We start from the raw sequence: 72,089 nt of genomic DNA on the forward strand, positions 1-72,089 counted from the left end.
TATCATTTCGGACTCACAGTGATTTGCACTACATTTATCGAAATTGCCACGTATTCTTGTTTAAAGATGAGTAGAAAGCGAGACTATCATTTCTGACATTGCCCCATATCGTTCTGGTTGTGTTACGGAATGACTGTCTTATTTTCAAAGTGTAGCAAAATGAGTTTCGCAGGATCGATGCTTCCAGAACGCACGTAGATATCCACGGAGGAGAGTGTTACGGGATTGTTAGAAGAGGATTGTTACTGCGAATAGCAAAATTCATTGTCATACGAGAGCAATAAATGCAGTCATCTTTTAGAGCTATCTTATTCTTTCTTCAAGTGTCAGGCAGCGACCTGTTACGTCCTCTCCTCCCGTGCCTCTGTTATTCTTGAAAATTTGGAAATTTGTGGTAAGTTCTATGGGACCAAACTGTTGAGGACATTCGTCCCTAAGCTTACACACTACTTAATCTAACTTAAACTAACTTACGCTAAGGACAACACACACACCCAAGACCGAGGGAGGTATCGAACCTCCGACGGGGGAGTCGCGCGAACCGTGACAAGTCACCCAAGACCAAACGGCTGCCCCGCGCGGCCTACAGTTAGTTATTATTTGATCTTACCACCTCTTTCTTGGTCTTTCCCCTACTATTCGATAACTGATAACTGTTGTATGTACTAGGCGTGTTTTTTAAGTAAGTACCGTTTTAAAATTAAAAAAAGACTTTCTAAGATATGTCAATAATTTTATTTATACATGAAAATCTGTACCTTAATCTACGCACTGACGCCATTACAGCCTGATTCTTCCTTGTTTACGTTGTGTACTGAGTGTTTAAGATGCCTCCGATAACCGTGAGTCCCGCCGACTGTGAAGTACGGGCTGTTATAAGATTTCTTAGTGCTAAAGGCCTAAAAGCGATCGATATTCATCGTGAGATCTGTGCAGCTTACGAAGAAAACATTATGGGTGATGGAATGGTAAGAAAGTGGGTGAGAGCATTTAAAGATGGTCGCACAAATGTGCATGATGAACAACAGAGTGGGCGTCCTTCGGTCGTTAATGAAAGTTTGGTACAGGAAGTGGACAATAAGGTGAGAGAAAACAGACGCTTTGCGATTTCCTCCTTGCGGGATGACTTTCCTAATTGTTTCTCGTAGTGTTTTGTATGGCATTGTGACCGAGCACTTGAATTACCGAAAATTGTGCGCACGTTGGGTACCGAAAATGTTGACGGATGTGCACAAAAGCAAACGTTTAGACAGTGCATTGACTTTCCTTGAGCGGTACCACAACCACGGTGATGATTTCTTAAGCCAAACTGTTACGGACGATGAAACATGGGTCGCCTACGTCACACCAGAATCATAGCAGCAGTCCATGGAAGTTGAGCAAGGGCATCGTTTTGCTGCAAGACAATGCCCGTCCGCATGTGGCGAATCAGACCAAAGATCTCATCACATATTTTCGATGGGAAACTCTAGATCATCCTCCTTACAGCCCCGATATTCCGCCCAGTGACTACCATCTGTCCCTGCACATGAAGAAACACCTGGGCGGTCAGCCTCTTCAAGACGATGTTGAAGTCAAAACAGTGGTGATGCAGTGGTTAACAAGCCAGGCGACAGACTTCTATGAGGAGGGTATTCAAAAACTGGTACAAAGTTATGACAAGTGTCTCAATATTGGCAGAAATTATGTAGAAAAGTAGATTAAAGTACAGGCTTTCATGTAAAAATAAAATTATTGAGATATCTGAGCACGTGTTTTTTTTTAAATTTCAAAACGGTACTTACTTTAAAAACACGCCTCGTATTAAAATTTTATCAAGACCTCTACGTTAATTTTTATACTCCTTGTCTGAAGAGCCAGAATTCCAAAACCATTGACCAGTGACGCAAATGCTGGTAACAGGAAAACGTTTTGCTGGAATAATAAAACCTGGGCTAAGAAGAAAAGGAAGAAAGTCATGTGCTCGGATGCATCTTGTTTCACGTTCTTTCAGACGTCTACCGAGTTCACGTCCCCAGAACGAAACACGACAGGGATCGGTCATGACTTGGGCAACCAGATATCGATTGGCCACGGGCGCCGTTTTTATTCTTCGATGTTACATTACTGCCGCCAATTTTCACAGAGCCCACATCGCCCAGATCTCATTTTGTGAACACAAGGATGAATTTATATATCTCCGCTGGCCACCACAATCACCAGATTTCAATATCATTGAGATTTGTCTGCTCTGGAGAGAAGGCAGCCCTATCGTTACCTGACCTTGCCCCTATTTTGCAGGAAGAATGGTATGACAGTCCCCCGAAAACCACGCAGAACCTGTATTTATCCATCCTCAGACGACATGAAGCTGTTTTGGATTTGCTACACCACATTTGTTTTCATTACTAGTGCCTGAGAGAATGGTCGGGGGCAAAGAGGGCAGGGGTCGTCTTCCGAGGCTTGGCCTCAATGTCCCGTTCCCGCCCAACCAGCGCCAAGGAAAGGAAAAGGGTTCGACAGGATCTAGAGAACTTTACTGGATCAAATTAACTTATTTATAAATACACATCTATATATACTTCCCAAGATCCTACTACCGCAACCAGGAGTTTCCGAGTCGCCTTCGCGTGATGAATGTGAGGGGGAGTTCCTCTAAACCGTTTGCTCTGAGGATCAAGCGTGTGCCGTGAATCATTTTTAACTGTGCCTTCTAGTACTCGGAACGCTCCAATTGGCAGGAGGATCCTCGAATAATGCGCCTAAATAGATCGATAGACGTGTGCGGTACAGTGAATGGTGGCGGAACGCCTCATGAGTCGTTGTCAGGTGGACCCACAGGTCCAGAGCGTTTTCGGGAGCTTCTTGCAATATGTAATACAGCACCATGCCCTTCAGCCAGTTGACGGCGTTCGTTCTTGTAGTGGGAAAGTAAGTGGTATCTGGGTGTAGGAGTTCGTCTGGTGTGACAGACTCTGTCTGTCGTCGCAACAGTTCCAGCATACGTTGTACAAGAACCCAGCATCTGCCTGTCACAGCACATGTCAGGCGGTGCGCATTCGAATCGACGACGGCACAGTGCGGACACAAGGGGTCGTCGGCGAGATGGATGGAGTGGAGGCGGTGGCGTGTGGCCAATTTGTCGTTCACCACCACATACGTCAGGGAACGAGCAGGTAGGGGGTATGGACGGCTTGCCACACAATGGTCCAGCGGATGGTTGGATGTTGTTGTTCGACGTTGTTACGGGATTGTCGTGCCTGATAGATGCGTTAGTAATCTCTCGTATTCGGCGTCCTCGTAGCCGGTAGATCCTCCGTCATGTAACTCAGTTCGACCAGAAAATCGCGGATGTGGGCAAGAGACGGAGCTTTGTGGCCCACGGAGATCGGTGGACGAAGATCTCGTTGCGCGACCGTCTGCACCAGCGTCCACTTCAAACTGTTGTTGGTCGCGGTCCATGCGAGCCGCATCGTCCGCAGGTACAATGCCCGCGCTCGGTTGTGGACGTGGGTCAACCCCAGGCCCCCTGCCAGTGGAGGCCTCGTTAAAGTAGTGTAAGGGTACTTTGAATGTATGACATAAACTCACACATTGTCCGTACGCCCCCTGGAAAATGCGAGCCATGGCGGCTTTTAGCAGTAAAATGTGCGCAAATTAATTAAGTTTGGACGCTAGCTAAGTGTTGACGAAACGCGTTCGGAGAATCGTATCCATATTGCGGTATCTGCTGTCACAGAGCAGCACCCGTGTCCTTTGTAGTAGCCGGCGATAAGTGGCTGTCGCAGTTCGGCGAACTGTACTGGAGAACTGCACCCCTAGTGCTTTCAGTGAAGGAACCTTTTGGAAGGAGATCGCTGTCGGGTGTAGAAGGCCTCTCCCGACATCCATGTCTGTCTTCTTGCGCATGTTGACGACATTAGGCGTGCTGATTGGCGTGTCGCGACAATGCACCGCAGAAGCAGCATGGCGGGTTACCTACTACTTGACCCCAGCAGTGGGCCAGCGGCTGCAGAAGACCTTTCGGCAAAGTTCGACGACTGGCGCCAGAAGGCCACTTCGGGGCGGGGATCACGCAGCTACGACGCCCGCGCATCACTGGCGTCATTGGTGGAGAATGCCGCACTACATTACCGCGCCGCCAGTGCGAAGCGTGTGTGCTTCCGCTGCCAGCATGTTTACGGCTGCGATGGCGGCTCCACAAGCAGCTTTGTCGCAGTCAGCTTCCTTGTGGCCGCCGACCACGCAGCCGACCACCACCAGACGCGGCGTGCGTCGCCCGCTCCTCATCAGCCCAGTCTGCCAGGGCGGCCTTCTGCAGGAAGTGCGGCTTCTCCACCGGTGTCTGACTTTGGCCGAACTGATCGGCGGACTTATCTCAGGCTGTCGTAGCGAATTTTCAGCTTACAAAGGCGCTTTAAGTGGGGACTAGTTTTTGTCACTGTAATTCAGATTTCTCCTTTTACGTTGAGGAAGGCAGTACGTCGCTGAAGATATTTAATTTTCTTCACTGGTTGTCTTGAATAACAGACTGCTAGCTCCAGAATGAGATTTTCACTCTGCAGCGGAGTGTGCGCTGATATGAAACTTCCTGGCAGATTTAAACTGTGTGCTGGACCGGACCGGAGCTTGGGTAGCTCAGTCGGTAGAGCACTTGCCAGCGAAAGGCAAAGTTCCCGAGTTTGAGTCTCGGTCCGGCACACAGTGTTAATCTGCCAGGAAGTTACAGACTGCTAGATGACAGTGGTGCGTATTCGAAGTAGTGATCCTAGATTTAACTGACTGCAATAATTGGAAGAGATGATTTCGTTTCGTTTACAAATTTCCAGAGAAAGAACTTTTGTCGACTTTAGTTTCAACTTGTTTGTTTCCGATGTAGTGATAGACCTTTGCTTACTGGCTTGTGCCTCAAACATTCAGAATTGGATATCATGAATAACATGTGTTTTTTTTTTCAATATTCATGTGTTCTTTACTTTTGAATACATCGTGGGAGCAGACAGTGATCAGTGTTATTAGTAATAGTTACTATTAAAATTAGTCTTGGTCACAGATTTATTTATTCTGGTAACCGGTTTCGACCAGGTCTGTGGTCATCTTCAGACCTACAAGTCAATATACAAAGTCTGATCAGAGGGCTACATACATTAAAGAAAATTTTATAAAACTACAAAGTTATAAAACGATGAATTACCAAAATGATGTACGAGCAGGAGCCACCTTCTGGTGGTAAATCACTGCTAGATAGAGCAGTGCACATCTTACTTATATACTGTTTTTTTTATCCTTTATTGTTATTTCACTCCCCAAATTGAGGCGGAATGGCAGCAGCACAATACGCCACTCTTCAGCCAAGAGAGTTACAGATAAAACACAGTCAAATGAGAAAATAACACATAACATAGAATGGTATAAAGTGATGAATAAACAAGGACAAAAATATATGAGTCTAGACAGTAGATTTAAAAACAATAGACGAGAGCCACACACACATGTGGAGAATGAACGCTGTGAGTTGACACCCAAACAAAGAAACACCACAGTGGGAATACAAATGAATGACGCTGGCGACACTGCTGGTGCTGGGGGAATGTAGCACTGCACACGGCACTGGAGGAACACTGACACCACAACGAAAACGTTAAAAATCACTGCACTGAAGGGGACCTACTACTGAGTGAAGGGGTGGAGGGGGGGGGGGGGAGAAAAGGGGGGGAGAGAAGGTAGAGGGAAACGAGGAGGGGCCATATACTGGAGGCTTCGCCCACTTTTGACAGAAGGGGTTGGGGTTGGGTTCTTTGGGGAAAGAGACCAGACAGCGAGGTCATTGGTCTCATCGGATTAGTGAAGCACTGGGAAGGAAGTCGGCCATGCCCTTTCAAAGGAACCATCCCAGCATTTGCCTGGAGCGATTTAGGGAAATCACGGAAAACCTAAATCAGGATGGCCGGACGCGGGATTGAACCGTCGTCCTCCCGAATGCGAATCCAGTGTCTAACCACTGCGCCACCTCCTCGGTTTGACAGAAGGATGTCATCGCTAACCAATGGGTTAAAAGTCAAACAACAACGTAAAATTTCGTAATTAAAAGAACAATGACAAGAATGAAAAATAAAAATTCCTGGAACTTTGCTGGTTCACCAGCTATTGTCAGATAAAATGTGTAAAAATATTGAACATGTGAGATAAATAAGAATCGTTTCGGTAGGACATGGGTTGCCCTCTCTGGGCCTGTTGGAGAACCATTTAGAAGCTACTGGTTGCCATGGTAAGTATAGACGCCATACCAAAGATGTGGCAGCAGGCTACTCTCCGACGAGGTTGTTGTAATATCGACAGGCAAACACTGTCACGTCAGACGACGTTCCGTGAACAGCAGCATGTTGTTATGGAAACGATAGACGCTCTGCCAGGGCGCTTGTTGGAGTGTCCCCACTGAGGGACACTTGAGTAACGTGTTGTGTTTTCTGCGTTTGCATGTTTTCGGCCAGCCCCCGTATACCTTGCTGTTCCTTCAGGGCGCGTCCCTCATGCCCCGAACTGCGACGCTTGTCCCCGACGTCGCGCCGAATGCCGGGCACTTCCCACACCGGACATTTGCCACACTTGCCCCTTCGCCAGGTAGCTTGAGTAGCGATCCCTCAGGTAAGGGACGCCTTTCCTCGTACTACTTCTGTCCGCTTTCAAACCGCCGTCTCCACATCTTACTCGATACAACCAGTATGTAAGGGACCTTCTTCTTCGACATCTTGGCGATATACAAAGCTTCTTTTCCGAAATCGAAATATTTATAACTTTTGGGAAGCGAAAGCATTACCGACGATTATGTAAGTATGTAATTAGTTGTGCCAAGTCTAAATACAGATCCCTCTGTCTGTACGGTAGCTTCCTTTCACGCTTACTGATTGCGATAGAAACAGTGCATCGGCAGGGGAGCAACAAGAAAGGAACGATGTGAAGAGAATGTGAATGTACGCTAATAATTTCTTTTTGATCACTGCATTTGTGCCTACTTTAATTACTACAACTGCACACGCAAAAGACAATAAGGAAAGAAGAAATGGGAATGTGAATGTTTGAAAAGAAGAACGACATACTCCATACCCTCTAAAATCCGATATCCCTTGCGGCGAAACATTAGTTAGTAAAGTGTAGCGGGACAATGTTCAAAACATGACCGAAAATACGTTCACAAAATAGAGATAAGAACATCTATGATTAACATCTCATCTAAAGTCGATGTACAATTTTAAAATGTCAGAAAAAAGGAAATGAAGTGATACAAAATGCTATGTTTGTAACGTACGTTGTTGTTCTACATTGTTTAGCTCTGGTGTTTACAGGGTCACAGAGAAAGCATCCTAGGTATTAGAGGGAAAAGCCGTAATTGTAATGATCTGCACTACAACAGAAACAAGAAGCACAACTTAAGGAAAAATAATGTAATGTTTCAGCTCACAAGCGACATTGAAGCAGATAGTTCCTGTGACTTAGTATGGGCAGAGATTATATTCGACAGCCGGAATAAACTAATAATTGCCTCCTTTTACCGACCCCAGGACTCAGATGAAACAGTTGCTGAACAGTTCAAAGAGAACTTGAGTCTCATCACAAATAGGTACGCTACTCATACAATCATAATTGGCAGTGACTTCAATCTACCTTCCGTATGTTCACAGAAATACATTTTCATACCCTATTGTAAATAGAAAACAACTTCCGTAATTGTTCTAAATGCTTTTTTAAAAACTATTTTGAACAATTAGTTCACGAGGCCATTCAAATGGTAAATGATTACGAAAACACACTTGACCTCTTAGCCCCAAATAATCCTGAGCATCACGACGGACACAGGGATTAGTGAACACGTAGTCGAGTGAGGCTCAATTCCGCAACAAAGAAATTCACCAAAACTGAACGCGAAATATATAATTTTATAAAAGCAGCTAAAAATTCGGTTCACGCAGGGTGCGATTTGTGCTTTTACCAGTGGGGGGGGGGGGGGGGATATGTTGTAGGGGGTTAGTAGAATTATATATGTTACTAGCTTGGACTGTGGCGTTACGCATGGTTAAACAGCTATTTATAAATGGATGTTAATGCCGAAACTCACTATTGACGCGTATGCACTATCAGAAAAGCCATCCCTTGTTATATCTTTAAAAGTACATTATAGGTAAAGCTTATTTACAAAATCATCTACATACGGGTACAGATATACGAGGGGATTTCAAAAAGTAGAGGCACATTTGTGAAAAGTTGTACTTATTCTGATGATAGAAAACTGAAACATATTAATAGTATTAATAGTATTATTAAAAACTTTCAGTGTTCGGCGCCACAAATTTAAATTATATGTAAAGTTTTACTCCAATGCGTGGGAGATAAACATCCCCGGTTGGGATGCATAAACTAAAACTAGAGGAGGGGATGGTCTGATGCAGAGGGGGGGGGAAATCCCCCCCCCCCCCCAACCCCCCCTGCAAATCGCACACTGGGTTGACGGTTTCTAAGAGACAGTCTGCAGTCCTTCCAAACTATGTAAGTGAAGACCACATGTGGCTTAAGTTGAAAGAAATAGTATCAACAGCCTCGAGAGATTCCTACCAAATAAATTAATAAGAGACGGAACTGATCCCCCATGGCACACAAAACACGACTGAAAGCTGCTGCACGAGCACCGAAAATGGCACGTGTAATTTAGACGAACGCAAAATCTACAAGACTGACGGAAATTTTACTGAGGCTCGAAATTTGGTGCTGATTTCAATGCGAGATGCATTTAATAGTTTCCACGACGAAAGTCTCTGTGGTGTGCGTACTGTAAGACCTTCGGTACACCATCAGATTATTTAACGTGTCGCTCTAATGAAGTAGGCGAGAGTCAGCAATATGTCTCGTGGTCTTATCGTGGCGTGTTTATCCTCTGCCGTTAGGTCAGACGATAGAAATGCCACTTGCATGTTTAGAGTAGCAGATTGACGGTGACCAACTTTAAACAGAACTTGATTAATTTTCACACACATTTATTAAAATAATAATAATCATAAACCTTACTTAACTTGATTCTGGATGCTATTTACAATTTACAATCTGAAGTTTCTTTGGTCTTGGTACGTTAATCTTATTCTCACATATCTCTGATACTTGACAAAGTGTCTATACATTTCTCTTCATGTCTATGTACAGGAATATGATAATCTTATTAGGCGCAGACTGAAACTTGACTACAGACTAATGCAGGCTAATGCAAACTGACTCATCGGATGTCTGTACACTCGTTATAATACCTCGCGCGTTCAGGTATCACTGGGCGAGTGTGATCAGCGAGGAGAAAAGGTTCTACGTTAGCAGCAATCTCATTGGCTGCGTTACGTATTAATACGCGGATCGGCGGAAGCAGAATTTGGTCCGTCTCTAGGACAGCGCCATCTCGTAGTGCGGAGACGGACGAGCGCTGCGCCTGCGCTGTTGTGCTTAGCGGGGCGCGCTCTAGTGGGAAAGTTGTGTACGCGCTGGAACTATGTACACAACAGTCTCTCTAGAAATGTGGCGGAAAATCCAAGAATATTCTGGCACTATGTTAAGTAAACAAGCGGAAAGGCTCAGTAAGTACCTTTACTGCGCGACAACGATGAGCAGGAGGAGGGGGAGACAAGGGACCTAACCCTTCGGAACAGGTAAAATCGTGGCAAATGTCCGGCGTGGCAAATATCCGCACACCGTCGCGCCACACTCCGCCGTCGCCGCCGGCAGCGGCTTCCGGGGCGGCCGCGGGCGAAGACCAGCAGCAGCGCCTCTGGCGGCTGGCGCCGTGCCGCCGTCTCTCTGTGTCAACGCCGACCGCCGCCCCTCCTAATTGCCGGCTTACACAGCTGGCCGCCGCAGCGCCCACAAACACACGCGACCGCAAACACGCCCGGGCCGCCGCCGCTGCCGTCCGGCGCCACTTGCTGTGATGAAACGCGATGGGGGCGGGAGGGGGGAGGGGGGGGGGGAGCGATGGACGCCCGACGTGCGAACACTTCGCCACCGGGCCCACTCACCCACTCATTTGCAAGCCAGTGACCGCCGCCGTCTTCGGCGCCGCAGGCAAACTGAAGCTAGAGAGCCTGTATAGGGAGAGAGTGGCCAATCGGACGATACGGCGGCCATATTTCTGCCAAACTGCGGTCGGGACTTTTGAATGGCCAGTAGTGGAGTACACACTCACCGAATCAAAAGCACAAGAGAATATGGCGAAATCATTCGTTAAATGCCTTTCTTTACAGCTATAATTTACTCATAGTAGCCTACTACGTACAGCACAGGAAAATTTGATACAGCGGCTGTAAAAATTATTCTTTACTAGCATTTATCTCCTTTAAAGTTCGTTTACTAGACATATTGCAATAAAAAGTAACGTAAATAAAAGAAGTATAGTGTACAGCATTTGTTTTGTATCGAAAGTGCGTAACGCTGAAGATTTAACGTACCTGTATTACGTCAGATGAATGAAAGTCGTAAGCAGTTGTTTACTTGTGACATGCAAAAAGAGTGAGACGTATTGGTACTTCTTGTCACGTCTTCAAACTTTTTGCATGTCACAAGTAAACAACTGCTTACGACAGAAACATCCCCCAGGCTGTGGCTAAGCCATGTCTCCGCAATAGCCTTTCTTTCAGCAGTGCTAGTTCTGCAAGGTTCGCAGGAGAGCTTCTGTAACATTTGGAAGTTAGGAGACGAGATACTGGCAGAAGTAAATCTGTGAGGACCGGGCGTGAGTCGTGCTTCGGTAGCTCAGATGGTAGAACACTTGCCCGCGAAAGGCAAAGGTCCCGAGTTCGAGTCTCGGTCGGGCACACAGTTTCAATCTGCCAGGAAGTTTCATAGTGTATAGCATTTATTTTGTATCGGAAGTGCATAACGCTAAAGATTTAACGTACCTGTATTACGTCACATGAATGAAAGTCGTGAGCAGTTGTTTACTTGTGACATGCAAAAAGTGTGAGACGTATTAGTACTTCTTTTCACGTCTTCAAACTTTTTGCATGTCACAAGTAAACAACTGCTTACGACTTTCTTTCATATATATATATATATATATATATATATATATATATATATATATATATATATATACCTCTCGTAGATAACAAACGAAAAAGATTACAAAAATCAGGTAATGTTAAATGTAGGCTACTGTAATAACGACCAAATACAACAAGAAAACTAACGTATCCCTTCTACCCCACAGTAAGTAGCGCTATTGAAAACAGCGAAATCCATCTTCGCCTCTATTGGAACAACCAAATGCAGCACAAACTGGCATCGTTTACGAACGTCTGCAGAACTTCATCACAAAACGCTTCATTATTTCAATTCGTATTTAAGATCGCAAACGCTAATTACGTACTAAAAACGATATACAACTAAATCGGACATCCATGCACAACGCATAACAAGTCTACCAATAATTCAAATACCTTTTAATCGTTTCCAAAAGTCCTCTGAAATTCAATTCAACTCAAAAGCACGGCGAACATAGGAAGCGCGAGAGACGTTTGGCAGAAAAATGGCGCCAAAGCTAATCAACCAATCACGGGCAACTTCACCTATGGCCACTCTCTCTGTATACAGGCTCTCTAACTGAAGGGACCCTCCAGTAAAGCCTTGCAGTCACTTGCGATCAGACTCGGAACGCAGCACAGTCGCATCTGACTCGCACAGGACTGCGTGCCGTCCAGAATGATCTTTAAGGGGGGTAGGGCGTCAAACGGGCCGTCTTGGAGCAGGAGAGACACCACAGGACATTTTAATTTCCACTGTCTATACTTTTACGAATAAATTCATAAAACTTTGTCAGCATGACCAGGAAGGATTCAGGATTCACAGTCATAGCAGTGGAAGTTAAAAAAAAAATAGCAAAATAAATTTTTTTTACATGTGAAAGTTCATCATTTTTTTACTTCTATTGGCTGCGTTTGTTGCTATAGGTACACGTTTCTTCATAAGTAAAAGAGAATCTTCGATGAATTTTGCACAGCATACAAACTATACTTACAGGTATATGAAACTCTAGAAATTATTTAATTTATGAAAAAATGAATGTGCTGTTATATTTTAAACTTTATGTTTAGAAAAAACTCAAATATTATAGTTAATTATCTCAATTTTTACCACAGTTTTTAATATATTTGGAAAATTCTAGAGTTTCATACACCTGTAAGTATGGTTTGTATGCTGTGCAAAATTAATCGAAGAATCTCACTTACTTTTGAAGAAAAGTGTACCTATAGCAACAAATGCAGCCAATGGTAAGTGAAAAAAAGGTGAAATACAAATGTAAAAAAATAAATTATTGTCTTATATTTTTGAAGTTCCACCACTATAAGTGTAAATCCTGAATCATTTCTGGTCATTCTGACAAAGTTTAATGAATTTATTTTTAAAAGTATAGACAGTGGAAGTTAAAAATTCCTGTGGTGTCTCTCCTGCTCCAAGTCGTCCCGTTTGACGTCCTACCCCCTTTAAGGGCACATGTAACATAAAGTCTCCTTTTACCCAGCACTTTTTTTACAAGTTCCCGCAGCAGTGCCTCGATTCTCGTTTTAACAGAGGCAAGCGAGTGTTCTCGGCCCAGCAGCAGAAGCGGCAGAAGTGATACAGGTACTTGTATTGAATCGAACATTAATAAAAATACCAGCTGATACAATTGTGATGGCGTGTGGTGCTGTAAATAACACAGAGAAAATTGTATCAGCATTCAAAGATTTATCAAAAACAGAGAGAGTGTGGAACGTAAACAATCGCTGATGAGATGTAGCTGCTGCACATTCAGCTGTAAAGCCATTAGCTGCATGCAGCAAACGACAAACTAGCACGATGTGTACTATGTGCTTGGAGATGCGAATTAAAGCATTTGAGTGCCACTTAACAAAACAGCTGTTTTCCACATTTTGTGCATACAGAGGAGACAGAAGTCAAAGGATACCTCTCAATATCGTGTTAGACCTCCTTTTGCCTGGGGTAGTGCAGCCACTCGACGTTGCATTGACTTAACAAGTCAATGAAAGTACACTGAAGAAATACTGAGTCATGCTTAATGTGACCATTTTTTTTTTTTTGGCAGAGCAGCACGCATGCAGCTTTTAGGAAAGAACTTACTTTACTACTCATAGTTTATTCTAAAACAAGGACATGACAACTATGGATTAATCATATATAATTCGAATTAATTGACATTAGATTGCATGCAGTTGCAGAAGCATTTGTCTTATATCTGCATCTACATCTACGTGATTACTCTGCTATTCACAATTAAGTGCCTGGCAGAGGATTCAATGAACCACCTTCAAACTGTCTCTCTACCGTTCCACTCTCGAACGGCGCGCGGGGAAAACGAGCACTTAAATTTTTCTGTGCGAGCACTGATTTCTCTTACTTGACTGTGATTATCATTTTTCCCTATTTAGGTGGGTGGCAACAGACTGTTTTCGCAATCGGAGGAGAAAACTAGTGATTGAAATTTCATGAGAAGATCCCGTCGCAACGATAAACGCCTTTGTTTTAATGATTGCCGCTCCAATTCACGTATGATGTCTGTGGCACTATCTTTCCTATTTCTCGATAATACAAAACGAGCTGCCCTTCTTTAAACTTTCTCAATATCATCCGTCAGTCCCACCTGATACGGATCGCACACCGCGCAGCAATACTCCAGAATAGGGCGGCCAAGTGTAGTGTAAGCAGTCTCTTTAGTAGATCTGTTGCACCTTCTAAGTGTTCTGCCAGTGAATCGCAGTCTTCTTTTTGCTCTTCCCACAACATTATCTATGTGATCGTTACAATTTAGGTTATTTGACGACGGAGGAAATAAGTTGCAAACTGTCGGGTCTAGTTTTCAATAAGGAATGGAGCTTATCACATAATTTGTTGATATTGGGCTTGGCAATCGAAATGGCTTTCAAAACTGCGACATTTAACCATGTTTTGTCACTCGCCTATATCTTATTCATTAGAGAAAACACTCTTTCGACAGGTGCCTTACTTCATGACAAACATGAAGCGAATTCAATAATTACACGAAATCTCGTACAGTTCAGATTATTGTCACGGAAATGTGTGAAAACTCCACCTAACCGTCTTCAGAAGCAACATTTTTAGATCTCTATCTTGATATTTTTCATCTGTGACGTGGTTGGAAATCAGCGAAAACTCGTCGAATACGTCAGTATCTTGGTCGCTGCTGAGAAATCCTTCTGTAATCAGCAAATCCGTCGTGTTCTGTAGTTCTCTCCACGCGGGTATCTTTGCCACAGTTGTCCATTCAGACACTTTCAAGCCTGCATAGAACTCACACCAAGTATACTTTGCAAGTCTTATAAAATTCAGCCGCCGCAGTTTCTATACAGTGAACAACAGCGTCAGTTTTTTGTAATTTTGTTAATAGATTACGGAAGGTGGGATGAAGTAAAAGCAGACTCTCTTTACGTGTCAATTTATCTCAGATACGCTTAATTTTATTTGTAGAGTCTACAGCAGACGTGCATTGTGCTTCAATTTTTAACATCGTGTGATGGGAAGTCGCTACCTGTGCGTGCGTAATCATAAGTCGGAGGTGGGATTTTCGAAAAATGTTTTTAAAATATTTGGGCATTTATCGATGCTTAGAAAATAGCTTATTAAGGACTGAAATACTTTTGAAATTCATTCAAGCGTCGTCATTAACGCGAGCCACCTGGTTTTGCTGTAGCCCAGCAGTTTCCGATTCTCTGCGTCACTGGAATCACAGAACTCTTTGAGAGCTTCAATTCGACTGCTGTAAATGTAAAAAAATGAGTACGTGTTCACAATGGTACATTCGAAGTCGTCTAGAAATTCTAAAATCTTGACTTTCACACCTTTATAACGTACAAAAATTGAATAAAAAAAGGGAGTAATTTTACTTAGCCATGATGTGAATCATCCGTCAATAAAGATATGCAGTGGGCTTCACAAGTATGCTCTTTCAATTCACCTATCACCATAGGTTGCAGCAGATTCACAACAATAGCATGGGGTTTTGCACGAGCACATCTAAATTTTTTCTCGAAACATGTTTGCATTAAATTAGACGCACAGTCATTTGAGCGAAAGCTGCGGTTTTCTTGAACCGTGTGAAAAGCCCATGCACCTTCCGCTGTAGTTACATCCAAATCCTTCGAAGCTGGCAAATAGATTCTTTTCAAAAAAGCAACCATTGACGAGCTGGAAGCTGCAGCTTGATGGGAAAGCCAGAGTTTTTCCCATTTTAAATGTTTCTCAGTATCGTCTAGCACCGTCATGACCAGCACTAAAATCACTACGACACTTTTCACTCGTAACATCTGACGCACCACCCTTTCTTTTATAAATGGGTACTTATTTTGCAAAGTAATATTAAAGGTACACTTGCGTTTAGCCAATTTCCTAATGTTACAAACACACAAATACGAAAACGTTGATTGACTTGTTTGCTTGTGCACATGCGCCCGAACATTTTGCTCGCATATCATGTCATTTCTGGAAACCCAGAGTCTAGTCTGTCGGAATCAACATGGATTCCGGAAACAGCGATCGTGTGAGACCCAACTCGCTTATTTGTTCGTGAGACCCAGAAAATATTAGATACAGGCTCCCAGGTAGATGCCATTTTCCTTGACTTCCGGAAGGTGTTCGATACAGTTCCGCACTCTCGCCTGATAAACAAAGTAAGAGCCTACGGAATATCAGACCGGCTGTGTGGCTGGATTGAAGAGTTTTTAGCAAACAGAACACAGCATGTTGTTCTCAATGGAGAGGGTCTACAGATATTAAAGTAACCTCTGGCATGCCGCAGGGTAGTGTTATGGGACCATTGCTTTTCACAATATATATAAATGACCTAGTAGACAGTGTCGGAAATTCCATGCGGCTTTTCGCGGATGATGCTGTAGTATACAGAGAAGTTGCAGCATTAGAAAATTGTAGCGAAATGCAGGAAGATCTGCAGCGGATAGGCACTTGGTGCAGGGAGTGGCAACTGACCCTTAACATAGACAAATGTAATGTATTGCGAATACATAGAAAGAAGTATCCTTTATTGTATGTGTTCAAATGTGTGTGAAATCTTATGAGACTTAACTGCTAAGGTCATCAGTCCCTAAGCTTACACACTACTTAACCTAAATTATCCTAGGGACAAACACACACACCCATGCCCGAGGGAGGACTCGAACCTCCGCCAGGATCAGCCGCATCGTCCATGACTGCAGCGCCTAAGACCGCTCGGCTAATCCCGCGCGGCTTTATTGTATGATTATATGATAGCGGAACAAACACTGGTAGCAGTTACTTCTGTAAAATATCTGGGAGTACTCGCACAGAAGGATTTGAAGTGGAATGATCATATAAAATTAATTGTTGGTAAGGCGGTGCCAGGTTGAAATTCATTGGGAGAGTCCTTAGAAAATGTAGTCCATCGACAAAGGAGGTGGCTTACAAAACACTCATTCGATCTATACTTGAGTATTGCTCATCAGTGTGGGATCCGTACCAGGTCGCGTTGCAGACGACATAGAGAAGATCCAAAGAAGAGCTCCGCGTTTCGTCACATTCGAAAACAAACTAAAACTAAACAATGTTGCCGCGACAGCATCTGTCTCGCTCTCACATGTTACTCGCTCTCTCTTCTTCACGCCGTCCCCTCCTCCGCCGTCACCCGCGCTTGTCGAATGTAATGAATAAAGGCAGGTGGGGGGGGGGGGGGGGGGAGGGAAGGCTGCGTATTATCAGTTATAGTTTAGTCTCTTTGGAGAAGCGGGACAATTTTGCTCTGGCTGGGCGCAACTGACAGACAGTCTGAAAGTGGGACTATCCCGCCCAAAGCGGGACGTGTGGTCACGTTAGTCACGTTGCCTCTATAGCCTCCCTTAATTGCAAAAATGTTGCCGGTGCAAGATTATGTGCAAAAACTGGCCTCTCGAATATGTGCCATAAATGCTCGTGCGATTCATGTCGAGAGATATGGGTAGCCAAATCATTCGCTCCAATTGTCCACAATGTACCTCAAAGCAATGGCTAACAACTGTGGCCTACATAGCCACTTTCGACGAAGGAGCCAGTCCATTCCATGTAAATACAGCCCACACCATTAAAGAGCCACCAACAGCTTTCACAGTGCCATGTTGATAATTGGGTCCATGGATTCATGTGTTCTGCGCCACACTCAGAACCTACCGTCAGCTCTCACCAACTGAAATTGGGACTCATTTTGACCAGGCCACAGTTTTCCAGTCGTTTAATGTCCGACCGATGTAGTCGGAGAGGCGCTACAGGCGATGTTGTGGTGTTAGCAAAGCCACTCGCGTCGATCGTCTGCTGCCGTAGCCCGTTAACGCCAAATTTCGCAGCTTTTAATATCTTTTTGTATGGGATCTAAAATTTAAAAACCTCTCTCACACCGGCCTGATTTAGCTTCACTGATCAGGATAGTAAAAACATGCGTATATTAAGGGAATTTTCATTGACAAAGCAGGCTTATCACATTCACACAGTTCAATACTGTTCTATCCTGATTAAATTAAACTTAACTTAAATTCCATAAGGCAGTGAAGCAATTTCGAAGTCTCGATGTGACGAAAATTGTCAGTCGATCTCCTGGAAACATTTGTAATAATTATTAACTTTCGGTGATCACATGGGGAAGACCGGAGATCTGCTGGTAAGACCGTGTTAGCCTATTTATTTGAAGTAACTGGATATCTTGAGCATACAAAACGGCAGGTTCGTCCAGTGTAAATCAGACGTTCCCCACTGATCCCGTGCAACACAGCGTAGTAAGCAGACACTGTCAATAATAATAATCCGTTAAATAATACGCGAACACACTTACTTTAGTTTAGTTCATGTATTAAATTCCTTCTCATACAGAAGCTCATCAACATGGCGACTAGCTCAACAATACATACATACACATCCTCCTTCTTTCACGACTAATGGGCAAGCATTCCTTCATTCTTTTTCTAAGAGATAACATAGATAGCAGAGAAGCTATTCCATGGAGTAAATGGACGCTCCAAGGAATAATTGGGCTTGAAACTACTTTGCATTGATAATCGGTAAGATAATAAGAGATATTTCGAGATATGTACTGAGTTATATAATTTATAAAATTTCTGAAAATATCACGGAGAGACCGCTGCAAGAGACATCACAAGCTCTGTCCTACCTACTTTGATTTCTACGGTTATTTCACGCAGTGTTATTTGTCTCTTAGCACTGACAGCTTTGTACAAACGCCCCTGCTCTCGGTAGTTAACTTGAAGGCCGTCGGCCACTGTGTTTCTGGGGTGAGAGGTAGTCCTCCAAATTTGGTATTCCTGGCTCACTATGGACCTCGGAATATTGAATTCCCTGACGATTTCCGAAATGGAATGTCTCATGCATCTAGCTGCCCATTCGAAGTCTATTGTCGTCGCGCGGCCGTAATGACGTCGGAAACCTCTTCAATTAAACCACCTAACTACAAATGACAGCTCTACCAATGCACTACCATACTCAGCGCCATGTATCATCTCAACTGCCCTACGAGACTGGCGCCCGAGAGGTTGAACATAAACAGTGCAGAGAAAATTGTATACCTTGTACTCTATGTGCCGGTCGTATCCATCTATGGCTGGAGCTGCAAGGATTGCTGGAAGCGTCCAAACCATTTCAAATGGTGGGAATGCATATTCCAGAGCTGTTAAAGTTAAAATCAACAGATGATATATTGATCACGAAGGATCGTTTCCTTGTTTTGTTACTATGATGACATTCCCATATCAATAAGTGAGTAAAGTGGTTCAGGCTATGAAAATTTAGCTGCTACATTTTGGTGTTCCTGACATGATAATCACAGATTAGGTAACTAATTTTATGTCCAATCTGATGAAACAGTTGTCACATTTGCTTCGCATTCGAAAGGTTAAGACAAGTTCTTTTAGCCGGCCGCTGTGACCAAGCGGTTCTAGGCGCTTCAGTCTGGAACTGCGCTGCTGCTACGGTCGCAGGTTCGAATCCGGCCTTGGGCATGGTTGTGTGTGATGTCCTTAGGTTAGTTAGGTTTAAGTAGTTCCAAGTCTAGGGGACTGATGCCCTCAGATGTTAAGTCCCATAGTGCGTGGAGACATTTGAACCTCTTTTTTATTAAAAATATTGTGGTATTTCTGAATCTCTATTCCCTTCTCTACACATGCATGCATAATAATGCGATGTCCTGGCTAGCACGCTCGTCTCACTAAATTTTATTTCACGATCACAGTCTTTAAAAACATGTTACGCTACAGCAAATTTGTCGGTACGTCCCAGTCGACAGTTCCTTTTGTGTTCGGTTAAGCGTGTATTGACACTCCTTTCGTTGTTAAAATGTAAACCTTCCCACAGCTATACGACTTGTTATACACCCCAGGAGATGCTATGGGATGTCGGTCGCCTTCCTACGATCTTCAACACTCATTGATCTTCTGGGTGGGTCTAAAGATTGTTTCTGTGGTGTCACCGCCAGACACCACACTTGCTAGGTGGTAGCCTTTAAATCGGCCGCGGTCCGGTAGTATACGTCGGACCCGCGTGTCGGCACTGTCAGTGATTGCAGACCGAGCGCCACCACACGGCAGGTCTAGAGAGACTTCCTAGCACTCGCCCCAGTTGTACAACCGACTTTGCTAGCGATGGTTCACTGACAAAATACGCTCTCATTTGCCGAGACGATAGTTAGCATAGCCTTCAGCTACGTCATTTGCTACGACCTAGTAAGGCGCCTTTATCATTTGCTATTTATCTTGTGATGCATGTACCGTCAGACCGATGTTCACCAATTATGAGTTAAAGTTAAGTATTTCAGAAGCTACGTACCATCTTTTGCTAGTATAATTACTTTACCTGTTCCAGACCTCACGCCAGCCTGCGTGAGCTTAAACGCGTACCTTTCGGATTCCTCTATTGTGGGTTGGCGCTCTGGCCAATCCACAACAGTTTCAACTTGAAACATGGCCAGAACTTTCCCAATATGGTCCGTAATATTGTGAGTAAATGGAATAAAAACTTTTCCAGCTGATAGTTGTTGTTGCTGAATGCAGTCAGACACTTTTCTTCAGGGACGGAGTACTCGATCTATCTCGTTGTCAGCGTATCCATTTTTGTTAAAAGCCATTCGCAAATGATTTAGTTCATCTTGCAAATAAACTGGCTCACAGATCTCATTAGCTCTGTCCGCCAATGTTTTAATGCCACCCGTCTTTTTCCTGGGATGATGGTTCGAATGCTTATGTAGGTAATGGTCGGTGTGTGTATCTTTTCTATACACGTTATGCCCTAGAATCTCATCTGACCGTTTAATTACAAAAAATTAAGTGATTCATTACTGTCTTTCTCAATAGTAAATTGTATCTTTGGATTAATACTATTTAGGTGCACCAAGAAACCATCCAATTCCTCTTCACCGTGATTCCATACCACAAAAGTGTCATTCACATATCGATACTATTTCAAAGGGCTATTTACTGGCAGACTGTAGTGCCTGCTGTTCAGAAAATTCCATGAATAGATTAGCAACAGCCGGAGGCAGAGGGCTGCCCATGGCCACTTCTTCGATTTGTTCATAAAACTCATTATCATACAGGAAATAAGTCGTAGACGGGCAATGTCGAAACAGAACTACTGTATCAGTGGGAAACATATCAGCTATTTATGAAAAACTTTCGTCAACTGGAACCATGGTAAACAAGGATACCACGTCGAAACTGACAAGGACATCACCTGGCCTGACAGTAGTTTCCATCAATTTATCGATAAAGTGCGCAGAATTTTTAATGTGATAATCAGTTTTACCAATAAGTGGTTGTAGCAACGAGGCGAGATGTCTAGGCAACTCTTGAGTAGGCGACCCAAGAGCACTCACTATCGGTCTCAATGGGACATTAGGCTTATGTATCTTTGGTAGCCCATTTAATCTAGGAGGGTAAGCTTCCGTTTTGCATGGATATTTTGTATGCTGTAGGTATGGAAGACTTTTTTTATTAATCGATTGGTAGTTCCTAAAACTTTCGTTGCAGGTTCCTTTTGAAGCTTTTTATAAGTGTTAGAATCCAAAAGGTCACTGATCATTCTATGGTAGTCCTCATTCTTCATCACAACGGTAGCAGTATCCTTATCAGCAGTAAGCACAGTAACATTCCTGTCCGCATTAATCTCCCATAACGCCTTCCTTTCTCCTTGAGACACATTACTTCTAGGTGGCTTAGCTTTACGTAGTATCTTGGCTGTTTCCATCCTGATTTCATCAGCAGGATGTGGTGATAACGACGAATCCCCCCCTCTATGCTAGCTACAATATCCCCGTGGAAACCTTTGATGGAGTAATTGCAAAATTTACTGCTTTCGAGGCATCAGAAATTTTTTCCCTAGATAATTCCCTTCCCGACAATTTAATAACCACACGGAAATCATCGGTAACTGGTGTTTCCTGTTGGCCCTTCTGTAAATTCTCGAACTTCTTCTTCTGACTATTAGAAGACACTTCTGCACTCAATTCCATAGATATAAATGTCAGCCTGTCCACCTTATTCTAAAAACAAAACTGCGTTGCATTGCTAACAAGTAAAAGGAGATTTAACAGTTGACTGCTAGTTACCTCCAGTCCTCGACGTGTTTGATGAATCCGCTCCCTTAGCATCGCCACTTTCATGCGTGAGTAGATACGGTTAGCTTGTGCCGAGTGAAACTGTCTTCTCACCTTTTCTGCGACGTTGTCATGACACTGGGACAATTCTAAAGTTTTTGAAGGTGAGAAAAATGGCAAGTTTCTTGGTAGTGTCAGTTAGTGATCAATTTTCTGCTGCACATGTATTATTTCAAGTATTTGTGCATTGTTGAGAAAGCTTACGACTATACATTGATGGATCATTTTGATCTGCTAGATCAATTGTTAATAGATTATCTGTTTTTATATCAGCTCTGGTATTCATTCCAGTAGTAAATTGGTACGTTGAGAGCACTTTGCATTTATACTGCATTGTATTATATTGTATGAATTATATAATATAATTAATTTAATTAATTCATAACGATGCATGTACAATAATAATTCCGAGTGTACTCATTCTATCCACTTACTACTATATATAAAAATCCAAGCCAGTTTTGAGTGCATTAAAAATTACACGATCTAATTTAAATCCATACAAAATGAAATAAAGTTCTGGTTGAAAATAATGGGTATTTTGAGCACTGGAATTAATTTAAAAAGTAATTTGAGACACAAAATTAGAAAAATTCCAAATCACGAAATTCATCATCATTATTCATTCCTTTACATATATAGTCCACAAAATCCAAATTTAGTTCAAAACAGAAAAACATTTCAGCGCCATTTGAAAGAAAACCTGGTGGTCTTTTTTTCTGATGGTACTCTCTTTATTTCTTTTCACCCCACTGGGTTTTTTCTGATGAACACCACTGTTGCACTGCGACTTGGCTGCTAGTCGTTATCCATCCATCTTCTTCTTCTGGCAGCGTCTTGGCAACAACTTGTGTAGATGGTAGAGCTGCTGACGGCAGATGTCAACATCTTCTTCTAGACGGGCTCGAGCAGTGGATGATGATAGCAAACAACAATAGACCTGGCTGGCTGAACTAATCCTACGGCTATTCCGCTGCGCAGGGCCAGGAAATAACGTTTGCAAACCGTATACATAGTTGGTATTTGAGGGATGAAGTTGGTTCGAGAACAAAAAAATTAGACATCTGTTAGCGATTTCCTGAACCAGATCTCGCAGCTAAAGCCACCCAGAAACTGTGGTTTGATAGCGCGGAGTAGCCTTCTAGTCGCACTGGATAGAGATAAAAACTTGGCACTTGCCGCCATCGAGTTCAGTCCGCCGCAAGACCCACTAGAGGTAGGAGTTAACGCGGTATCTCCCACCTGCTGACATCCAGAAACACGCCAGCTGAATAAATGGGTTTCGTTAATTTCTCAGCTAATTAATGCCCGATTTTTAAAAATTCAAAATGCTGACATAATTTAAATGAAATGAGCTACCCATAGGAATTATAATGAATAAAACTGCTTATCATCCACAAATTAAAATTTTGAATAAGTATTTTGTATTGAGAATGCTATGTCAATTTTTTCTTAGTGTACATGACTGTATAGAGAAATGTGTCTCTTGGCACCTTATCGCTCACTAAATGTACCCACCGATTCCATCGTTGTCGTTTGACTGAAAACAATGTTTTTTCTGTCACGATAATTACATTTACAGGGTGGTCCATTGATCGTGACCGAGCCAAATATCTCAGGAAATAAGCGTCAAACTAGAAAACTACAAAGATCGAAACTTGTCTAGCTTGAAGGGGGAAACCAGATGGCGCTATTGTTCACCCGCTAGATGGCGCTGCCATAGGTCAAACGGATATCAACTGCGTTTTTTAAAAATAGGAACCCCCATTTTTATTACACATTCGTGTACTATGTAAAGAAATATGAATGTTTTAGTTGAACCACTTTTTTCGCTTTCTGATAGATGGCACTGTAATAGTCACAAACGTATAAGAACGTGGTAACACGTAACATTCCGCCAGTGCGGACGGTATTAGCGTGTTAAAATGGACTGTTTACCAATTGCGGAAAATGTCGACATCGTGTTGATTTATGGCTATTGTGATCAAAATGCCCAACGGCCGTGTGCTATGTACACTGCTCGGTATCCTGGACGACATAATCCAAGTGTCCGGACCGGTCGCCGGATAGTTACGCTATTTAAGGAAACAGGAAGTGTTCAGCCACATGAGCAACATCATCCACGACCTGCAACAAATGATGATGCCCAAGTAGGTGTTTTAGCTGCTGTCGCGGCTAATCCTCACATCAGTAGCAGACAAATTGCCCGAGAATCGGGAATCTCAAAAACGTCGGTGTTGAGAATGCTACATCAACATCGATTGCACCCGTGCCATATTTCTATGCAGCAGGATTTGAATGGCGACGATTTTGAACGTCGTGCACAGTTCTGCCACTGGACACAAGAGAAATTGCGCGAGGATTACAGATTTTTTTACGCGTTCTATTTAGAGACTTAGCGTCATTCACCAACAGCGGTAACGTAAACCGGCATAATATGCACTATTGGGCAACGGAAAATCCACGATGGCTGCGACAAGTGGAACATCAGTGACCTTGGCGGGTTAATGTATGGTGCGGCGTTATGGGAGGAAGGATAATTGGCCCCCGTTTTATCGATGGCAACCTAAATGGTGCAATGTATGCTGATTTCCTACGCAATGTTCTACCGATGTTACCACAAGATGTTTCACAGCATGACAGAATGGCGATGTACTTCCAACATGATGGATGTCCGCCACATAACTCGCGTGCGGTTGAAGAGGTATTGAATAGCATATTTCATGACAAGTGGATTGGTCGTCGAAGCACCATACCATGGCCCGCACGTTCATCGGATCTGACGTCCCCGGATTTCTTTCTGTGGGGAAAGCTGAAGGATATTTGCTATCGCGATCCACCGACAACACCTGACAACATACGTCAGCGCATTGTTAACGCATGTGCGAACATTACGGAAGACGATCTACTCGCTGTTGAGAGGAATGTCGTTACACGTATTGCCAAATGCGTTGAGGTTGACGGACATCATTTTGAGCATTTATTGCATTAATGTGGTATTTCCAGATAATCACGGTGTAACAGCATGCGTTCTCAGGAATGATAAGTTCACAAAGGAACATGAATCACATTGGAAGAACCGAAATAAAATGTTCAAACGTACCTACGTTCTGTATTTTAATTTAAAAAACCTATCTGTTACCAACTGTTCGTCTAAAATTGTGTGCCATATGTTTGTGACTATTACAGCGCGATCTGCCAGAAAGCGAAAAGAGTGGTCCAACTAAAACATTCATATTTATTTACGTACTACACGAATATGTAATACAAATGGGGGTTCCTATTTCAAAAGACGCAGTTGATATCCGTTTGACCTATGGCAGCGCCATCTAGCGGGCCAACCATAGCACTATCTGGTTTCCCCCTTGAAGGTAAACAAGTTTCGTTCTTTGTAGTTTTTTCGTCTGACGCTTATTTCGTGAGATATTTGGCCCGGTCACGATCAATGGACCACCCTGTATAGGATAATAAGTTATGCAATTGTAAGGATTTTATCAACATCTCCTTTCAGATGGGTAAAGTCGAGAAAAGCGTCATAAGCTTTGAAATAATTATCTGGTGGTTCTAAATTACATGCTTCTTGAGGAATATTTTATTTCTTCCGTTTCTCAAATACAGAGTATGCAGCTTTACGTGATCATATGGTGATGAATTAGCCAATTGGTTATTTTTTCGATTAGTTTGAAATACAACAAAAATACCGCATATCAAATTCTATCGAGTCGTACTAATTCGCGAGATCTAGCTCGAAATTTTTCTTGTAACCTAAACCAACAACTTCCACTGTTTGCAGAAAAATAATGGAATTTTAGAATTTTGCAGTATATTTTCTTTTTGTTCAAGCTCACAATTCGGTTCATATTTAACAATAGTTGCACGAATTCTTTAGGGAGTGTATATTTAAATTTTAACTCCAGCTTCATTATAGTCAGGCCATCTAAGTAGAGAATCTCCAGCTCTAGAACTCCAAGAAAAAATTGCAGGTAGATTCCCTTCTCATAAAATTTATATAGTCTCTAAAGAAGCCACCATCCATATTCAGTTGGTAAAGCACTTCATTTTTCTTACTGTTTACCATTATTAGGTATATACGCTTCCACACGTATTTTATCATTAAGAGATGAAGCCAAATACAATAAAACTGATGATGAAATAAAACGATGGTCTGTTCTAGACATAACATTATTTCCTTTCTTTACGGTCATAAAACAAATAGCTTTGCCACATACTTATCAATTAATTTTCTATTAGATTTTCTATGCTAAGTTGGGTGATCTCTGTAGCATCAGCTCCAATAATACTGAAGCTCATGTACAGTGGAGCATGATTAGGATGAAGCCATCCTATATTTATGTTAATTTCTGTATGTCTGTTAGGAATATTTAGAATATTCTTTGATTTCGCATTCACAGGGAATGGGTAGAACCGATAGTTCTCTATTTTTTTCATTTAGTAAGGATAAAATTTTATTAAGACACGTCTAGAACAACTCTCACACAAGCCCCACTAAAATCAATTGGATTATCATTTCCGTTATAGCTATTTCTAATTCCTGTATACTATAAAAAATTGGAATATATACAGGATAATGTGGTTCATGAATTATTAGTCCACCAAATTCAGCTTTATGCTTGAATGAAGCAGTAATATTAGTTTCTCAATGAAAATGATCAGTATGTTTCACAAACATTCCATCAGGTAGATTAAAGTATATGTTGAATTAATTCAAATAGGATACATTTAGGAACATCATTAGCAACTTTTTCATTAGCTTCAACAGTCTGACCACTAAATCCAAGCGCACTTCCAATACTATCTTTTATAACCATACATAATTTAACATCACTTTCAATAAGAATTCTATCTAACATTTCATTTGCTTTAGTGTATATATTAGACTTTTTTGAATGAATAAATGTTTCCAAGCTTTCACACTATTTTGGCGAACAAAAATGTCTATCCTTTCTCCATCACAATATAATTTATTATTGTTTCTTGTAATATTTGGAGTTAGAAATGTTGTAAAAAAACGAACTAGTGCAATACTTCTGTATCTTTCTCGTATAGGTACAGTCAATCTTTTTTTGGGAACAACTGACTTACCACTCAACTGAATTAGACGAATCATTTAATATTAATAAAAATTTTTTTAATTAAAGGGAAACTGATTGGGAACTAAAAAATAGGAATTCCCGAGAAGAGATGAAAACGTAAACATGGCATGCTTTTATCACATTTTATTCGATGTGCAGTAATAGGATCAAGCATATGTGGAAAAACATAATTAATAATTGACAGTTATATTTTAGCTCCAGAATGGTTAAACTGAAATCATTTGTATGTTTATTCAATTAGTTTAAGTCAACCGAAAGATGAAGAAGAGGGTTGCTGTTAACCAGTTGAAGGGGGTGCACGTATTGTTAGCGGAGAACATATTCCAATGTAGTATTCGGATCTCGGAATATTTTTGATAGTAGATGGATTACGACAGCGCTTTGATTACTGGAGTATCTGCACTGGAGTAGTGAGAAACTTAGCCCTGTCTTAAGGGCCAGAGAGAGGCTGGCAACATCTCTTTAAAGCATATAACAACGATTACGCCAAGTGTGTGTATACCGAGCTTTGTTTAATTGCAGCAGGTTGGTTCAAATGGCTCTGAGCACTATGCGACTCAACTTCTGAGGTCATCAGTCGCCTAGAACTTAGAACTAATTAAACCTAACTAACCTAAGCACATCACACACATCCATGCCCGAGGCAGGATTAGAACCTGCGACCGTAGCGGTCACGCGGTTCCAGACTGAAGCGCCTTTAACCGCACGGCCACACCGGCCGGCGATTGCAGCAGGTTTAACGAAAAATGAGTGTTATTAGCGCATTTAAAAGATGTAAGCAACTCACTTGGCGTCAGCGAGAAATGTAATATATACTGTAAAGTAACTTACTGCTCCCAAGAAAAGCGTATCAAAACAAGTTTAATAAATTGTAACCCTCGTTTATTTCAAATTTATTTTTTGCAAGTATTCATGAGGATATGGAAATCAACTGCAGCTGCTGCTAAACACAGCAGTTCGTTTTCCACAGAAGAATTTCTCAAGCAAGTGGAGTTAGTAATACTGGTTGAAACTGCTTGGCAAATCGCTCGTGTGTAGCGTGTCGAGACAAGCGACCAATTGTAGGCGATAACATACGCGACGGACTGCAGCGATCAGTGGATGGACCCTTAATAAAAGGAGCAGAAACCTTCAGCGTACGCGAAACTTAACGTTTCAGGTGCGGCAGATTGCTACAACCCGACGCACTGTAAACGTTAAGTTTCACGAAGGCCGGTGGTTCCTGCCCCGTCTATTAGAGATACGGTGGTGATGCCCGTTGAAGGCGTGATCGCCCTTTGTTTCAGAGGACACTGAAAATGTATCGCGCAAACCGGTTACAATTAAATAAAACTATCACACACAGCTGATGTGTAATAGTTGCTACACCTAAACGAAACAGCTGCTGTCCCATCGCCTGTTGAAGATGGATGCACGGAAAATTATTTAAATTGGTTTGATAGTGTAGCAGAACAGAGAGCTAATCCACGTCCGCCAATAAAAGTTTCCGATCAAATACTCGTAGCAGTACGCCACGTAAATTTAGTCTCGCACCGCATTTCACCAAGAGTACGGGGATTCTGAATGCAGCCACGAATGTCATTTCTCGCGGAAGCTCCGAAGAACAGATGAAAAGAGCATTTCATTGTTTTGACCTGGGTAGATGACTGCGAAGTTTAAATGAAGCTGTGGTGTTCAGTATCTGAGCAGTTTGACTGACTTCAGCGAATGGCGCTCTGGGTTCACACACACACAGACACACACCACACACACACACACACACACACACACACACACACACACACACACAGGAAAGATAGCATACAGAGCACCACTTGTGCTGCGCCATTTGCGGGAGTCTGCAGGTATGCGGGCGTCCCGTTATAATTAGCACGTCTTGTGGGTCACGCGCCGCTGGTTCGACTCTCGCCTGGGGCGGCTCGCGGAATGCGCGGAATGGCAATCTGCGAATACCTGGCCACGGCCCTACGGCGGTCCCGCTCCCGAATATTAGATGTAACAGACGGTCCGCTGGCGTGCACCTGCGTTCCCAAGTCCGACTGGCATTTCGAGTATCTTGTGTAACCAGAGTCACTTGTACCTACACCAAGGAAAACTACATTTGCTGTCCTTTGTCTTCCCTGCATGGACCATGGGAGAACCTGATTCGTGAATGCTGTAAAACGTATCAGGAAGAAACGTCAGACTGATCTCAAGAATTAAGTATCTGAATTAGTGAAAAGCAGATATATCACTTCCTAGCCTATCCCCGATGTTATTCAATCTGCATATTGAGCAAGCAGTAAAGGAAACAAAAGAAAAATTCGGAGTAGGAATTAAAATCCGTGCAGAAGAAATAAAACTTTGAGGTTCGACGATGACATTGTAATTCTGTTAGGGACAGCAAAGGATCTGGAACAGCAGCTGAACGGAATGGAGAGTGTCTTAAAAGGAGGTTATAAGATGAACATCAACAAAAGCAAATCGAGGATAATGGACTGTAGTCGAATTAAATTGGGTGATGCTGCGGGAATTAGATTAGGAAATGAGACACTTAAAGTAGTAAAGGAGTTTTGCTATTTGGGGAGCAAAATAAATGATGATGGTCGAAGTAGAGAGGATATAAAATGTAGATTGGCAATGGCAAGGAAAGCGTTTCTCAAGAAGAGAAATTTGTTAACATCGAGTATAGATTTAAGTGTCAGAAAGTCATTTCTGAAAGTATTTGTATGGAGTGTGCGGCAAGAAAAAAAAGGAATGAAAGTGAGATAGTGTTAATACTTTCGTCCTTCTTTACCTCCTCTGCATTACTGCAGATGACGTGTCACTGAGCACATTTGTTCTGTGCATGCAGTACACGTGAGCTGCCTAGTTGTTTCCACTGCCCTGGTGGAAAACATAAGTTCTTGTACACGTCACTAACCTGCTGTCTTCATGATGATGATGTCCCCAGCGCAGAAAACAGCACACAGGTCGTGGATTCTTTTTCTTGAGGCTGAAATCCGCAAGGAACTGCTGCTACAAATAAACTATAACTCATTTGGGATGCCACTCGCGTTTTTATTGATATAGACACGAGAAACTATTCTTGATCACAATGTATTGAACATATCTTTCCACAGTCATTACATCTGTCTAAAATAACATGAAATACATCCTGCTACAGACAACATGTCTGTCTACTGGAACCGTCAGAACTGGAGAATAAAATTACATGAATCAAATACTACTATTACAGACAACATGTCTATACCTAGCGACGGTCGGAACTGTAGTAAATAAAATTGCATGACACAAATACTGCTATAACAGACAACATGTCTGTCTACTGGAACGGTCAGAACTGGAGAGACGGACTGCCCGAGACACTTCGCGCGCCAAGCCAGCAAGGCGTGACACGAACGCCACCGAAGTGCATCGGCAGTAATATCGTCAGTCTTTTGTTTTAGTAATACTTTGATTTTAATAATTTTGAAATGACTGATTAATAGCTGGCTGTTGAGAGATGTTTATTTAAAAAATGAAGTAATTCGGATGACAGGTTTAATTAATAATAGCAACTAAAGTTTAACGTTTTGGCGCCCTACCGCCGAACACAGCAGCCAATCACAGAGCAGCAGCATCATGCAGGCTGTGTTTCTCACGGGAATGGTACCGAATCTGTCACCGGTACCTCATCCCACATTGCATCATCTCTATGCTTCTTGCATCTCCACTGCCCTGGGAATAGCTTCCTGGAGCCTAATATGATGGCTGAATAAGCCAGAAATATTACAAGTGTAGCCATGTATGGAAGTGAAACGTGGACGATAAACAGTTTAGACGAGAACAGGATAGAAGCTTTCTAAATGTGGTGCTACAGAAGAATGCTGAAGATTAGATGGGTAGATCACATAACTAATGAGGAGGTATTGAATAGAAATGGAGAGAAGAGAAATTTGTGGCGCATCTTGACTAGAAGAAGGGATCGGTTAGTAGGGCATATTCTGAGGCATCAAGGGATCACCAATTTAGTATTGAAGGGCAGCGTGGAGGGTAAAAATCGTAGAGGGAGACCAAGAGATGAATACACTAAACGGATTCAGAAGGATGTAGGTTGCAGTAAATACTGCGAAATGAAGAAGCTTGCACAGGATAGAGTAGCATGGAGAGCTGCATCAAACCAGTCTCTGGACTGAAGACCACAACAACAATCACTTCCTGACATTCATAGGTGGAAAAAAATCTAATAAGTTATCACTTATAAAAAAACATATGGGTATGTATTACAAATAGAGAAGGCATGTATAATAGAAACGAAGTTTATAGGTATGACTATAGATTATGAGAATGAAAACGTGGTCCAGGTGGGCTCTGTTCCTTTTGTTATCTACACGATGGGCTAATTTCATCCTTTGTTCATTTTCAAGCACAGAAGTAAGTTGTATTCCTGTACATATGTGCTGGAGATTTTTTATAATGTAACATAAAGGTAGAAGTTTAACACACGTGCTTGAAGATGACCAAAGGTTGAAATTCCCCAATCGCGTACATAATTAAAAAGAATACATCCAACCTGGACGATATTTTCATTCTCAAAACACGTTGAGGCTGTGGACCCCCCGAAAAATAAAATTTTAGATTAGATTTACTGAAGAGGGACGAGCACACAGATACAACTGCGAAAACAATTTCTTCAGTATTGTGTGCTCTCACAGTTCTAACTGCAACATGTAGCAGCGCCTGATTCCTATCATCCTCTTTCGGTTGAATTCATTCAATACGAAGATGCGGTATTTTTCTTTACAGAAGAAACTCTCTCGATCTTTCAATCATATTTGAGCTTCAAACGCGTGCAGTAAGGATCATGACAAGAATGAAAAGAAACGTACACTGATCTCACATGTTTAAAGTGCTTGGCATCCTAACTGTTAATTGTAATTACACCTTCCAAAGCATCCTGTACATTAGAAAACATTTTGAAGCATATGCCACAAATAACTCTGCTCACAAGCTTTATACTAGCGTTAGGGATGACATAAACTTTCCTAGGAGAAATGGAATCAAATGGTTGAAGAGTCGTTCCTATACCGAGCGAGGGGGCGCAGAGGGTGGCACATTGGACTCGCATTCGGGAGGACGACGGTCCAAACCCGTATCCGGCCATCCTGATTAAGATTTTGGCGTGATTTCCCTAAATCGCTTCAGACAGATGCCGGGATGATCCCTTTCAAAGGCTACGGCCGACTTGCTTCCCCGTCCTTCCCTAAACCGACCAATCAGTCTTTCCTACAAATGTATAAAATTGTATAACAGTGTACTACATTAAACAGTTGAAGTCATTTGTATCACTTAGAAGCATTCTTAAGCAATATTTAACTGCCACATGCTTTTATTCTGTGGAGGTATGGATGTCTGGATGGCTGTGACTTTAGATGAACGTCATAGTTATTTAATAAAATTATATCTTCTTTGCGTTCTGTAAGTAAGTGAATTAGATCTGAAATTATTGTAGTTCCTTGCACAAAATCTACTCATTTTATGTCTACATGAGACATGTATTGCTATGTTCCTGGACTCGTATGTAGTTTGTGAAACCACTATTAACGTATTTGTAATGACTTATGCTACGTAAAAATTGTTCTTTAGGTGATTATCAGATGATAAAAGTGATTTCAGAACCTCAAAATACAAAACATCGTATAAATAACGACAGTATAAAAGCACTAATTACGAAAAATTGCCCAATAAAAAGGTCACTAGTAGTGATTGTTATGTATGCGTACTGATCTTTATGTGTGACAGATTTTCATGTTGTGTGCTGGTCCTTTTAGGAAGTGTAATTCTCTGTTATTCCTGTTGATTATGCGGTTGGAGTTTCATTATAAAGGTATACAGCATTTCTGTGTACTATCGGTCAGTAAGTCACTGTTTTTTTTTTTTCACTGTGTAACTTTTATTGTTAAACCTGTTTTGATTTTCTTGTATCCTGCATAATGAAGCTTAGTAGTGATGCAGTTGCAACTTCACTTTTAGTTGTTTACTAAGATATTCTTTGTTCAGGGTCTTTGTCCATTGGGACATGTGATACACTGAACTGCACCACCTATTGTACTAAAAAAAATCATATAGAATAATCATTTCGTATTTTTGCTTTAGTTATATTTCAAATTCATTAGTCACAGTTTAGCTTAATGTCGTTTAGTTTTTTTATTAGACGGACAGTACATGTGATAATATGTACATAACATGATTTTATGATAAAAAACAAAAATATTATGATAACACTGGTTAACTTGATATCTTACTATACTGATTTGGCGTAAATGTAACTGGTGGACAGGGGTACGGGGGAGGAGATTACGCCTCATATCAAATTCTCGTACATATTAAAAATGTGTGGTTCTTCTTTTCTTTCTTTTCAGTTTAAGCAGGCTGAGCCACAGCAACGCGTGGTTGGGTTTATCTAACATTTTCATAAAAGGCACGAAAAGGAATGGAAAAGGAAAATCTGGGATTGCAAATAAACTTCCACGAAGGGACTCTAAGACGTTTACGAATATGCCATACGTTTCCAGTTATAAAGCTAATACACTTCGTTAATTTGTCTTGTATTGTTGTACGTCGAGAATATGTAAAGTCAGACACTTTTCTTATTTTATAGTCGATAATTTACACATGCTGGGGTGATATTCGTCATAAAAGCGGGAAAAGCAGTAGTTTTTTCGGCATATTGCACACAACATAAGCAAATTTTTACAATTGAATGTTTGTTTTAAAATTTCTGTAGGGAAATGAACTTGGTTTATATTTAAAAAGGTTCTCTCTCATCCTACAGTTTGGTACCAGACTACGTGAAACACACCATTCTGTGCGACGGTACCTACCGGTTACTGCTAAGGGTAGTTGCTCTTCCAAACACCTTCCTTTACAAGTAAACCAGTGGCTAGTTTGCTTGATATTGTTCCTAGCTTAGTACTTGGGCTGTGCTTGACTCTGTTTAAGAACAGCTCGATGTAGTCATGCGGTCCAGCTGCGCACGTCTGCTTTCATGCCTCGTAGCTAATTTGCTGCAATCAAATATTCTGTGCATTGGCTGGAATTGCGAATTAATGAAATAAACAGACATATAAAGTAAAAGATGAATGAATAATTAATAAAAAGGGTTCTATTCAGATATCTGTAATGGACGTAGACGACAGAGAATACATTGAATATCATTTATTCAAGAAATGACATCTCAGATAAATCGGAAGTGGTGCTACGATATTCATTTAAAATACAGACAGAAAATACCCTTATCAAATGCAGTAAATTTACGTTGAGAGCATTACAAGAATGGTAGCAAAGTCCTCAAACTAAATAGTCATCAAAGACTACGCGAAAACTGAGCCCATTTCGCAATCACAATACACGAAATACTCACCATCTCAAAACAGTTCAGTATTCAATACGATGGTTCACAGATTAACATACATAATACGAAAATAGTAGTTCATACAGTGTCTATTCTTAATTCCGTAAATCAGGCGGTAAAAATTATAGTCCTAGTCTGGAGAATATTCAGACATCTCGAAATACAAGTCTCTTCAGAAGTTTAAGTACGGCAGTGGATGTTCACCGCCCAGAATCAATCACCTCCCCAATTGAATACCGCTCATTACCACACGCAGATTAGCCTTCTTTCATAACTTGCTAGAAGTGTCCCAATAGCTCCCTTGAGCTCTTCAGTTGAAGAGTTCCAGTCTACGCTTGGTTCCCGGCTGTTCCGATCGTGTCTGTTTTTCCGTTAGCTCATGGCCGTCCCCACAAAAAATACATCGTTCTTACGTTCTAAAAATATGATTTGACTCATTATGAGCAATTCCCAGTCTAAACTAATATATTACAACAATGCTTAGATAAAGAAATGTTATAAATATTCAGTCACACTTAAATCATTTGCAATATTACAAAAAAGGTTTGTTCGTAAATAAATAAGCTAATATTATTGCACAAGTGTGCTCACTTAAATTAACACGAATTGTATAAAAAATTGTTTAAACAAATATCTATGCCTACTTGAGAGAATCGTCCTTTGGTTATCTTTTCAATTGTGGTGTCCGTTAACCCACGTGACTGATCTCTTTCAAATTAGCACAGTTTTTAATAGCACTTGCAATCACCATCTGAATAAAGTTAATGGCAAAATAATGAACTGTTCATTAAATAAATACACAAGTATGACAAAATATGAGTTAACGATGCTGCGTTCATTTTCTGTGTAAATGCGCAGAATACGATTTTCTGACAAACGTTTGCGTAATAAAAAAGTTATGAAAGACGTCATTAATCAAGAAATAAAAAAGATGCAGAAACGTAGCTTTCAAGGATGATGGCTATAGTGCAATGCTATCATCTGATAGCGCATGAAGCGATTAAAAGTTCATATTTCAGAGGTTCATTGTGTAAATGTTTATTCAGTGTGAAATATTAACTTCTGTAACTTTACAGATACTGAATTATTGTTATGTTACTGGATGCACCTAATTTTTATGAGATCGCAAATGTATTCAGATTTGCATTAATATTTGACTGTGAGCTATTGTCAAATCTCAAAGAGCTGTAATTCAGCCATCTTGAAGATTTTCTGAGTGTCCGCCATCTCTGATAATGCCACATTGTGCTAAGTGAGCGACCATTATCCAGCTTCCCTCTTCTAGGATTTACCCACATCCATCCAGTTACACTGCTTGTCCTCACCACTGGCTGGCTCGGAGCGGTCGTTGACCCCTCGCCTGCTACTGTTCAGCTGTACATCAGATTCACCTCACCTGTTAGCAGCCTACGTACGCGGACTCTCACACTTGCCAAATATTGATGAGTATAAGTGGTAACGTGCAATGGAATGTATTTTGAAGCAGTCTTCTCGGAAAGTGAATTCTTTTTCTCCGTCTATAATGTGTTAAGAGCACTAGCTGATGGGAATCACTTTAATACTGTGCGATGGCAATCCTTGTTCGTCTTGCACAGCCTCGTTGAAAACTTGTGGATTTGTTTGTCCTGACCAGGAGTCAGTAAACAAAATAAATTTGTTTTCCCCCAGGTTGGGGTCCACCACGTCAGTCAGAATTTCTTGTATATTTTGTGTAAGGCAATATAAGTTTCCCAGATTTACAAACAGTAATGACGAAGTTCCTATATTACGCTCGTCGACCTTTTTCGAATCGCCAGCCCAAAATTTTTTTTCTGTCTTTTGTGAAAATATTAATACGAGGACGTGATGATTGATGCCTTCGAATTTATTATGTGAAAACTTATAAACCTATGTAAATAAACCAAACATCATTAACATTCTACATCTTTCTTCTTCATGTCTAAATAGTTATTTCTCATCATGGTCACACTGGTGACGAACACATTTCTCACAACGAAAGACCAGTTTCTTGATATCGTTACTTTAGAGTGTTTGACACTGTTGACGGAATCACAACCTCTCCTCTGCTTGTACCGATTAATCACTATCAAAGTGAAGTCCTCGAAGGAGTTCTTTAAGTTTTGGAAATAAACGAAAGTGGTATGGGCCAAGTCGGCGCTCATGTGTTATTTGGCGTTGCCATGCCAAAGTACAGAGTGTTCCATGTGTGGGAGAACTCTTAGAATTCGAAACTCGACTACAGAGCGCTGTCTCTCGCGAACCGACATTGTTGCATTAGACATCGCCATGTTACACGCTGCAGTTTGGAGCCCTCTAATGGAAGGGGGCTGCAAATATGTAGACATGAAGAATGAAGATGTAGAATGTTAATAACGTTTAGTTTATTTAAAAAGCTTTAAGAGTTTTCATATAAAAATTAGGAGGCACTATTTATCAGCTCGCCCTCGTAAATACGGTATACTGAGCATTATTGCAGTTTATTTGCATTACAAGTAACCTAATATTGAAAATTAAAAATAAATTTCCACATGAAAACTCGAACTCACGAGCCTTGGATTACCCATTTGTACTATTTCCCTTTGGCACCCACTGTCTGGAAGCTACGCTGACATAATGGCACTTGGTTCGTTCGACCCACGCTAAAAACTCGTCTTTTTTTTCTCGAAACGCTGATCCATCTGGAGCCCCTCCTTCCGTTATTTTCATTTCTGGCCAAGTCCTACATATACATTAAATGTGGAAGAATTCGGATGATGTTGAGTAGGCATTGTCTCCTTGCAAATCTGAAAAGATTATTTTTATTTCAGTATAATGTAATGTCTCAAATCTTTTAGATAGAATATAAATTACTAAGTTGTGCTTTCACGGATACTAATGATTTTGTTCGAAGTTCATCCAAATGCACAATGTCTAAATACCAGCGGTTGCCACGGGGTAACGAAAGTCTAAATTTTTAGCCTGTTTGACCGTACCAGTTTAGATACGGGTCAGATCGTTATAAATTGGAAGCAGATCAATGTAGCAAATCTGTGACAAGAATTCCTACTGGATTTTCGTCTTTCCTGTTATACCACTGTCTGTCTTCGTAGCTGAGAGGTAAGCGTGTCTGGCTGACATGCAGACGACCCAGGTTCGGTTCCCGGTACTGTCAAGGATTTTTCCTTGGTGAGAGGACTGGAACGAGGTGCACTCAGCCTCGCGTTGCCAACTGAGGAGCTAACTGAGCGTAAAGAAACGGTTCCAAGGCCGAAAACTGCAGGGAGAACGGTGTGCTGAGCCCGCAGCCCTTCGTACCGCATTCAGTGGCGTCATTGGTAGAGGATGACATGGCGGTCGGTCACTCCTGATTCGCCCATCAGGGCCAGAAAGCGAAGCGTTGAAGAGACTGTAATAGAACCAACTTTGCAAGGGAAATGCTATGGTCGAGCTCTGCACAGGATGGCTCGCGTGAGCTGTCGACGAAGTGGTAGAAGTGGATTGTCAGAGGCGAATAAAAATCACGAAACCGAAGAAAATGTCTGTGTGTATCAGAGAAACGATTTAGAATGCAAACATCCAGAAGAATATTATTTCACACATGCCGTCACATGGGCAAAAGGGATGGATGGCGAGAAGCTTGGACAGTTTTAAAGGAACGTTGATACCACATGGGTGAAAATCGAATAGTAGAGCGAAGGACAGACGCTAGTTACGAACGCGACAGGGGAATGTTGCCTAGGCCTGAGAACTGATCGGTTGCTCAAAATATGCTGGAGTATGCTGGCTGAACACTGCACTTGGACTCTGGTCAGTCAGTTCAATATTTTTACAGTGGCCTGCGTAGGAATGACTGGGTATCCAATGTAAAAGCTTAGTGAGTGAGGACTTAAAATGGTTAACAGTGCGACTCACAACTGGGGTGGTACATACAATTATTAGATTGTACAGTTCAGTTTATATTCACTAATTTCTTTATGGTTATCATGGATTAAATGCGAAACTTATCAACAGAGTGCTAAGAAATGAAGACAGAACCACGGAGCTTTCATCTCGGCGTTTTCCTGTGTTCTCCCCTAGAGGAGTAGAGTAAGAGACGGATCGTGTTTCTCATTCTCCTTTCGTTTTTCTCGTATTTGCCCATAAAAGAAAAATGCATCACTTTCTTGCAGAAACATTCATTGCAGTCCTCGACATAGTTTATTTTGTGAAACGTCCACAGTTGGAGAATGCATTTTCCCTGAACGTTTCTTCAATGGTGGCTGATTTTCAAGCTGGCAATAAACACTTGTCACTTGGTTGATAGGGCGGCGCTACAAAAAGATGCTCCAGCACAATAACAAATAACAGATAACATTTATTAAGGGTATGTTACAAAATGGTACTTGAATTTAGAATAGTTTTATGCATGGTACTTCTTGTCCTAAACGTAGTACAGTGATATCTAAATATTTTTCGTGTCTCTTTGCAGTCTATATATTGTCACTATAACTGATTGTAGTTGAGTAAACACGAGATAGTCTAATTACTCAGTACATAGTGACAGCTAGGTCGGGAGGTAGTCTTCAGTGTGCAGAGCTGACTACTGGCACTGAATGGTACTGTCTAATTGCTGCCTTTAGGTGGAAGAATTTCCATGTCAGCCAGACAAGGCAGAGGCAAAGTAGTGCGCGGATGGCCGCGTTCCCTATTGGCTGCTGTCAAAGTATAAGTATGACTTCCTGGAACAAGTGATGCGGAAACAGAAAGAGGTCCGTGTTTGTGAGAGCCAGCTACAGGCTGTTTCGTGGACCTGAGACGGATCAGGTGAGTGGTTGTGCCTACGTGGTGCTGATATCTTGCAGTGTTTGTGTACCTCCTGCTTGGTACACAATCGTGAATTATCTGGCAACACCGTCTATTATCCTGACTAGAGTAGCGGTATCGCTGTCTTTACATCTGAGAAATGGACAAACAGAGACTGACTTGTTTCTCGGGTGAGAAGAAAATAAAAAACAAAAACAAAAAAATTACACGTCTCGACTAGGGAAGTAAAACAAGGCTAATGGAGTGTAGTCTAATGAAATCATACGATGCGAAGGTATTAGTTTAGAAAATGAGACACTAAATGTAGTAGAGGAGTTGTGCTGTTTTGGCGGTAAAACAACTCATGAAGGACGGAGTATAACGAATGTAAAATGTAGACTGAAAATAGCAAGTAAGAAATGAGGAATTTAATGTCTAATATGAATTCAAGTGTTAGAAAATCTTTACTAAAGGTATTCGTCTGGAGTGTATCCTTGTAAAGAAGTGACACGAGGACGATAAGCAATTCAGACAAGAAGAGAATACAAGACTTTTAAATGTGGTGCTTGATGTGTCGACACAAGTGCCGACACAGTGTGATTTGAGGGGACCGCAATGCACGCTATAAACACACGAAGGATGGCGTGAGGTCTGAAACAGGATACGTAATGAATGCTATAAAGAAAAGTACGTAGCTTTTGGAATACTTAACTTTAATCCATCCTTGTTGTATACATCGTTCTTGATGAGACATGCTTTATACGATAAGTATCAATTGCTATGCAAGGCTAATGGAGCCTTGCTAGGTCGTAGCCATGGACTTAGCTGAAGGCTATTCTAACTATCTGCTCGGCAAAGGAGCGAGGCTTCGTCAGTGTAGTCGCTAGCAAAGTCGTCCGTACAACTGGGGCGAGTGCTAGTCCGTCTCTCGAGACCTGCCTTGTGGTGGCGCTCGGTCTGCGATCACTGACAGTGGCGACACGCGAGTCCGACATGTACTAATGGACCGCGGCCGATTTAAAACTACCACCTAGCAAGTGTGGTGTCTGGCGGTGACACCACAGTGCTATAGAATGCTGATGGTTAGCGGGCTAGCTCCAATAACTTATGAAGAAGTATAGAATCGAACTGGGGAAAAAATATATGCTACGACGTGACTGAACCAAGCGTTCAGTTGATAGGACACATCGTGAGGCATAAAAAAATCGTCAGTTTAGTAATAAGGGAAGTATATATATATTTGTGTGTGTGTGTGTGTGTGTGTGTGTGTGTGTGTGTGTGACTGTGTAGGGGTGGGGGGGGGGGGGAGGGGTATGTAAGAATTGTTGAGTGAGACCAGGCCTTGAATATAGAAAGCAGTAGTTGTGTAGAGAGACATGCTCAGGATAGGCTAGCGTGGAAGGCTACATCAAACCAGACTGACGACCGCAACATCACAGCTACACAAAACCTGCAGACCAGAATCTGGCAACGACGAAATAAGTGATGGTGTGTTTTGTTAGCTCTTCCATAGTAAACGAGACTGCGCGTAAGCAATAATGCTGTAAGTGGACTGGAATCTGCGGAGACCCACAGTCACGAAGCACAGACTTCGCACTGAAACATTGTCACTGGAGATCAGTTTTGCTCCTTCTAGTAGTCATGGTATCCAGCAGCCTTTCTGAAGTTTTTATCGACAATTTTACAGATGTCCTTGTCCACAGATGAAATAACCTGCTAACTAAACTCTATCAATTTATATTGATAATATTTTATACAATTAATTTTCATGTTAATAATATTTTACATATTTATTATTAATAAAGGAGGCAAACGAAATAATTACATAAAATGATTATACACAACACCTAAATAACAGAAAACAATACTCATGAACCGATATCTTTGACGACAAAATACATCGCTGGTATTGGAAAGCAATCTTCTTGTATATAATACATGGAGCTTAAAGTACAACCCGCAGAAAATTTAAAGTAAAATGTCCAAAAATATCTAAAAAAAAGATCTTTGAAGGCATAGTAATAAATTACGCGTAAGTTCTGGAGAACCTAACGCAAAATTGTGAGTACATCCTAAGTCCCATAGCATCAGCATAGGCGTTTAGTCTTATGCATTGTATAATTGTGCATCTTCTGTAGAACTGCTGAAGATGGGTATGTAGATTGATAGTGGCTCGGCCAAAATAAAAATAAAGAAGCAGCCTTGTCTCTCCCTCACCCCACCTCTGTCTCTCTCTCTTTCTCTCTCTTGTCTCTCTCTCTCTTTCTTTCTCTCTCATCAAAATGAATTTAATCGCTTGACTTACGGGTAGTGCATTGGTCTGTGTGGTCAAGGTAGAGTCCCTCTACAGGTATCACCCCTTCTTCAAGACGATGGTTTCTAACAACCCACATTTATAATCTTTTGATGGTTCTGTAAATGCGTCATCTGCTTCATGGAAAGTATTTACTACATTCAGTCGTAAATGTACTTGCTGCTGATCGTACAGCTTAAGATATCATTGATTTCTATATGAATGAAAGCTATAAGTCCAAAATCGCAATTTATTTTCTTTTACTGGTGGCCGGTTTCCGTTACATTGAGCTCCGTCACACCAAGGTTAATTTAGACCACATGGTCAGCTGCTCCTCGGAGCAGCTATCTAATGCCTTAATACCTGTTCTTACTGTTGGAGAGCTATCATACGCATCAACAGTACATAACTCCTGATGTTTTACGTGTCATGTTCCTACAAGAACACAAACAGAGCTTTTTTCTGTGGCACTCGCGGTATATCGCTGGGAGGACGCGAGAAACTATTTTCTTTGCCAGCTATGACTGTCTCCTCCATTCAGTGGCAGATGACAACTTTTTCTGCTGTCGTATGCGCATGTGGTGATCACTGTCATTATCATCATTATCATCATCTTCTTCTTCTTTTTCTTCTTCATTTTTTGGAGGAGACTGTGTAGCCTGTTTCGCAAACCATCTTGTTCTTGGACGTCCGGCACTTCACTGCCCAGTGGTTCATGGCGGTTATAGGCAGACGATCTTTTTGCATTCTTTCTAAATGGTTACACCAGCTGACTTTCTGTTTTTTAATTTTGCTTTTCAAATCGAAAACCTGTAGCTCTTGTCTTGTTTCTGTATTTCGTTTTTTGCCCATCACTGTCTGACAGCCCTGAGAAGTTTCAACTCAGCTGACGTAATTTTCCTTCTTACTTTCTTCTAGATTGTCGACATCTTAATTCCATATAATACTACACGTAACGCCATTTTTCAAAAATTTCAGTTTAGTTTCTTTTCCTGTTTTATATTTCAGAGTTTTGTGAATTGTTGCATTTGTATGTTTAAATTTTACAAAGTTTTATTTCTGTGACGCGACCCTGTTGTGGGGATATTTCATGTTCAAGACAGTTAAAGGTTTCAAAGTTATCTTGTTTTTCCCTATGAATGTCATTAATTTTAATTTATGTGGACATATTACCAGTCCATATTCTTCTCTTATATTTCTTAACACGAAGAGGCCGCTTTGTAAATTATCTTCTGTCTGTTGCACAATAGCAACATCGCCTGCAAATAAAAAAATTACTTTAACTACAGTGCGGTGAGAGCGTTATACTACATTTGAAAATTTATTTCCATATGGATATCGAAAATTGTTGGGGAGAGACAACCTTGATCTGACTCCCTTATTTCTTTTTACTGGTGCTTTTAATTGCTGCACCGTATCAACAAACACAGTAGCTAGTAGTTCGAGTCTCGGTCCAGCACACAGTTTTAATCTGCCAGGAAGTTTCATATCAGCGCACACTCCGCTGCAGAGTGAAGATCTCATTCTGGAAACATCCCCCAGGCTGTGGCTAAGCCATGTCTCCGCAATATCCTTTCTTTCAGGAGTGTTAGTTCTGCAAGTTTCACAGGAGAGCTTCTGTAAAGTTTGGAAGGTAGGAGACGAGGTACTAGCACAAGTAAAGCTGTGAGGAGGGGTCATCAGTCGTGCTTGGATAGCTCAGTTGGTACAGCACTTGCCCGCGATAGGCAAAGGTCCCGAGTTCGAGTCTCGGTCCGGCACACAGTTTTAATCTGCCAGGAAGTTTCATAACAGTAGCTATTTGTTTTAGACTTGCGATCACTTTTTCTAGATTCTCTGGTAAGCCGTTTATAATCGAATTCCCCAAAGCAGGTCTCTGTTTTGGCTGCCATATGCCTTCTGAAAATCGATAAGGCGATGTGACTTTCCAAAATGAATTCCATTCTTTTCTCTGTCATTTATTTCACTACATAATTAGCATCTAATGTAGAGCTGTCGCGAGTAAACCCCATATGCTCTTCGACGATGTTAGCCTGTTATGGCTTTAAGGCTAATATTGATCCTTCTGAAGACTATTTAATGGGCACTGTGTCGCAAGCTGATGTTCCTATAAGTCTCACACATCGCCTGTCACCTTACTTGCAAAGGATTCATCTTTGCTTTTAGTCAATTCTTAGGCATTCCTCTTTATCTCCAGCACATATTCAGGAGAAACACCACCATACTTCCAGCACCTTTCATTAATATAGTCCATTCCTGCTGTTTTTTGTTTTGTAGCGCTTTTTTTGAGTGGTACTTAAGTAAATAAATTAGTGAAATCAAAGTGAACTAGAAATTAGAATATAAATGGAAAACTGGGTTTAGTTTAGAGAGTTACATACTGGCATTCAGCGGGCAGAACAGAAGAGACAATGACTGTGAAGTCAGCAAGTTCCATATAAGCGGGCGCTGTCGATTCAGCCGTCAGGGCATCGCCCGACCGGCTCACGTGTTTCTCAGGCCTCGCCTACATTCCAAGAGCCAATGACCGAGGTCAAGAAGATTCTTCGAGAAGCTTTTCAACGTGACAGAAGAGGCAATGGCCATGAAGTCGTTCACCTCCAGTGAACTGAAGTGAATAAATACGCGAGACGCGGTGGGCCCGAGAGATGAAGACAGATGAAGACGGGGACGAAGACGAAGACGGAGACGGGAACAGTGACGAAGACGAGAGACGAAGGACGAAAAGAAGAGTAGCAGTAGTGTCCAGTCAGTTTCGGTGCTGAAGACCGTCATGCAAGAAGAGACTGCTTCATGCACAGACGCACCAAGTCCGCCGCTGTAATGGAATAGCAAGCAGCAGCCGTGGCGCCAGAAGACAGAAGTTAAAAGGCATTTGAAGTCTGATTTTACGTACCCGGGTGACTCGTGAGGACGGGAAGGAGACGGCCTCACCTCAGCAGTCACCTGTGAGCTGGGATGAAGACCTAACAGCCGAAGACTGGCAAGCGGGAGTCCGTGGTTCGAGTTCGGGACACTGGCCTTGCCCCGCCGCGCCGCTCCGCTGGTCGACGCACAACACACGCGGCCGCTTAGAGAAGAGAAACACTGGGACGCCACATCCAAGGTATCACCATCCGATGCACGACTTCGCTCACAATAATTAGATGGGCCACCCCACGCTGCGCATCTCCAGTCAACTGGGCGAGACGGCGACACGAGATACACACCGCTACGCGTAATCAGACGCCGCCGCCGCCGCCGCCGCCGCCGCCGCCACTGCCGCTGCCGCAGCAGAAGACTTCACAACGACACAGCTGCCGTTCTCCGAACCAGAACATCCCGTAAGATACAGTTGTACAAATCTTCAATAAAAGTTATCTTATGTAAAAATGATGTTTCATTCGACCTCATACCCGAGCCAAGGAAGAACCCACCCTGCCCACATGTTGTTAAGAGAGAAAAGTTAATTATTTAATATTTTCACCCTGACAGAATGCTTTAGAATGCTCATCCTGACAATCGACAGAGTCAAAAGAGAAAACCCAGTTACACTGAGTGACAGAAGTGTCACATTTAGTAACACAACTGTTACATTTGTGTCAGAAGCCGTTTTAGTTGTTACATTTGGTGTCAGAGAAAAAACCCTTGGCTCAATATGAGGTGTAAATGACAGTCACTAAAGGTCCACAGTATTTTTTAATGTGTGCAGGGATAGAGGTTTGCATAGCAGTCGTAATATTTTCTTTATTTAGAAGTGTATTTTCTCTCATGATTTTAAGAGTTTGTCGGAAATATTTAAACATCTTTTAAATTCAGTATAGGAAGATTGTGTAACTAACAGTTTGTAAAATGATGACACGAAATCGTGCAAAGTCAGAGTCAGCACCACAAGCGGTTTCTACTGATGAAGCTATTCAGAGCTTAGTTAATCAAATAGCACAGCTTAAAAATGATAATAATGCATTATTTAAGCAGTTGTGTGAGGTTAGGCAAACCAGTTCAATCCCTCCCACCCTAGATTCCTCAGCAGCAGCCTTAGTAACTCCTTTTTCAGGTAAACCTGGCGAGGACATAACAGCCTTTTTTGATGATTTAGTAGCAGCTGCAAAGTTAGGATCATGGTCAGATGAACAGCTCCTACAAATGACAAAGTTAAGATTGACAGGAGAGGCTAAAGCACACGTCTTATACCATGAAGAATTACGGAATGCTCCAACATTTGAGGAATTGAAGAAAGGATTACTTAAACGTTTTCAAAAACAGAACAGCTGTAAATTTTATAGGGAAAAATTACACACTATCACTCAGAGGCAAAACGAGTCGTTAGAAAGCTTTGTAGATAGGATTAGAAAAGTTAATATTAACACCTATCAGTTGACAACTAGTGATGAAGCAAATAAAGTTATTTTACAAGAGGCAGAAGATAGAGCTCTGGATACATTTTTACGTGGGTTACCTCCTGAAACGTCCCGTCGTGTCAGGGCAGAGTTTCCTAAAAATTTAGCAGAAGCTGTATCTGTGGCGACAGCTTTTGAAGAAATTGACATTGCCACCAGATACAAGGAGAAGCGAAATATATTTTCAGCAGGAGTACGATGTTTTAGGTGCGATCGACACGGACATATAGCAAAAAACTGCAGACAACCTAAATGCACTAATTGTCAAAGAATAGGTCACACATTCAAGGAATGCAGGTCTAAGAAAGTTTTTGGAAATAGAAATCAGTTAAACTCAAACGGGAATGTCGGAGCCGCCGCCAGGCGTTCCCAATAAAATTTCATGCCATTAAGGCGAATGTGAAGGCGGATTGCTGGTTATCTGCTACCATACAGGATAAAGAGGCAAGGATACTGGTGGATACAGGCGCAAACGTATCAATAGTAAGTAATGAATGTATTGGAGAAAAGAAATATGACCCTCCAAGGTATAGATTGAATGGAGTAGGAGGAGGTACAGTTAAGTCATTAGGATGTACATCATTGATTTTCTATATTCATGGTGTACAATTTCAGGAAGATGTAGAAGTGGTAACAAAGGTAACTGACGGGTACGACGCGATCCTAGGGTTGGATTTCCTGAATAAACATCACGCTAAAATCGACCTCAGACAGCAAACTGTAGAACTTAGCGAAATAGTGTTTCAGCTAGGTGACACCGCTGCAAAGGGCCCTCTGCCGCAAGATTTCCCTAACCGGAAGGCGAAATCAACTATACTGCGTGCAACGTCCTTGAAGGTTGATTCGCGGGATCAGATACCATCTGGCTCAGGAAAGCTTCTCTGGATGACCGTTGACCACGAAGTACCTACAGGTACAGTGTGTCTAATAGAGCCTTTAGAGGAAAATGAGGAATTAGATGTATCACATTGTTTTGTACGTAGGAGTGTTGTACGAGTTCAAGAAGTTGAGGGAGAAAGAAAAGTACCGGTACATATTGACAATTTCGGAGTGGAGGACAAAGAGTTGCATAAGGGAATATTAGTGGCTACAGTCAGTACTTTTGAAGAAGAAGATTTCATTTGGTCAGATATTAATGATGGTCAGAAACCAGACGCCTATAAAACCGCATTGCGCCAGAAGATTGAGCATTTGAAAGGAAAGGATAGAGACACGATAGAAGCAGTTTTAGTTGAGTTCCAAGATTTATTTAATGCAGAAGGTCCATTGCCAACAACAGACATCACACAGCATAGGATCCCAACAGGAAATAGCCCCCCAGTTTATAGGAAGCCTTATAGAGTTGCGCATCACTTAAAGCCAGTACTGGATGAAATTTTAGAACAGCATCTAAAAGATGGAATTATAGAATATTCTGATTCGCCTTATAATTCAATTATCGTAATTATTCCAAAGAAGTCTCCCAACGGTACGAAACGATATAGATTTTGTTGTGACTACAGACACCTTAACAAACAAACTATCTCAGATGTTTATCCTCTTCCAAACATTACAGATATCATTGACAGTTTGGGTAACAGTAAATACTTTTCAACAATCGATTTACATAGCGGATATCATCAATTGGAAGTTGCACCTGAAGATAGGCATAAAACAGCATTTTATACCCCTGGAGGCCACTGGCAATTTAAAAGAATGCCTTTCGGTTTGAAAAATGCACCAGCAACTTTTCAAAGACTACTCGATGGAGTATTGCGAGGACTCAAAACTCAGCAATGTTGTGTATATCTAGACGATATTATTGTATTCTCCAGAGACATTAATGAACATGCTGTGCGTCTGCGTAATGTTTTTCAGAGACTTAGAAAAGCTAAATTAACATTAAATATGGAAAAATGTACTTTTGCATTGACAGAGGTTACATACCTAGGGCATGTCATTAGTGAAAAAGGAATTAAAACAGATCCTCGATTAATTTCGGCAGTTAAGGACTTCCCAACACCACAACGCGTTAAGGAGGTACAAAGTTTCATTGGTCTCGCATCGTATTACCGAAAATATGTTCAAAATTTTGCTGAAATTTCCCGACCCTTAACCCAATTGTTGAAAAAGGGTGCAAAATTTCATTGGTCTGAAGATTGTGAATCAGCATTTCAAACCCTTACAGATAAGTTAACACACAGTCCTGTATTAGCCTACCCAGATTATAATAAAGAATTTATTTTATCCTGTGACGCAAGTGGTCATTCAGTAGGAGTTGTTTTGAGTCAGAATATTAATGGCGCGGAACACTCCGTAGCCTATGCTTCGAGACAACTAACAACGGCAGAAAGAAATTATTCCACAACGGAGAAAGAATTGTTAAGTGTTATTTATGGTATCAAATACTTTAAATGCTACTTGTATGGTAGGAAATTCAAGGTTATTACAGACCATGCAGCTTTAAAATGGTTGCTTGGATTAAAGGATCCATCTAGTCGTCTTACCCGTTGGGCCCTATGTCTTTCCGAAATGGATTTCGAAGTTATCCACAAACTAGGCAAAAAACACACAAATGCAGATTGCCTAAGTCGGAAAATAGCACTTTTGGAAGCAACAGGCCGAGATACTGAGGACTGGAAAAAGGCACAAGATGAGGATACAGAATGCAAAAAATACGCAACTCAAAAACAATTTTGCTTTGAAGATGGTGTATTATGCCGTAAAACAAAACTAGGACCGCGAATTGTTGTTCCCCAACACCTTAGACAAGAAATAATGGCAGAGGCCCACGATCATATCCTTGCAGGACACGGTGGACAGCGGACAACCGAAAGACGAGTAGCAGAGCGATTCTGGTGGCAAACCAGAAAGCAGGATGTTGCGCAGTACGTTCGTAATTGCATTGCGTGCGCACAACGAGCTGAACTTTCTCGTTCAAAAATACCCTTACAGAGTCTCCACGAGGCTTCATGTCCATTTCAAATCTGTGGACTGGATCTCTACGGGCCATTTCATAAAACACCTGCTGGTAATAAGTATGTTCTTACAATTATAGATCACTTTTCACGCTATCTAGCTATGGTGAGTCTCCAAGATCAGCAAGCAAATACAGTTGCCCAAGCTTTAGTTAACAACTGGATACTTAAATTTGGAGTACCTGAAGCTATTATCACAGATCAGGGATCCAATTTTATGTCTGAATTAATGAAACAGCTATGCCACTTATTAAAAATACGCAAATTACGCACAACTCCGTTAAGCCCTCAGTGCAACGGGCACACAGAAAGAGTTCATCGGACAATTGGCAAGATACTTAGTTATTATATTAACGAACAACATTCTAATTGGGAGACGTATTTACCAATAATCGTGTCGGTATACAACGCCAAAACGCATGAAGCAACTGGCATGTCACCTTATGAAGTGGTCTATGGGAAAAAAATGCCGTCCCCTTTTGATGTAATCAGGCAGAAAAACGGAAAAGTCGGAGAAACAGTAAGAGATTTCAGTCGAATGATGAAGGATGTATGGAAAAAGGTTCAAAAATCTAATACAAAGGCTTTGGAACGACAGGAAAGATTAGGTAATACCCAAGCTAAATATCCAAATTACAAAATCGGTAAGTGGGTTATGCTTTCAGCTCCTTACATAGCGAAAGGAAAAACGAAGAAATTTGTAGCAAACTACAGAGGTCCTTATCAAATTATTGAGATCACATCACCAGTCAACGTTAAATTGCAACTGCCCACCCGAACTACCATTGTCCATACAAGTCGTTTAAAACCTTTTAAGGGCGCTCCAGATGTAATTCCTTCAACAATAGTGTCTGCTTTTCCGAAGGGTGGAGGAAGTTCCCGAAAAGGAAAAAGAGTGGCCACGCCAGCACAACATACTGACATGGCACCATACAATCTTCGACCAAGAGTGCGAATGTCCTAGTTGAATCTTAGTAGACTGTAGTATATAAATGTAAATAATTAATAAATGATAATGGTTTATATTTTAAGAAAAAGAAAGTTGAACGTAGAAACATGTAGATCTTGTAGTTAACAATGTATTTCTTCTTTTCTTTGTTTTTGTTTTTACTAGGTTGGTAGCTTCATAACCATGTTGTTTGCTTTTTTCAGAAAACGCCATGGAAGCATTTCCTACACAAAACCTGTCCTACCTCAATTACTCCCTTGACAGTTCCCTTCTGAAGTCATTAGATACGTTCATAAACTCACAGCAAAGCAAAATTGATGCCGATGTTATGATGCAACATGTCTTAAAATTAAAAAGTGAACACAAAACTAAAATTATAATGCTAGCAACGGGTATATCTGCAACCTTTGTGTTGCAGATTCTGCTTTGTACAGTTTCCTTTCATTTAAGACGAAAAAATAAGCCAAATAATAATATACCACTTCATCAAATCCCTGTTAACTGGATACCACATTCTTAACTGGTGTACTTCAGTAGTTACTTTTGAGCATTAGTGTACTAATTTTGTTTATTGTACTTCATTCTTTATTAAACAGTCGCTTGTTAACATAAACAATACTGTAGAATAGATATTCTTGCATTAATATAGGGTAGATTAAACAGCTGTTGCTCTGTAATTTTCTAAGTGCAAAATCTATTTTTTGTTTATTCATTGTCATCAAAATTTGTTACACTTATTACAACCATTTATGTAAGAACTATGTGATTCATGACCGTACAGTGCTTTTGTAAAGTGATAAAGTATTTTCCACATACTTAATGTGAAGCGTGTGTAGTCTTCTAAGTCGAGAGTATAAATTAGTGAAATCAAAGTGAACTAGAAATTAGAATATAAATGGAAAACTGGGTTTAGTTTAGAGAGTTACATACTGGCATTCAGCGGGCAGAACAGAAGAGACAATGACCGTGAAGTCTGCAAGTTCCACATAAGCGGGCGCTGTCGATTCAGCCATCAGGGCATCGCCCGACTGGCTCACGTGTTTCTGTTGTCGCATGTGAGCAAAGGCCCTCGCCTACATTCCAAGAGCCAATGACCGAGGTCAAGAAGATTCTTCGAGAAGCTTTTCAACGTGACAGAAGAGGCAATGGCCATGAAGTCGTTCACCTCCAGTGAACTGAAGTGAATAAATACGCGAGATGCGGTGGGCCCGAGAGATGAAGACAGATGAGGACGGGGACGAAGACGAAGACGGAGACGGGAACGGAGACGAAGACGAGAGACGAAGGAAGAAAAGAAGAGTAGCAGTAGTGTTCAGTCAGTTTCGGTGCTGAAGACCGTCATGCAAGAAGAGACTGCTTCATGCACAGACGCACCAAGTCCGCCGCTGTAATGGAATAGCAAGCAGCAGCCGCGGCGCCAGAAGACAGAAGTTAAAAGGCATTTGAAGTCTGATTTTACGTACCCGGGTGACTCGTGAGGACGGGAAGGAGACGGCCTCACCTCAGCAGTCACCTGTGAGCTGGGATGAAGACCTAACAGCCGAAGACTGGCAAGCGGGAGTCCGTGGTTCGAGTTCGGGACACTGGCCTTGCCCCGCCGCGCCGCTCCGCTGGTCGACGCACAACACACGCGGCCGCTTAGAGAAGAGAAACACTGGGACGCCACATCCAAGGTATCACCATCCGATGCACGACTTCGCTCACAATAATTAGACGGGCCACCCCGCGCTGCGCATCTCCAGTCAACTGGGCGAGATGGCGACACGAGATACACACCGCTACGCGTAATCAGACGCCGCCGCCGCCGCCGCCGCCGCCGCCGCCACTGCCGCTGCCGCAGCAGAAGACTTCACAACGACACAGCTGCCGCTCTCCGAACCAGAACATCCCGTAAGATACAGTTGTACAAATCTTCAATAAAAGTTATCTTATGTAAAAATGATGTTTCATTCGACCTCATACCCGAGCCAAGGAAGAACCCACCCTGCCCACATGTTGTTAAGAGAGAAAAGTTAATTATTTAATATTTTCACCCAGACAGAATGCTTTAGAATGCTCATCCTGACAATCGACAGCGTCAAAAGAGAAAACCCAGTTACATTGAGTGACAGAAGTGTCACATTTAGTAACACAACTGTTACATTTGTGTCAGAAGCCGTTTTAGTTGTTACACTTTGACCACGCCGATAACCTCCTCAAGAGAGATGTTGTTTAATACGTAAGGTTCACGTCTCTTCCTCGGAGTTTTGATCTTCCTATAAAAGTACGAGCACGGGGATTCCTCGTCATTCTACATCTTCATCCACATCTACATCTACTGAGATGCTTCGCAAGCCACCGTATTGTGTGTGGCGGAGGATACGTTGGACCACTACTAGTTATTTCCTTTCCGGTTCCATTCGCAATTAAAGCGAGGGAAAAACGACTGTCTATATACCTCTGTATGACACCCAATTTCTCGTGTCTTACCTTTTTGGTCCTTACGCCCAATGTGTGTTAGCGGCAGCAGTCAGCTTCAAATGCCGGTTCTCTAAATTTTCTCAGTAGTGTTTCTCGAAAAGGACGCTGCGTTCCCTCCAGGGATTCCCATTTGAGTTCCCGTAGAATCTCCGTAATACTTACATATTGTTCGAACACACCGGTAACAAATATGGCAGCCCGCTTCTGAATTGTTTCGATGTATGCCTTCAATCCGACGTCTACGGATCCAGCACTCGAGCAGTACTCAAGAGTAGGTTGCACCAGCGTCCTATATGCGTTCTCCTTTGCATGTGAACTACTATTTCCTAAAATTCTCCCAATAAACCGGAGTCTACCATTCGCCTTTCCTACCACAATCCTCACACGATCGTTCCATCTTATGGCGCTTTGCAACGTGACGCCCAGATATGTAAACGACTTGTTGTGTCAAACAGGCCACTAGTAATACTGTATCCAAACATTAGAGGTTTGGTCTTCCTACTCATCCGCATTAACTTACATTTTTCTACATTTATGGCTAGCTACCATACATCACACCAACTGGAAATTTTGTCTACGCCGTCTTGTGTCTTCACACACTCATTCAACTTTGAGAACTTAGTACACCATGGCATCATCAGTGGACAACCGCAGGTTGCTGCCCGTCCTGTCCGCACTCCTGAAGAGACCCTTGTCCCAGATCAACACTCGCCATCGAGGACAGCACACTGGTTCTATTATTTAAAAATTCTTCGAGCCACTCAAATAACTGTGACTTATTCCATATGCTATTCGATAGTCGTTAACAGCCTGCGATTGGGCACCATGTCGAATCCTTTCCGGAGATCTAGAAATATGGAACCTGTCGATTTTCCTTCATCCATAGTCCGCCGTACATCGTGAGAGAAAAGAGTAAGCTGAGTTTTGCACTAGTGACGCTTTCTGAAATCGTGCTGATTCGTGGACATAAGCTTCTCAGTCTCAAAAAAGTTTATGTATTCGAACTGAGAGTATGTTCAAGGATTCTGCAGCAAACAGAAGTTACGGATATTAGTGTGTAATTTTGCGGGTCCTTCTTATATACTGCAGACAACTGTGCCTTTTTTTGGGACTTTGTGCTGGGAGAGAGATTCACGATAAATACAAACTAGATAAGGAGCCAATGCTGTAGAGTACTCTTTGCAAAATCGAACTGGCATTCCATCCGAACCTGGTGATTTATTTACTTTCAAATCCTTCAGTGGTTTTTCATATTTAGTTTCTGTGTCTTTCTGTTCTTTACATTAAATTCTTCAATGCCTTGTAAGAGAAGGGTTGTGCGTACTTTTCAGTGTTTGAAATGAATCCACCCCATGAATCTTGGTGGCTCTTTTTAACTAGGAACTTTGCTATGTATGTATTTATCGGAGAGGCCTCGCCATTTTCTGCAGTAGGACTGCATTTCGTCAACAGCCTCTTGTATTTCTTCAGATCTTAACCCCCTTTTTTTCTCCTGCATTTTCTTCTCCCTAGATCTTCCGTGGCTGCTTTGTTTACAGTATTCTCAATCTCTTTCATTCCTCCTCTATTTCGTTTCTTTGTTTCTTTTTTCTAGAGATCCTCTCTTAGTAGCTGCTGAAAAAGTAGGGGGGGGGGATGTGTGTGTGTCGGAGGAGCCATCAGTCTTCTGATTGATTTGATGCGACACACCACGAATTCATCTCCTGCGCCAGCCTTCTCATCTCAGAGTAGCAATTGCAACCTACGTCCTTAATTATTTCCTGGATGTATGCCAGTTTTTATCTTCCTCTGCAGTTTCTACCCTCTACCAGTCCCTCCTGTCCCATGGAAGTCCTTTCAGCATCTGCCTTCTTCTTATCAGTGTTTCCCATATATTCCTTTCCTCACCGATTCTGCAGAGAACCTTCTCATTCCTTATCTTACGAGTGACCTAATTTTCAACATTCGCCTGTAGCACCGTATCTCAAATACTCCGATTCTCTTCGGTTCAGGTTTTCCCACAATCTATGATTCACTACCGTACAACGCTGTGCTCCAAATGTACATTCTCAGAAATTTCTTTCTCAAATTAAGGCCTGTATTTGATACTAACAGAATTCTTTTGGTTTTCTCTTCGCTTTTTGGCAGTGCTAGTCTGCTCCTTATGTACTCCTTACTCCATCCGTTATGGGTTATTTTGCTTCCTAAGAAGCAGACTTCCTTAACTTCTTCAGTTTCAACATTTCCTTAACTTGTCTGTTTCGTCATATCCAATTCTGAAGTTAAGTTTCTCTCTGTCCTTCTTTCTCATTTCCAATGTTTTTGAAGATGATATATTGCCAGTCTCATTCATTCTACACATCACGTGAATAGTTGTCTAGTTGGTACTTCCCCCAATGATTTTAGAAATTCCGATGGAATTTCTAACATCGATAACCTGTCCAGTTATTTGTTACTTCTAATGATGTAATCAATTACTGATTTAAAACTTCTTGCAGACCATATGTACTTGTGTGTACCCGTTTCCTTATATATATAAAAAAAAAGATATTTCCTATCTTTATTTCGTTAAAACTAGTTGGTACTTCCCCCAATGATTTTAGAAATTCCGATGGAATTTCTAACATCGATAACCTGTCCAGTTATTTGTTACTTCTAATGATGTAATCAATTACTGATTTAAAACTTCTTGCAGACCATATGTACTTGTGTGTACCCGTTTCCTTATATATAAAAAAAAAAGATATTTCCTATCTTTATTTCGTTAAAACTTGAAAGGTGCTTCTTTCTTGCTTCTTTCATTTTCTTACAACCTATTTCAAATTTTCAAAATACGTAATATTTATTTTCCAACTGTCTGTGAGCTACTGACTGAGACAGCTTCTATATATATCGATTCTGATACTTTCGCAAACTTTTTTCTGAACTAATGCATTGGAAAAGTAGTCTTTGGTGAGCGGTTGGCCGTTAGCTAATAGTGTGTTTTGGCGGTTGCGAATGCCATATGGTTCCTTGTGCGAAAGGAATAGAGCCATTACAGTGGTGAGAGATCTGCATTGCATTCTTTTTCGCTCTGAAGTGATGGATATATGTTTGGGGAAACGGCCCCACTGGACAGCGTATCGTTGTAAGCGAAAAGCTAATATATACTTGTACCAATTGTTACTTTCACAAAGTTATCTGTTTATGTACTTGGTGTTATTTTCAGGCATTCAAAAAATAGTTCAAATGGCTCTGAGCACTATGGGACTTAACTTCTGAGGTCATCAACCTAACTAACCTAAGGACATCAAACACATCCATGCCCGAGGCAGGATTCGAACCTGCGACCGTACCGGTCACGCGACTCCAGACTGTAGCGCCTAGAACCGCTCGGCCACTCCGGCCGGCTCATACATTCAGCCCTTATCTACTGCGTTGTGCTCATTTGTATGAAGACCTTTTGTGTGACGACTTTACAGGTGTTTTCTCGAGACGGACAGTATTAGAATCTTTTTCATGGCTGTTAAATATTTCGTTTTTCATATCACTAATACATCAAGACTTCCTAATCACTTCATATGAAAGTCGTTGAAGCGTTTTCAAAAATACACACACACACACACACACATTTTCTTGTAACATTTGATAAAACTATTCCGATTCCTTTGCCTTATCTTCCTCTGGGTCATAGACACAGATTAGTGCGCGCATCCGTCAGAGTTATGTCTAAGGCGAATTCGTGGCTCTTAATCCTTTCATCTAAACGTCTTTTTATTATAACTGCTATACCTTTACTTGAACTCTGAAGCTGTCCACCCCACTACAAAAAGCTTTATATAACTTCTCACATTTACTACTCTTAAGCGGCTTTCTTGTTTCAGAGATAAAGGCTACACCCAACCCAGCAGTTTTCAACAGTATTACTAATTCATTATCTTTATTAGTTACAGATATAACATTCCACTCCCAAAAACTAAATATTGAACAATGTGTCTCTTGTCGTTTTTCTTTTCCGGTCTATCATTATTTTATTCATTCCTAGTTCCGAGGCTGTTACGGTCTCCGCCATTAAAATAATTTTCCCTTGGCTGCGTTACCAGTGCCGTACAGGGACAGGTCACTGGGAGGGCTGCCATCTTAGTGCCTCTTAGCTTGCACGATTTTCAGTCAGGGTGTACTCGTCCCATACGCACATCCGCTCTCTACCCTACTGGGATAGTTCTCTTCCATCTTCGGGGCCTTGGGCAGTTATAGAATACTAGAGAATGAAAATGGAGGACAGCCTTAAGCCTCACAACCTAATACCGTCGAACAAGAGTTGTCCAAGACAGACCAGTATGAAAGAATATACATTTCTGACACAAGTAAGAGGAAGGAATGTCAGACTCGGGAAAGAGCCCATGTGATTGCCGCCCTCTGCTCTCTCACCTTCTGACCAATCTCGCTGGAGTGACCTTACGAGGAGCGTAGTTCCCGTCGTCATACCGCTGTGGATCACTGAGACACACAGACCTTCTCACCCCGTTAAGGTGGAAGTCTGATATGCGCATTTTCAGTTTCAGGGTGCATATAAATTTAGTGAACTGGTCCAGTGGTTAACACACTGAATTCGCACTCTCGAGGAGATCAAACCCCTGACTGCCATAGCCATTTCAGTTTTCTGAGTTTCCGTTAATCATTTAAGCCAAATGACAGCGTGGTTCCTTCGAAATAACCCACGGCAGATTCCCTGACTAATTTTTTTCCCCAATCCGAGTATGTGATTCTCTGACCTCGTCACCGGTGCAACGTTAATCATTAATCATCCTTCACCTTCGCCTATAAATGAGTATTCGTACAGCAGGCTGTGGGGCGGCGGTTAGAAAATTTTACTGTTGTATAAATGTTTGAATGTTGAAACACTTCCCGGCCGATTAACCTTATGTGGGGCGGAGGGTGGAATTAATTGTTATTTAAATGTTCCTATTATTTATGCTGTTGTTTTGCCGTTCTCAACACTGGCTCTCTAACTACAATATTGGCAACCAGAAAGTGATTAGCAAAACGTGAAGCCTGTAATTAGAATTCCTAGTGCCCACTTCATCTGAGAAACACACTTATAGCTGCAGCTTATAGCTCTGAGGAATTAGGAGATTGTCTGGGATTCATAATCAAAAACGATTTTGATTAAAAATAGTTCAGTATATTCTGAAAGTCACAGATGAAAAAAAAGATGAATCCACACAATCTGACTAACAGAGCAGTTCAGAGTTTAATGCGCTGATGCAACTATAACTGTCCAAATTAAATGTTTAAGTGAATGCTCGCCATAATTTGATGATTAGGCTGCGTTCACACTGCCGGCCGGGCCGGGCCGGGCTGATGCGTACTGGCTCGGCTCGTGCCTATCCAGCGAAGGCCGACGTGTAGTGCATTCACACTGCGCGCCGCGCCGAGCCGGGACGGCGAAATGGGGGAAAATCCACTTCTCCGATTTTCATGTCCTAAAAATTCTTAGCGGTATATAAGACTGCGCCACATCGTTTTATGAACTCATTTTTTCCTTAAAAGCGTTACTTACGTCGTGAAAAAAGAAAAAGTCTACTTTTCGTTTCGCGTGATTTCTTAGTTTCGTAACGCTTCCCAACCGATTTTGAAGAAAGTATGCGGCTAAAAAATCTGATTTTTGTACACGTGCTAGTGTAACATCTTAGCTTCGTATTGAATCATTTATCTTTTCATATTTCTTAACAGTCATTGTGAAATGATGCTATTTGTCAACGTTGTGCACTTGATTTACAAATCTTGTAGTGAAAAAGTTATGTAGCGGGTAGCTTACTGTTAGATCCGTTTTAGACCATACATTGTTGCGAATGAAATGTAGCTAAAAGTACCAAAAAGTTTTTGAAATGATAATGACACTGATATCTGTCTCTGGTCACAAGTAATGCGAGATATTCAGTGGCGTCAGTGCCGCGTCCGCAAGCCACGGAGTTCGAGCGGTTACAGCTTGGTTTAATGTAGTCATATAATGCAGGACAGAAAAAAACTAATTACTAGTGATCAGCGCAGACCTAGTGCCGGTCCCTCTTATTATTTTAATGGTCTCATTCTCTAGATAAATCCAAATGTATAAGGTTTTTTCCCTCGGCTACTGGACAATTCATCTGCTATGCTTTTATAATTGGCCACACGTTGCATCACAAAAGACAAACAATTATTTGTCATCGACATCCTACAATTAGTATGATGTACATTTCGTATTTCGAACTAAAAGATAACTGAAGCGCAATTCTGTAGTCTCGTTGTCTACTTTGACATAAAAAATAATGGAGAGTTAATGTAACTACTGTAGATCGGCACAGATGTGAGTTTCATTGTTCTTCATTTTTTTTTTTTTTTTTTTTTTTTTTGGCGGGCTGCGCTGCACTGTCAAGGTAATCCCCACTCTTTGGCTAAATGGCTGGCGGGAGGCCAAACAAATAAATTTAAAAAGATCTCCACCCTTCGATAGCTGACAAGCAAGTCAGTAGAAAACGCAGCTGCAGTCAACAGTTGCTCGCCTTTAGCTAGTCTGTGCTGTCGTGTAGAACAATGTCTTCACTCTTTTATTGGTACTATTTTGACTCTGCAGTAACTCGTCGAGTTTTGAAGTACAGAAGAACTAGGAGGTTATGGATTCATCCTATGAATAGCGACAGACATTTAGGAGAGTTTTTTTCTTTATATGAAGAACTTTAAAAACTATCCTGAAAAATTTTATTCAAATTACAGATTGAATCATAATACATTTCAGTATGTGCTGCAGAACATTCAAGACAAAATTTCTAAACAGAACACAAATTTTCGCAGAAGTATAACAGCAGAAGAAAAATTGTGTATAACGATAAGGTAAGAATCGTTAGTACACACTTTTTGGTTTGCAGTAGAACTTTGTACAGCATTCGCTACCTCCAGTTAATTGTAGTTATGCTTTTGTATTTTAAATTTCACAAACGCTAACCTCTGAGGGGAAGAGAGTTTATGGGACTCCTGAGAATCATTAGGAAGTAATTAGCTTCGTCATTTTGGGTAATGTCTTGCTGTGCCTTCAACGAAGAATCGCAGAAATAGTCCTTCAGAATTTTCCAACTTTTTTCTTCTTTTTTATTCATGATGCAGCGCTTGGCAGTGGTAATGGTTCATCATGTGGAGCCACTGATGACCTCACAGAATTCTTTTCATTACCTTGTAAGATAGACAGATTGATAGGCGAAGAGTTTTGAGATAATGCCCTATGACTCAGTGGTTCTACCTCCACTGATAAGGAACTGCCACAGCATGACTTTACAATGCATTATCATCTGGTAGGGACACATTTCCGTCCCTCAGTGACACTCATATCTGTCTCCGTTTACAAGCAAATGCGAACTATTCAGTGGCGGCAATGCCGCGATTGCTGGCAAGCTATTGTTGTAAATGCATGTAAATACGGTAGATTAAATAAATGAAATAAAAGTAATTTCGCATGTATCGTCATAATAAAAGTAATTTTTCCTCACTGATTGTGAAATGTGAGGTAACATCTTAAAATAAAAGACGTGTGCAGTCACACTTGTGAAGAAAGCAGAAGGGAGACGTGTGATGCGTGTACTGCAGAGGCTGTAGTGCTGCTCCACAGGCTCGCGCCTGCGGTCGGCTCGCGCCGACAATATTAAACACTCGGAATGTCGTCGGCTCGGCTCCGGGAGGCTCACGCCGTGTCGGCGCGGCCCGGCCGCTAGTGTGAACACCGCAATTCAAAACCATGTGTTTGATATCGAAGCGGGCGGCGGCCCGGCCAGGCTCGGCTCGGCCCGGCCGGCAGTGTGAACGCAGCCTTAGGTTCATCAAACGCCACGCTAAATAATGGTAGAATGTCTGTCCCGCGGCGGCACGTGAAAATACGACGTACGCTAACTGAAGATCGATCATTAAAGTCATCCCAGAATTAACACTTCACTCGAAAATGATTTCATGGTTACGCGTATCCCGAGTAACTTATTACGGCATCCGAGGCTGTTTATAGCAATGATACCGACGCGACGCGACTACCGCCACAGGTGGTGCGCTAATCAGCGTCTGGAGAGAACTGGGGCCGTTTTCTCTCTCGCAGCGTTCTTATATATAAAGCCGCGGTGCGGACAGCTAAGGGAACGCCTGATCAAATCCGCTCTCCCAACTAGCCGCTGGGCTAGTATGCACCACTTTAAGTTATCAAATAAATCATTGCTTCCTTTGCTGATGGCCGATGAAGCTCTCAATTGAAATGTGCATTCAACACACAGGTAAGTAATCACAATAAAAATCTGACGTGGCTAAGTTAAATATTTTGGGCGAGAGAATTAATTTAATTACATTGCACGCAGTAGACGAGCTCTGAACTTGCCCTTTGGAGATACGCTATCGCTATAGTTTTATAGTTATCCAAATGAAATTTCTCACATCTTTATGGTTATAGCGGATCTCCCTTCTACTTAAATTTAAACATACTAGCCCTATTTATTAGCCTACTTAATCTATCTTGCTTCCTTAATTTTTAAGACAACAACCAGAAAATCATGAATTTCAACTAAAATCTTAATTTGTGAGATCCAAAGTACTGTCTCTATAAAATTATTATGAAAAAGGAATCTAAATATAAATTTTTAAGTCTCTAGCTCTTTTCTGTTGCGCCAATGATTTTTACAGAAAAAGTCCAAATTTCGAAAATGGTTAAAGTTATCGAACTGATATTCAACACATATTAATTTAGTATTACTCCTGACATGCTAGAAACATTTTAGGTTATTTACTTGATTTTTAAAGTATTGCGCAATATTTATGACGTCAGAGCTAGTTACAGTGGACTGGCTGGCACACAATGGAAAGACTGATATGAATTTATTACGGCGTGAGTAGGCTGCTTCCCTACAAGGCCAAGAAGTCACGTTAGTGTTCAGCTAGCACCTTTCGAATACTATTTCCGAGCTGAGCTACACCGATCAAATATTCAAATTAATTTATCTTGAGTTAAGGTGGGTCGCATGTAGCTTCCTTTGATGCGTAACCTGACTTAATAAAGAAGCTGTTTGTAACATACTTTTCTACTGCTATTGGCTTGAATTGAAAGGGATTTTTTGACATGTCAGTTATGAATGATGTGGTTGTTGTTCGGTCTCAATAGTCATGCTGTTAATTGCAACAACTTCGTAGAGGAGAAATGTTACAATGTAAAATGAAACAATTTGACTATCAAAGTAAGAACAAGCTGATTTGTATTTCAAATGAGAAGCATGTATTTTAAATCGTATTTAACGACTAGCACACCAAATGAAAAAGCATAAGTACACTGTCTAGTCGCATTAATGCTATCACCACCTACGTTAGATGTCAAAGTGCATAAACGCCCATAATCGACAGGTGACAGAACTAGCAGTGGAAAGTATGTAAAGCGTTTCGGGTGACGTAAAAACAGTGAAATCGTTGCCGCAATGCAGAATCGGACCGATTTGCTTGGCGTCCAAAAGGGCACGATCATTGACTTTCGGGACAAGGGTGGAAGCATTTCCGAAACGGCTGTTTGCAAACTCTTCGCTTGCCGCCATGGTAATTTCGTATACGTATTATTTATTACCATTATTTCAAAGGCTGCCGTCTACTGCCCTCCCGTGGTAGTCCATTACCGTCGTCTTTGAATGAGAAAGCTTGCGAGTGAATCTCGTCCCCCATTAGGAAAATTGCGCTTTTTGTAGGCATCATAAAAAACTATAAACAAAAACAAAAACAATAACAAACGAACCAGGCACTGACCTCTGACTGAGCGCCCTGTGACCTCTGGAATAAACTGTTTCTTGATTCAGCTAAATACGTCTCATTCCGGCACAGAATTATATGTAATATCTCAGACATCAACAATTTAAAAACTTCATTACCGTGCTTTGTCATCCCCGAAATCCTGTCTGTGACCAGGAGAGTAACTTGGTCATGCAGCGTTCGGCGTTTGTGCGTAAATAATGCGTACTGCGAACGCGGTCACATGTGCGCAAGCTTTCGCGTAATGTTCAAGTGCGTCGGTGCGCATCTGACTGTTACAACCAGTTTCCGATAAAGCGCGGTACGTATGAGGTACGTACAGCGGTATCAATCAGCCAAATGACTGCGTGTCACCGGCTATCTGGCGTCCGGCGCGAGTTCACTCGGCCGAGTCCAGTCATTTCGACGCCATCTAGACTAAGTGGCCCTTCTCCTCACCCCTAACAACCGCCCCCTCTCCTCCGAGGCCGCACTATTTTATTTTATCTCTCTTGTATGTCCTCCGACAAATGAATCGGCAGTTAGCTTCTTTTTTATTGCGTTAAGGCTGCTAGTCGGGACTCCTGTGCCAGTCTTTTCATCTTGGAGTAGCACGCTGAACAGTGACTTCGGGTTTCGGAAAGAATGGCATTCTACACACACATAAAAAAAAAGTTTTAGATCGCCTCGGTTCCGGGAGTTCTGGAACCCGTACAGAAAATTGGAACAGAAATAAACATCATTTCCGCGTTTTTATTGCTTTTGTTTTTATTTATTTATTTATTGTTCCGTGGGACCAAATTAAGGAGAAGTCTCCATGGTCATGGAACGAGTCAGTACGTGAAATTATAACACGATAGTAGAAACAGATACAATGAAATACAAGTAACATATCCAGGCATCAATTCGTAAGTTTAAATAAAGAAAATCAACAGTGTAACACTGGAATTTGCTTAATTTTTCAGCTCTTCCAGGAGCTCCTCGACAGAATAGAAGGAGTGAGCCATGAGGAAACTCTTCAGTTTAGACTTAAAAGTGTTTGGCCTACTGCTAAGATATTTGTGTTCTTGTGGTAGCTTATTGAAAATGGATGCAGCAGAATACTGCACTCCTTTCTGCACAAGAGTCAAGGAAGTGCATTCCACATGCAGATTTGATTTCTCCCTAGTATTAACTGAGTGAAAGCTGCTAACTCTTGGGAATAAGCTAATATTGCTAACAACAAACGACATTAAAGAAAATATATACTGTGAGGGCAATGTCAGAATTCCCAGACTACTGAATAGGGGTCGACAAGAAGTTCTCGAACTTACACCATACATAGCTCGAGCAGCCCGTTTTTGAGCGAAAAATACCCTTTTTGAATCAGAAGAATTACCCCAAAAAATAATGCCATATGACATAAGCGTATGAAAATATGCGAAGTAGACTACTTTTCGTGTTGAACTGTCACTTATTTCAGATACTGTTCTAATGGTAAATAAAACAGCATTTAGTTTCTGAACAAGACCCTGAACATGGGCTTTCCACAACAGCTTACTATCTACCCGAACGCCTAGAAACTTTAACTGTTCCGTCTTGCTCAGAATATGCCCATTCTGTCTGATAAAAATATCGGTTCTTGTTGAATTGTGAATTAGAAACTGTAAAAACTGAGTCTTACTGTGATTTAGCATCAAATTATTTTCCACAAGCCACGAACTTATTACATGAACTACATTATTTGATACTGTTTCAGTATTACACACAAGATCCTTCACTACCAAGCTGGTGTCATCAGCAAACATAAATATTTTTGAATCACCTGTAATACTAGAAGGCATATCATTTACATAAATAAGAAACAGCAGTGGCCTCAGCACCGACCCTTGGGGAACGCCCCACTTAACAGTGCCCCATTGGGACTGAACATCACTACCACTCTCAATATTGCGGAGAATTACCTTCTGCTTTCTGTTCTTAAAGTAAGAGGCGAACCAATTGTAAGCTACTCCCCTTACTCCATAATGGTCCAGCTTCTGCAGTAATATTTTGTGGTCAGCACAGTCAAAAGCCTTCGTTAAATCAAAGAAAACACCTAGCGTTCACAACCTTTTATTTAATCCGTCCAAAACCTCACATAGAAAAGAGAATATAGCATTTTCAGTTGTTAAACCATTTCTAAAACCAAACTGTACGTTTGACAGCAAATTATGTGAATTTAAATGCTCTAGTAACCTTGTACATACAACCCTCTCGATAACTTTAGCAAACACCGATGGCATAGAAATAGGTCTATAATTGTCAACATTATCCCTGTCTCCCTTTTTATAAAGTGGCTTCACTACCGAGTACTTTAATCGGTCAGGAAACCGACCACTCCTAAAGGAAAAGTTACAGATACGGCTAAGTACTGGGCTAACATATATAGAACAATACTTCAGTATTCTGATAGATACCCCGTATATCCATGAGAGTTCTTGGTCTTTAGTGAAAACCATACCTAGCATGTTGTACCACCATACAGCGAGACCTTTAGAGGTGGTGGTCCAGATTGCTGTACACACCGGTACCTCTAATACCCAGCAGGACGTACCCTTGTACTGATGTATGCCTGTACTCGTCGTGGCATACTATCCACAAGTTCATCAAGCCACTCTTGGTCCAGATTGACCCACTCGTCAACGGCGATTCGGTGGGTCAAGTCGTCCATAATCAGCCCTTTTCAGTCTACCCCAGGCATGTTTGATAGGGTTCGTATCTGGAGAACATGCTGGCCACTCTAGTCGAGCTATGTCGTTATCCTGAAGGAAGTCATTCACAAGATCACGATGGGGCCGCAAATTGTCGTCCATGAAGACGTATACCTCGCCGATATGGTTGCACTATCGGTCGGAGGATGACATTCACGTATCGTACAGCCATTACGGCGCCTTCCATGACCACCAAAGATGTACGTCAGCCCCACATAACGCCACCCCAAAACCGGGCATGCTCGATAGGGTTCATGTCTGCAGAACATGCTGGGCACTGTAGTCGAGCGATGTCGTTATCCTGAAGGAAGTCATTCACAAGATGTGTACGATGGAGGTGCGAATTGCCGTCCATGCTGCCGATATGGTTGCACTGTCGGCCGGATGATGGCATCCAAGTGCCGTTACGGCGCCTTCCATGACCACCAGCGGTGTACGTCGACCCCACATAACGCCACCCCAAAAGAGCAGGGAACCTCCACCGTGCTGCACTCGCTGGACAGTGTGTATAAGGCATTCAGCCTGGCCGGGTTGCCTCCAAACATGTCTCCAACGATCATCTGGTTGAAGCCATATGCGACCCTCATCGCTGAAGAGAACGTGATGCCAAAACAGCGGTCTATTCGGCACATTGTTGGGTCCATCTGTACCACGCTGCATGGTGTCATTGTTGCAAAGATGGATCTCGCCATGTACGTCGGGAGCGAACTTGTGCGTTATGTAGCCTATTGCGCACAGTTTGAGTCGTAACGCGACGTCCTATGGCTGCACGAAAAACATCATTCAACATGGTGGCTTTGCTCTCAGGGCTCCTCCGAGCCATAATCCGTAGGTAGCGGTCATCCACTGCAGTAGTAGCTCTTGGGCAGCCTGAGCGAGGCATGTCATCGTCAGTTCTCTGTATATCCCCCATGTCTGAACAACATCGCTTTGGTTCAATATGAGACGCCTGGACACTTTTCTTGAGAGCCCTTCTTGGCACAAAGTAACAATGCGGACGCGATCGAACCACGGTATTGACCGTCTAGGCATGTTTCAAATACAGACAACACGAGCCGTGTACCTCCTTCCTGGTGATGACTGGAACTGATCGGCTATTGGACCCCGATTAGTAACCCGTGGTCTACTGGTAGCGTCTTTGATTCATAATCAAAACATCTTCGGTCCAGGGTTCGATCCTCGCCACTGCCTAAATATTGATAAATAATCAGCATTGGCGGCCGTAGACTTCCGGCATAAGAAGTCAGCCTCATTCTGCCAACGGCCTTGTCAAAGAGGGCGGAGGAGCGGATAGAGGTTCAGGGCACTCTCTTGTCCTAGGGGTGGGAAATTGCTCCTAAAGGCGGAAGAATCAGCAATGATCAACGACATGAGGATGCAGAAGGCAATGGAAACCATTGCATTAAAGACAAGTAACGTGTATCCACAGGACATGTGGCCTGTAATTGAAGAAGTGTCATGATGATCTCTCCATTGGCAAAAGATTCCGGAATAGTCCCCCATTCGGATCTCCGGGAGGGGACTGCCAAGGGGGAGGTTACCATGAGAAAAAGATTGAATAATCAACGAAAGGATAACGTTCTGCGAGTCGGGGCGTGGAATGTCAGAAGCTTGAACGTGGTAGGCAAACTAGAAAATCTGAAAAGGGAAATGCAAAGGCTCAATCTAGATATAGTAGGGGTCAGTGAAGTGAAGTGGAAGGAAGACAAGGATTTCTGGTCAGATGAGTATCGGGTAATATCAACAGCAGCAGAAAATGGTGTAACAGGTGTAGGATTCGTTATGAATAGGAAGGTAGGGCAGAGGGTGTGTTACTGTGAACAGTTCAATGACCGGGTTGTTCTAATCAGAATCGACAGCACACCAACACCGACAACGATAGTTCAGGTATACATGCCGACGTCGCAAGCTGAAGATGAACAGATAGAGAAAGTGTATGAGGATATTGAAAGGGTAATGCAGTATGTAAAGGGGGAAGAAAATCTAATAGTCATGGGCGACTGGAATGCAGTCGTAGGGGAAGGAGTAGAAGAAAAGGTTACAGGAGAATATGGGCTTGGGACAAGGAATGAAAGAGGAGAAAGACTAATTGAGTTCTGTAACAAGTTTCAGCTAGTAATAGCGAATACCCTGTTCAAGAATCACAAGAGGAGGAGGTATACTTGGAAAAGGCCGGGAGATACGGGAAGATTTCAATTAGGTTACATCATGGTCGGACAGAGATTCCTAAATCAGATACTGGATTGTAAGGCGTACCCAGGAGCAGATATAGACTCAGATCACAATATAGTAGTGATGAAGAGTAGGCTGAAGTTCAAGACATTGGTCAGGAAGAATCAATACGCAAAGAAGTGGGATACGGAAGTACTAAGGAATGACGAGATACGTTTGAAGTTCTCTAACGCTATAGATACAGCAATAAGGAATAGCGCAGTAGGCAGTACAGTTGAAGAGGAATGGACATCTCTAAAAAGGGCCATCACAGAAGTTGGGAAGGAAAACATAGGTACAAAGAAGGTAGCTGCGAAGAAACCATGGGTAACAGAAGAAATACTTCAGTTGATTGATGAAAGGAGGAAGTACAAACATGTTCCGGGAAAATCAGGAATACAGAAATACAAGTCGCTGAGGAATTAAATAAATAGGAAGTGAAGAGAAGCTAAGACGAAATGGCTGCAGGAAAAATGTGAAGACATCGAAAAAGATATGATTGTCGGAAGGACAGACTCAGCATACAGGAAAGTGAAAACAACCTTTGGTGACATTGAAAGGAACGGTGGTAACATTAAGAATGCAATGGGAATTCCACTGTTAAATGCAGAGGAGAGAGCAGATAGTTGGAAAGAATACATTGAAAGCCTCTATGAGGGTGAAGATTTGTCTGATGTGATAGAAGAAGAAACAGGAGTCGATTTAGAAGAGATAGGGGATCCAGTATTAGAATCGGAATTTAAAAGAGCTTTGGAGGACTTACGGTCAAATAAGGCAGAAGGGATAGATAACATTCCATCAGAATTTCTAAAATCATTGGGAGAAGTGGCAACAAAACGACTACTCACGTTGGTGTGTAGAATATATAAGTCTGGCGACATACCATCTGACTTTCGGAAAAGCATCACCCACACAATTCCGAAGACGGCAAGAGCTGACATGTGCGAGAATTATCGCACAATCAGCTTAACAGCTCATGCATTGAAGCTGCTTACAAGAATAATATACAGAAGAATGGAAAAGAAAATTGAGAATGCGCTAGGTGACGATCAGTTTGGCTTTAGGAAAAGTGAAAGTACGAGAGAGGCAATTCTGACGTTACGGCTAATAATGGAAGCAAGGCTAAAGAAAAATCAAGACACTTTCATAGGATTTGTCGACTTGGAAAAAGCGTTCGACAATATAAAATGGTGCAAGCTGTTCGAGATTCTGAAAAAAGTAGGGGTAAGCTAGAGACGGGTCATATACAATATGTATAACAACCAAGAGGGAATAATAAGAGTGGACGATCAGGAACGAAGTGCTTGTATTAAGAAGGGTGTAAGACAAGGCTGTAGCCTTTCGCCGCTACTCTTCAATCTGTACATCGAGGAAGCAATGATGGAAATAAAAGAAAGGTTCAGGAGTGGAATAAAAATACAAGGTGAAAGGTCATCAATGATACGATTCGCTGATGACATTGCTATCCTGAGTGAAAGTGAAGAAGAATTAAATGATCTGCTGAACGGAATGAACAGTCTAATGAGTACACAGTATGGTTTGAGAGTAAATCGGAGAAAGACGAAGGTAATGAGAAGTAGTAGAAATGAGAACAGCGAGAAACTTAACATCAGGATTGATGGTCACGAAGTCAATGAAGTTAAGGAATTCTGCTACTTAGGCAGTAAAATAACCAATGACGGACGGAGCAAGGACGACATCAAAAGCAGACTCGCTATGGCAAAAAAGGCATTTCTGGCCAAGAGAAGTCTACTAATATCAAATACCGGCTTTAATTTGAGGAAGAAATTTCTGAGGATGTACGTCTGGAGTACAGCATTGTATGGTAGTGAAACATGGACTGTGGGAAAACCGGAACAGAAGAGAATCGAAGCATTTGAGATGTGGTGCTACAGACGAATGTTGAAAATTAGGTGGACTGATAAGATTAGGAATGAGGAGGTTCTACGCAGAATCGGAGAGGAAAGGAATATGTGGAAAACACTGATAAGGAGAAGGGACAGGATGATAGGACATCTGCTAAGACATGAGGGAATGACTTCCATGATACTAGAGGGAGCTGTAGAGGGCAAAAACTGTAGAGGAAGACAGAGATTGGAATACGTCAAGCAAATAATTGAGGACGTAGGTTGCAAGTGCTACTCTGAGATGAAGAGGTTAGCACAGGAAAGGAATTCGTGGCGGGCCGCATCAAACCAGTCAGTAGACTGATGGAAAAAAAAAAAAAAAAAAAAAAAAAAAAAAAAAAAAAAAAAAAAAAAAAAAAAAAAAAAATTGACCCCCTCCGTCTAATAGTTGCTGCTGATGCATTGTTTTTTACGTCTTTGGTCGGCGTTACTGACATCCCTGAACAGTAAAAGGGACTGTGTGGTACAATATCCACAGGCGTGGATACTCACAATATCAGGAGTTCTGGGAACCGGGGTGAAGCAAAACATTTTTGTTGTGTGTTTTTATGATCAGTGATTGAATTTATCACGGTGTTAGGATGGTTTGAGCGGTATTTACCTTATAGCAGGTCACGTTGGAGGATGATAGACAGGGCAGCAGGTACGAAGAACCAGTTCCTCCGTCATCATATAATCGTAAACGCAGTGAAAATGACAAATTTTACTTAAGTAATAGAATTCTTAAAAATGAAGTAAACTACACCCGAGTGGTACGGTTAAACCTGGACGGTGGTGTTTTTCTTGGCTCAGTAGGGTAATGCTGACTGCGGGAGACATCCATCAGCAGAATGATGCCAGTCCGGAGAAATGGCGGCAGATGAAGCGGAATCAGCGCATCGGCGGGCACGGTGCCGTGTGAGATTAAAGACGTCAGGCACACAGCCCCAGCAAACTACGGTGTAGGCTAGCTACTCTGTTAGATGCAAATACAGCGAATAGCCAAGCAGCTCACAGCAGAGTGGTGAAGGATGCACCCACGCACGGACTGCGAATCAAGGACCCATAAGGCGCCCTGGAGTTGGTTGATGTCTTACCTAACAGAGGCAGCGTCTAGTTGCAGTTGAGATTGGATGACCCACTTTGGGTCGACAGCTCATTGTAAGTTGTCGTCAACGACCGCACGGGTGTATTGGGTGGTATTTATGGCCGCTCGACCCGGCCCTGTTATGACAGGATGTCACTTTTGGTCAAGTAAACCGTAGAAGTGGCGTAGCACCAGCTTCCGGTAGGGTTCAATAGAGGTTACAAATGCTGTACACCGGCTGTGTCGACAATGTGATAGCGTTGGCAGCAGGCGGAAGAACGCGGCGTGTTGTAATCGTAGTCGCTTCAGTGTTAGAATGGAGGCTTTCGTCATGTCAGCTCAGCATCGTTCCAGCTTCTGCAGTGGAACGTGCAAGGCAGCCTTGTGGATCGCCTGGATGCAGGTTACGGACGCCAATTTCGAAAGATAACTGCGTGACAATATTTTATAAGGTTTTGTTTATTTTCGACGCTATCAATTTTTGTAACAGTCGTTATCGGGCCACAATGGTATCCATCAGATGCGGCATACAATGAACAAATGTATTTGCGTTGTCAGTGACCTCAGTTATTTGTACGTCACTGCCTTCGCCAACACAATCTCTACAGTTGCCTCTAGTGGCCTGTGATCGCACTATGGTCCCTTGAACGAAATGTTTCTTGAGACAACTAAACACCGTCTAACTGGGCCTTTAACAAGACGTTAATGATGTTAATACAAGTCTTTCCCCTTCTTTTAGTCATTGTTTTCCGCATTCCTCGTCGTTTCTGAAGAAAACTTCTTCTTCTTTGTCTTAACAATCCACCTCGTTTTCAAAATCCGTCTATAATACCATGTCTCAACGATTACATCTCTTTAGCAGGTTTATGATTTATTTCCATACAATTCATGTGTTTCAAACGTACTTTCTCAAAAATTTCTTCCCTAGACTTTTATAGTACATTTAGCCAGAATTATTCTCTTTGCTTATGCATGTCTCCTTTTTATAAAAAATGGTTCAAATGGCTCTGAGCACTATGGGACTTAACATCTGAGGACATCAGTCCCCTAGAACGTAGAACTACTGAAACCTAACTAACCTAAGGACATCACACACATCCATGCCCGGAGCAGGATTCGAACCTGCGACCGTAGCGGACTCGCGGTTCCAGACTGAAGCGCCTAGAACCGTTCGGCCAAAAGGCCGGCTCTCCTTTTTATACCTCATTTCTTTGTCTGTAATGAAAATTTTTGCTTCGGAGGCACCAGAATTGCTTTATTTGTGCGCTTCGTGGTCCCTGATTCTGATGTTAAGATTAACGCTAGTCTCGTTCCTGTTGCTCCTCGTTACTTCCGGCTTTGTTTACTTTACGCTCAGTGCATATTCTGTGTTAATTAGATGGTTCATTCCACTTAACAGGTCATGCAAGTATTCTTATTTTGAGCCAGAGTAACCATGTCATCAACGTATCTTGTCACCGATATCTTTGCGTCACCGATATCTTTGCGTCACCCATTTCTTTGCGCCACTCCTGCTTGTTTTTATTTCCGTCATTGATTCTTTGATGTACAGGTTGAACGCTAGAGGAAAAAGACTGGATACATACGGAAATGTAGGGAACTGATGTCCTCAGATGTTAAGTCCCATAGTGCTCAGAGCCATTTGAACCATTTTTTATAAAAAGGAGACATGCACCTTGAATGCTTACACTGTTAGCTGATTATGCGATAATTCTCTCATGTATCTGCCATTGCCAAATTTGGGATTGTGTAGGTGATACTTTGCCAGAATGTGTTGGTATATCACAAGAGTCATAGATTCTGTAAGTAGGCTGTTTATGTTTTATTATTGGCAACGTTACGTAGCGCTCTGTATGAAAATCACTGGCTATGCTGTGTGCAGTCTGTGGTTAGTTTACATTGTTGTCTGCCATTGTAGTGTCGGGCAGCTGGATGTGAACAGCGCGTAGCGTTGCGCAGTTGGAGGTGAGCCGCCAGCAGTGGTGGATGTGGGGAGAGAGATGGCGGAGTTTTGAAATTTGTGAGACTGGATGTCATGAACTGCTATATATATTATAAATATTAGGGAAATACATTGTTTGTTCTCTATTAAAATCGTTCATTTGCTAACTATGCCTATCAGTAGTTAGTGCCTTCCGTAGTTTGAATCTTTCATTTAGCTGGCAGTAGTGGCGCTCGCTGTACTGTAGTAGTTTGAGTAACGTAGATTTTTGTGGGGTAAGTGATTTGTGAAAGGTATAGGTTAATGTTAGGCAGGGCCATTCTTTTTTAGGGATTATTGAAAGTCAGATTGCGTTGCGCTAAAAAATATTGTGTGTCAGTTTAAGCACAGTCATGTATAATATTTCTAAGGGGACGTTTCATATGGCGACCCTGCCAGGATACCTCACTGGAATCTTCTGATTTCTTCTTGTAGTTTGTGTAATTAGTGTAGATTTTGTTTATTGCTAGTGTGTCATTGTAGAGAGAAACTC

Source organism: Schistocerca serialis, chromosome 2 (assembly GCF_023864345.2).
Source record: "Schistocerca serialis cubense isolate TAMUIC-IGC-003099 chromosome 2, iqSchSeri2.2, whole genome shotgun sequence".
Taxonomy (NCBI): domain Eukaryota; kingdom Metazoa; phylum Arthropoda; class Insecta; order Orthoptera; family Acrididae; genus Schistocerca; species Schistocerca serialis.